A 58,648-nucleotide genomic window follows, 5' to 3' on the forward strand; every position below is an offset into this window, starting at 1 on the left:
GAACTAGATGATCTTAAGGTCCTTTCCAACCCAAACTATTCTATGATTCTATGATACTCCACTATGATCAAGCAGCACCATTAAAAACTCACAGCCAAAAGCTGCTCTAGGAAAGCAGCAGTTGGAGATGCAAAGGCAGATAAGAGCTGAGGGCTAGCAGCTAACCTTCATGAAAGCTCATGGGCAGCAAACGTATTATTAGAACACAGGGAGCAAGTTTATAAGGGAACGCTTAATGAGAGGATGTCACACAGTTGAAGTTTTCCAAAATCCTAGTGTCTTCAGAAACTTAAGTACCACGTCAAATAAATCAACAGCTCTGAGGATACCTCTCACCAGTTCCATAAAGGCACACTTTCCACCCCTACTGTAATGAGCTCCTGCATTTGCAATTCAGCGCTTCAGCCTCTTCCTTACATTTCTGCATGAAAGGCTGCGCTCTCACAGAAATTATAAACAGTTCTCAAGTCTGTGATGAAGGTGACAGATATCTATATAGCTCCCAATTTGCAGAAGAACCTGAGGTGTATTTTAAGCCTCTTATGTCATTTACTGCCCACTGACGTAGATCACAGAAAGACCAGAGAATGAGGTTACTCAAAGGTTTGCATGTTTCCCTATTAAGCAGTACTCAAACTTGTAACAGAAACACACTGCACAGGAAGCCACAGGGATGTTTTTTTTTTACTGTGTTCCTCTACAGATCTGTCTATTGTGAAAAGCAAGATTAGACCAGAGATTACAGGGATGTGTTTACCTCATCAACCTCTGCTGGCCTTCCGGAGCTCTCAAATCATCTTAGTCCTACTCTGTATAGTTGTGCATCACTGCACATTCGGATGAGGGAGGCATCGCAGAACAGAATTCACAGCTCACTGACACTGCACACAGCAGAACAGGATTAGGTCAAGAAGACTTGGGCCATGGAAGGCAATCACACCTGCAATGCCAGAGGAGCTGGAGAATCTGCCTGCAATATGGTTTCCAAGGCAACCACAGCAGCCTCTTATCATGATCATTTTCATCATTAGAGCAGAAGTGAAAGGTTACTGGGCTAATTCTAGTTGCAGCAGCAACCAAAACTCCATCTAATTCTGTGTATCACAGGCTCATCAACATCCATTTTAACTGGCTGTAGGTTAGAGTCATTCACCTGTATTTGAACATCAGCCCTAAACACAGCTAGAGTGGTCAACAGATTGTGAACATGCACCAGGAGGCACCTTGGCTAGTGGGTCTGGTTCAAAAATGTGACTGGTGAGAGGTCATCACCCTAATTCTTATTCAGAGAACTTTGATCACATGCTCATATAAATCCTCCTGTCATAGAAGGAAGACATTTCTCCACCATCTTAGCTAATCTTCATTGTGATGAAGCCTCAAATGCACTAACAATTGTGTCTTAGCAGTTTCTGGGGGAAGTATAGAAATTCACTTGAAGATGCGTGACCCAAAATTCTCCCAGGGAGCCAAGCTTTGAAGAATGGGATAGCTTATGTGATTTGGGCAAACAGCAGCTGAACATCACACTTTGAAGTCCCAGATTCCAATTGAAGGCAAGCTAGCAACTGATTTTTAGCTTCACCTATAGCCTCAGCACTTCATCTGGAGCCTTACCCCAGCATAACAAGGCTACAGACAGCTTTGTTTGGCAGCTCCAGCAGAGATATCCAAAGCTGCATCATTTTTACCCTTGTAGCAGGTCATACTCTGAATAGGTGTGGGCTATGGAAAAAGCCTGTAATAGCAAGCTCATTCTTTGAATACAAGTAAGCGTTCAGTCTCTGGTCTGAATCTATTACCCTGAAACAGCAACGAAATCACTCAAAACCTGTTAATGTAGAGTGTTGTATCACTCAGCCCTCAAGCCATGCTGAGTCTTGATCTCCACATGAGATGCAGGTCTCAGAGCAACTGTATCTGTTTAAATGCAACCCAACAAAGTCTGGTGACAAAGCCAGAATAGACAAACACTATCTGTGTTCATGGAAGGAAAAATATATTGTTTGTTGAGATGCACATACCTGAATAGATGCCTATTAATACAAGGTGGGACAGAAGCATTTCACAAAGCTAGGTAACTCTATCATAAACCACTAAACTTTCATCTGCAGGTCTCCTGCTGAGTGACAAGAATATCATCAAACTGGCATCTGTGTCAATTTTTAAAGCCTCCTGCAGAGTTCCTTGGCAAACACTGGTTTTCTTCCTCCTCCAAGCTTCCACTGAACTGAAACTAAAGCCTTCTTTGTTCTGCTATTCCATTAGCATGTCTCTGTCCATCCTGAAAAAGTCAATTATTATAAAGCCTAAAGGAAAAGTTCATGTTGGCGAGCAAGAGGTCACAAGCACTTCCATGGCAATGAAGTGGAGTTTTTAAGTATTTACTGATTTTCAAACAGGTATTAAAATGTACATCTCTCTATTACTAGATGCCAAAAAATACCCGTGACTTGGACTTTAAATTGCTGAGCAGTGTCCTCCTCACAATGTGACTTAGGACAAAGAGAGAGTTATGATAAAACCAAAATAAACAAACCTCAACAACAAAAAAACACACCAAAACCCAACCAACCAAAAAACCTAAAACCAAAGCAATGGACAGAAATATTCAGCCTAAAGAAAAACGAAGGCAGTAGGAGGTGGTAAACACAACACTGAGCTGTGTGTTCCTTGGATCCAGGAATACTAACTCCCATTACAAAAGGTGTAACCTCATCCCACAAACAGCTCTTTGGTATCTCCAGAGAAGCACAACAAGAAAAAAAACAGAACCCATGAGACTAGCAGGCTGAAATGGCCCCAGGATGTGGTTTTCCACTTGCACTGCCACATGCAGTTGGCTGGTCCTACTGAGTGCGAAGGCAAACTGTATTTACCACTTTCACCATCACTTTAGCAGACAACCACTTCAACCATCTTTCCCTGTATGAATGTTTCCTTGGAGACAACCACCCCATCACTCACGGCTGTTCACCAAGCAGAGGAGAGTCCAGAGGGTAGCTTACAGCCCACACTACCAAGAGCCTGGGAAGAGCTGCCAAATGAACTCTCAGGTTCTTTGATGAGTCTTGAAATAAAAGGCGAATGTGGAAGACTTAAAAATATGCTAGTGTTATACCAGTATTTTAAAAGGTTGAGCTAGGATGAGACATGTCAGTCTTGTCAGCCTGACATTGATTCCAGACAAAATAATGAAAAAGCTGATATAAGACTCTGTTAATACAGGATTAAAGGAGGACAGTGTAATTACTGCCAATCAACATCGACTTTACAGGAAAATATAACTTGTCAAACTACCAACACTTTTTGGTGTGATTACAAGTTTGAATGCTAAAGGTAACAATGTTGATGTAATATATTTTCACATGGTGTTTTACTGGGTGCCAGAAAGCACAGTGATGCAGCGTATCATACCAGCTGATAGGACTAAACTGCACCAGTAGATAAGGAGTCAGGCGGGAAGGCGATACTGGGACTCATTGTTGTTCCAGTGCTACATGCAAATCAGGCTGCTGGCATGGAGATATCTCTGTCTGTCATGTTGACTAGTATTGCTTCGTTCTCACCCTGAACTCCCACCTACTCTACCCATCTGTTGCCACCTTTCCTATACATCGCATGGAAGTGCCTTGGCGCAGGGACGGCCACCAGCCCCTGACTAGTACAAAGGGATCTCTAATCATGACCTAAGCCCTGCCTGGCACGTCAAAGTCATTCTGCCAAACCTACTGTGTTGCTGTACTAACCCTCTGCTTAGATAACCTGTAATTTTTAGTGGTTCATTAAATCAGACTGCTCGAAAAACATATTCACAAGGCAGTCTTCGCCAGCATGGAGCTACTGTCTGTAACACTTCCGTGAGAACGATACTTGAACAACAGAAAGCTGTTCCTATAAAGCAGAGAGATGGAAGTAAACATGGACAGAACCTGACAGCATGAGCTTTGACATTAAGAAATTTAGTCAGCACACCAAAGTTATTCACACACCCATAAGATCTCCGTCTGTTGCTTTGATTTCCTCTCCGCATACAGGAGCAAGTGTGGCAGGAGCATAAGGGGAATAGGGTGTATTTTCCCAAACAACAGCTCTCACTCATCCTTGTCCACAGAAGCCTTTGTCCATTTTTAGAAAGCTGTCAGGTTAGGAATACGGGGGGAGGGGGGGTGTTTGGCATCTTTTCTCAAATGTTGTAGAGGTTGCGTAAGAAATACATTTGGCATTTATGCCTTTAAGCATAATTCAGAAATGACAGTCTGGATACACAGTAGGATGAAGCAATTTAAGGCACTCAAGCTTAGATTAGCCTATGTTAATAGGGAAGATAGAGGATTCATTTTTTCCTTCAACCAAGGCTGGCAACCTCACCCATAACTACCAGACCAGGTAGTTTTGAGCTTGAGCAGAGGTTTTTTCACTATGATAGTGAAGAAAGAATCACCACAAGCTCTGCTGGCACAGGCTAACTAAAAAGGAAAGTATACTGTGACAATGCTGCTGACCAACATAATGAAATTCTCTGACCATTCCATAATTGCAACCTCATTTTCTGGTTTTCATCTTTCATGCCTCACCTAATCCAACCTCAACTCCCCTGGCGTCTGCAACACATTAACATAGAATTCATAGAATCAACCAGGTTGGAAAAGACCTTTAAGATCGTGAAGTCTAAATGTTTTTCAGCACACATGTAAAAAACACTTTGAAAGCTGAAAGCTTAGTACAGCCTAAAAGAAACAGGATATTAAAGCAACGTATCACAAGCAGCTGCTGCATTATGAGAATTTTATATTTAAGTTAATAAAACCCTTTACTGTGAATTATCAGCCATTTCAGGTTTCTCAACACTGTAGGAGCCAACAAAACTTGCCTGAAGTAGGCTCGGCACAGCACCATACAGAAAAGATAGCTCTTGTTTTTTGGAAGTCCCATGACTACAATTTCTGCCTTCTTTTTGCTCATCTTGGCATACACACAACAAACAAGCACATGCATTTTGTGGCTCAAACTCCCTAAGATGTGCAAGGAGGAGAAGCCAGGTTGTTTCCCAGCCACTAAGGAACAGGCAAACTGAGAGAAGGGCTGGAGGAGGGCTTAAAGCAGGTGTCTCCAGCAAAGCAGGGCCACACTAGAGCTCTGCAGTGTTGCCTGGCAGCAAGTAATTATCTGCCAGTGTGCTGTTTCCACGTGCCAACAGCCAAAGCCCACACAGGCAGTAAGCACGGGGAAGTATGTGCGTCAGCTAAAGCTACAGCCTAGCTCCACTCTTCCTGAAGGGAAAAAAGCAGAGATGGTTTGGAGGCTAGCCTTGCAACAGCAAGGTCTATGAACCACACACTCAAACCAAGATGTCCAGGGAGACAGAAGTCCAAGAGATGCTAGAAATCATAGGATCATAGAATGGTTTGGGTTGGAAGAGATCTTAAAGAACACCTGGTTCCAAACCCCTGCCATGAGCAGGGACACCTTCCACTAGACCAGGTTACTCAAGGTCCGATCCAACAAAAACAAGACCACTGCCATACTAAATGAGCCATGCAAAACCAACAACAGTTCCATCCCAAAATGGCTGGGAAAACTCCAGTGAAGACTCTGAAGAACAGGTTAGACAACCCTTGTCCAAAATGATTTAGGCATAGTTGGTCATGCCTTAGGGTAAGGAAAGGATCATGCAGCCCCTCAAGAAACACAGCATTCCTTTCAGTGGTGCTCCTGGGATTAATCTACAGGAAGGAAGAGAACCACATCCCAATCTACCTGTCAATCCATCATCCCTCGTTCTCCCACAGGCTCCAGGGTGACTCCCCGCACTGGGGTTAATTACAGAGCAACTGAGACCCAGACAAAAAAAACCCACCCTCAAGATCTGTGTCATCTCCAACCTTCTCACTCATGAATTGCCACAGTGCCATACTCCTCTGCTTCCCCCACCTCCCTTCCCACCTCCGCCTGCACTTTCAGGCTCCCAAGTGCCTGTGTGCTGTATGTGGTGGCAGCTGAGGTTTTTAATATGCACTTATTAAGATCCTAATCGAATCCCGCATTGCCTTGTGTGCATCTTGCCAGCCGGAACACGAACAAGGCACCCTATAATTCAATTAGAAGGACCTGCAGCAAGCTGATCATTAGTCTGTCAGCTTGTTAAGAAAAAGACATCTATGGATAGGGGAGAAAGTTAAACAAAGGCAGAACTGTTAACAGCACCCCTCCCCAGTTCATGCAGAAATTCCCATACACCTAACATGTACTTGAAGTGTGGCATCTGTAGTGCCCAACAACTTCAATGACATCTTACCACATTGCTCCAACAGCCCTTTCTCTTGTTTCAGGCAACATAAATAGTACCTCAAAAGTTGGAATTAGACTTTTCCTCATTAATCTTCCTCTGCTCAGATTCACAAGAAAATACGACTAATAAACATGACTACTGCAAACAAGGAAATCTCATTACCTGCCAAAACCCTGTTGACAGAGGAATGGGTGGCCAAGCCAGGTTGTCCCCGTTCATGGAAAATCCCAGCATAAGGCAAGTACTCTGGCAGCAAGAAGCGTCTGCAAAACAAAGACAGTAAGCTTACACAGAGAAAGACATCCCAGTGTACTACAGCTCTGGACAGAAACTGCAATTACTTTGAGGAAACATTCCAGCAGACTATAGTAGAGGGAAGGCTAGACTCCTCTGCTTAGCCAACCACTTCACTGCTTCAAACAAAAGACAAGCTACAGATTAGATCCTCCTTTGATCAATGTGGCTGTGAAGATCAGCATTAAGTAAATCCTTTACCTCCCACAATAGCTTCCTAATCTCAAACCAGCACATTGTGCTGGAAATTTCCGATCAGATTCTTTTCTCCTCCTATTCTGCCTTCACACCATAGCCCCAGCCTGCAGGGTAAGAAGCACTGTGACTATGCTGTCCTTCAAATGTCACAGGATCATACTAACTGATCATACTAACATGCCATCTCAGGGGTCCCAGAAATCACAAATCAAGAATACAGCAGCCCTGTGCAAGGAAAGGAATCTGTCTGAGAGTTGTACTGCAACTGACACCTCCAAGACTTCCACACCCTTTGATATGTACAAGCCTTACCTTGGGACAAAGCGCCCCAGCGACGGTGCAGACATGCGGGCATTCCGAGGAGCTCGGTGCCTGGATCGGTCTCCATTGTCCCTTCAGCAAAAGAAAAGAGAAATTAAAAATACATTAAAAATACTATGCAATAAGTATTCTCCAAGAAAAGAAAAACCCAGCTACATCACTTCATCATCCTGAGCATGCCACTGAGATTTAATGGCTCTCTTGTGTAAGTCACATGCTTCTAATGTTCCAAATTCATACAACTCACTGTACCAGAGACTGCTGACAATTTTACACAGGGGTAGCCTAATGTCCAGTTTCTTCGTTGTTTGATCTCAAAAGTATCAATAAAAACACAGACAATCAATGAATCACTGTCAGTGTCTGAATAAATGAATGACAAACCTTAGCATTTGAACTGGGAGAGCAAAAGAAGCACACCCCAGTCCTGATGAGAACTTTTTTAGTCAAAGAGATCTGTTAAGTTTCACTTTTTCATTTCCAATGCAGGCAAAAGAGCATAATCTGCAGACTATTCCTTTGTGCTCCTTCTCTCAAGGTCCAGTTTAAGTGCCATCTGTGTTTAAGATAATCTCATCTTTTGCAAGCTTTTCTAGTGACATCAGAAATGTCAGGTGGTATCAGACAAAACTGTACTTCCTCAAAATACTCTCATTCTGATTCACCACAGATGTCTGGGCCTTTGGAATGAGGGGAAAGGGTCTAGTGTCTATTGTCCTAGAGCAGACGCAGGGAAGTCACCTTCCCAGGAGGGCAGCGCAACAGTGAACAGGTTACCCAGAGAGCCTGTGGAGCTGCCATCCTCAGAAGTCTCAGGACAGGAGCTAGACAAAGCCATGGCTGACCCAATCTGATTTTGACAATAACACCCATACAACAAGCAGAAGGCCAAATTGGAGCACCTCCCGAGTCTCCAGCAAACAGAATTCCTGATATTCCATTCATAGGTCACAAGAGGAGCTGCAATTATACAGCACTAAAACTGCAAGGAAAATAATGAGACTCCATTAGTGATTCTGGAGTTCTAAACAGACCTCTGCAGTGCTTTATTCTCTGTTCAGAAATTCACTCTCTGCATGACCTTGCAGAAGTAGTAAGTCTGTTCTCCCTGGATTCCAGATCCCCATCTGTAACTGCAGTCCTACTTGTCTCCTTCCCAGGCAGTTGTGAGGAGAATATTACTTGCAGAGCCTTGGAATCACTAGGAAATGGAATATTCCTTATGCAACACACTAGCAGCCCATTCCTAACGTGCTCCAGCAAGCTGTGCATTTTACAACTCTTTTTTTTGTTTTGCTTTTTTAAAGTCAGTGAGCAAGAAACGTGGGCTGAGAAGAAAGTCCATTACGTGGCTGTTTCCCACACACTTGAGGAATCAAGAACACAAAAGCAGGGGTTGTTCTGCAAAGCTCGTTAGCATTCCAAGCTACTTCACCTAAACCAGATCTAAATCCAAGCTGAAAGCTTCCATTTCTCCTCCCGCTATGGACACAGCACTTGCAGTTCGCAGGCAAAGCTGTACATCACCCTGAGGTTTCTCTGTAACCTCTGCAGGGTTCCTAAAATCAGCCAAGTAAAAGCTGCTGCTGTTCTTTTATCAGAGGCCTTCAGCCCATTAAGATGCGGATCAATAACAGAAGGAATCTTGCAAACTCCAGTGCTGACATATCAACTTTTCCTGCTAAAGAGAGAAGGCCAAAGAGAAAAGAAGTGTCATGTTCCACATCTTGCCACACAAAGTAAGAGCTAGTGAAATTCAGACAAGAAATGCACTCTTAATTTAAGAGTCCACGTAGCAGTGTTTTTCAGGGTTTGCATTTGCTTTGGACGTTTACTAGAATTACAAGATACTTTTGAAAGGGAAAAATCTCAGCAAGAGGAACCACAGCAGGACTGCGCCCTGCCCAATCTCCAGTTGAAGAGACTCTCTGCAGCAGGGTTCAAAAGGAATGATGAATTAGCTCCAGCAAACAAAAGAAAATAAAGGAGCAAAGTATCCTACAGTACAATCAAGAGACATGAAGCAATTAATTGTTCAAGTTCTTAGAAACACCACTAGCAATGTTTTCAGCATCCACAAGAACATTTTAAGACACAAATTTTCTAAGCAACTAGACTTTCTGGTGCAGGAACTTCAGCCTGTACTGCCCCATTCACTGTGCATACAACCCTCCCCCAGTACAAGAAGCCTAAAAGGGAAAAAACACAGACTTTTCTTCAGTTTTCACCACGTCAGACACAGCCTATACTAATTCAAGAGACAGAAATCTATTTTTAATATCCTCTTTTAAAAACAAAACTTAAATAAACCCCACATTCCAACTGCCACTGCCCTATAACTCAAACAGCAGAATCAGGAATGAGAAACAGTGACTACCCTTTGAGAATTCCTATTTACAGTAATGAAAGTGTAAGCTACTCCTCCTTAGCACAGGGGAGTGTATTACTGAACATTACTCTGAATCACGAATTTACAGTCATTTAGATCTAAACTCTCATGCCCAGCTACATGCAAGAGTGTTTTTAAGGGTCTAGTGCTGAGCAGCCAGAACAGCTGATATTACACTGGTACCAGCTGAAGATTATTTCTGCACCTTCTAAAAAGGAGAGAGCAGTGAAGATGGGTGGCACTTTGTGTTATTTCTGTCCCACACACAGCCTGCTGACAGAGGGAGGAGAGCAGATGTTAGCACAACTGCAGTGCCAGAGTGAAGTGCTCCGGCAATGAGGAGTTCCCAAAGTTCTCCGAAGTACTGGGAAAACCTAAGGCTCCACTTTCTATTTAGCATCAACTACCTCCAGACTCATTAGCTAATGATTTGCAGTGGAGACTTTAATTAACATAACCTCAAAAAGTAGGTCCCTCAGAGTGTGTGAGTGTCTACATAAAAAAAGCCTCTTTTGTAAAGCAACTTGATAACCTTGCAGAGGCAAATGAAACAAAAACGTGCCACAGCAAGTGCTGTAACAGGGCTAAAAAGGTGTCCTGCAATGCTCTTTAAGTACACTGGCAGATATGAACAGCACAGGGGAACATCTGAAGTGAAAAATGTCATAATGAAGGAATGAAGCAATCCACTGAGCAAGATGCAGGGAAAAGAAGCAGAAGTAATCAGCACACAAGGCGAGAAGGGAGATTTAATACTGTAATTATTAACAGACTTACCTGTCTCAAGAGGAAAACTGCAAGAACCAAGAAATGGTCAAAACAACTTAAGGGTCTGGCTCCAAATTCAGGTTATTCATAATTTGCTCAGATACCAGTGTGGGACAAATCAAACAGTGATATGGAGAGTAAGAATTGGTAGGGGAAAACCAGCATTAACGCTGAAGCAGGAAAAGAAAGCAATTCCCAAACACCCAGGAGATTTACAGACATTTAATAGGGCATAAGAAAGATGAAAGTTTAGGATAAGCTGTGCAAGACAGTCAAATCTCCTTGGATTTTTCTGCTTTTGTTTTGTTTGCTTGTTGAGAGAGAAATTGACCAATGTAAATATAATGGAGTAGCAACACCAGGTCTGAAAGCAGAGATGGAGATGCAAAACTTTGCATCCTGAAGTTTGGAAAAAAGGCAGTCTTTTTCATCTGGTGATAGGTTCAAACTTGAACAGGGATAGGTTAGGTAAAACCAATACGTTCTTCCCTGTGAGGGTGCTGAGGTGCTGGCACAGGGTGCCCAGAGAAGCTGTGGCTGCCCCATCCCTGGCAGTGTTCAAGGCCACGTTGGACACAGGGGCTTGGAGCAACCTGCTCTAGTGGAAGGTGTCCCTGCCCGTGGCAGGGGGGTGGGACTGGATGAGCTTTAAGCTCCCTTCCAATCCAAACCATTCTATGATTAATAATTGAGTGGATACAGAAGATAGCCAAGACTATCAGAAAAGGAAAAGCACTGTGTTCTGCTTTTCTATCTTGGCAAGAATTCTCCTTAATATTTAGAGATTGTTGTATCAGGAAGTGAAATTAAACACACAGCATGGGATTTCTAATGCAATCTGTTGGTCTAACTGTTCCCATTGTAGTCAATATTAAAACTCTCACTGACTACACTGCCAAGAGAATTAGGTCAACAATGACCATTTTGAAAAGCCATTTAATTAATAGAGCCAACATCAATGAGCCAGGCAAGTTCATAAGAATCAAATTATACCAGACCGAGCCAATTGTTCCATATTTTCAGCATTTTATCCTGTTTCATGAGATCCAATTTAAAACACTAAATCAATTTCTACTGCAGAGGTTGGACACTTACTTACAGTAGAAATGCTAAATAATTGGTAATGTGGCATCTACTAACACCCTTAAGGATTTGCACTGGATTCAGTTGCACCATCTTGATGTAATACAAAAAACCCCGAAACAATAGCATTTTCTCATTGCTTCAAACTTTAAGCATCTCCACTTACTTGCTATCAATTTTTAAGACTGCAGGAGGTTACTTCAGAGGAGACAGCACAGAGGGCAGGAGTAGCACAAAGCAAGAAGGGCAGGAGTAGCATAAAGATCATATAAGAGCTCCGAAGAAGTTACAAGAAAATACAAACTTATTTGGGTTTAGAGGTCGGTCAAATCAGACCCCAGGTCCTCTAAAAGAGGGTACCTGGAGGTTGTCTTATTACACTGGCCATGCTAAAAAGGAAGCAGATCCTGAAAGCTTGCAACTTACTTGACAAGATTCATTGCTGATGTAGATGAAAACAGATGACATACATCCTGAGAAGGATGTGCTCACAAGAGCTGCATAGAACTACAAGACAAAGTGTGTGCTATGTTTTACCAAGCATATAAAAGTAGGAAAAGGGAGAGGGTGGAACATTACGTTTGCTGGTGATTCCAAGAAAATGTCAATCACTTCCCAGCAACATCATGATGGGTAAGGGATATACAGTGCTGGGAACACCATGATAGAAAGTCAGCTACTAGCTTACAACTGAGAGGAGAAGCAAACAACAGAATATGTTAAAACTTTAGCTCCTCCTCTGTCTGATCCTGCAAGATCCTGAATATCTCCTCCAAATGAAGCTAGGGAAAACTGGGAGTGTTTCTAGGAAATAAGCCTCTCAAAATAGAGGTAAACAAAAAACAAATATGACTTTGACATTCTGAATATTTCAGTGAGATACAAGTATCCCAGAAAGCACTGAAAGTTCACTGTACCTCTGCAGAGAGATATAGTAGCGGGACTAGCATCTCCTGGATCAGCAGAACTAGTCTCTTAATAAGAAAATACAGGTTCCAACCAGTATATCCACTTTGCTCAGAGTCTCAACCCAGAAAAGGGAACCACCCTAATTATGGCTCTAAGGACAAGGGTATGTCGCCTAAAAACAGTATTAGGTTTAAGAGCAAAGATTCAAGACTTATCTCTGAGCAGATACAAATACGCAAGTTGGGAGTACTGGTGCTCTCAAAATGGTACAGGCATTGACATCCATAGACATTAAAGTGATGAAAACTCTGATTTGGAACATACATGAGCTGATAAAAATGAAAGGTATAAATTTATCCACCCATCTTTGAAGGTTATGACTGTCACCGAAGGAGAAGTACTTCTGGTAGAACAGAAGGAGAGGAGACAACAAGAAAATTCAAGCAAAGAGAAGTATCTGCTATACAAAAAGCCATTCTTGGCACTGCATGTATTAGGAGCTTCCCAAGTATAATGCTGGAAGCCAAACAAAATTGATGAATAAAAATATTAGAGAAACTGCAAAAAGCAATGCTGCCCAGCTGGAGAGACAGGAACTAGGAAGAAGAGATTTTGAACACAGCTACTTAATACAGTAACGGATAAGTTAGTCGCCTAAGACACGGTGCCTTTCCATCTTCCTATGTTCTTTTGAAGGCTAAAATGCCAGCCTTTCACCAGCCCTTTTTTCAAAGGAACACCAGGGAAAACTTATATCTATTTATCAGCTAAGAATTCCTATAAAGCAGGAGACTGCTGAGTTACTAATGGCTCTCCTGACCAGAGGGAAACAAACCCCCAGCCTTGATTACCTCTCAGAGGGCTGTTCAGGGGAAAATGTATTTTCCAGATTAAAAATGGCACTTCAGAAGATCAAGTGTTTCAGAGAAGCATCACATAAGAGAGGATTTATCACCTGGTCAAGAGAAACAGCAGCACTTACCCATTAAATGCCAAGGATTAACTGCTTCAGAGAAAGACTGATTTGGAACCAGAATGAAGCACTCACTCTGATCTAGGCACAGTATCCAGTTGTCTCTATTTTAATCACCTCACTGTGTGGTGGGATCACATCTTGATGATGTGTTTCAAAATAAGACTGATACACTGTATAGCTACAGTGAATCATTAGAAAACAGAAACACAGGCCAGGAGAAGGTAGGGAATCCCTACTCCCCGGTCTAGACTGGTACATGAGTATTAAGGAAACGCGAGTGTTCAGTGTTTAACAGAAAACACAACCCCAAAACCAGGGCATCCAGCACTACAAGTACCCTTTCTTTGAGACCCCTTAATAAGCCATTTTCAACCATCCTCCCAAGCGTGAGCACAACTAAGGAAAACAGTGCTATGGTTAATTCTAATCACTTGGAAACTTCACAACTGGTGCTCATTAAACACAGTAACACAAACATACTAACAGCTGCCCCATCAGGCCTCCATACTGGAAGAAAGTGCCAAAAATAAGCACCAAGGTTTTTTTCTTAACTATATTGCACTGTTATGCTATTGCTCTTGCAAGGGAAACAGAAATGAAACCGTAACTGCACAAACAATGCTTATCTGTTAGACCTACAGGCTTGATGAATGCCTGCTCCGAGTGGCCAGCAACAAACTAAGAACAGCTTGCTTCCTAATCACTCTTATTAACACCAGATAGCACCTATGAGGTGACCTAGTCTGGCTTAAGAGTTTCACAGACACAAAATAAAAGCAAAAGGAAAACTATGAACAGAGTTCCTAAGCAGCAGAAAAACTCAGATGTACCATCTTGACATCAAAGCTGTTTCTACAAGCCCAAGCAACCAACAGTATGGAATATGATGTAAACTTTCCTGGCAACTGCCATCTTTCAAAAGGCACTCACTCTTTCACTGCCCTGCTGTGAAGACACTTGCCTTGCTGGAATGTGACTTAATGGTAAAACAACATTATGCTGGAGAGGTTAGCAATATCCTGCAGTACTGCTGCAAGGAAACAGTCACTGCCTGTCACTGCATCCAGGCAGTATTATTAGACATTAAGTCCAAGATAAGGGGAATATAAAAGACTGTCACAAAAGATAAAGATAAAAAGAATAGGGAAAATGAAGCTGCAGGCTACTATGAGTAGATCACAAGCCAAGCTAAGACTCTAACTAATCCTTGAAAAATGAAGTTCAAAGCGTAGATTCAGTATCATTCCCATTCATCCAGGACTTGTTAGCATTCTTAGCCTGCAACTGTGTTTAAGATGATGAATATAATTAACATAAATCACTGTGTTTCTGGAAGCAACATCCCAGTACTAACTGCTCCAGAAAGCTGTTAACAGAGAGGAGAAAAAACAACAGAAAGTGACCACTAAGTTCCACAAAACTCAGGTCTGCCTTGAAAGCCACCTTTGATAAGGTCCATACTCATCAAAACGACTTAGGCAGAGCCGTAAGAACCAAGAAACAGGGGCAGAGGAAACAGCATCAAAACCACAGATAAAGGGGCTCTGTGAAGCAAACAACAAAGGCAGGTACATACAACAAATAACAATCCTGCTTTTAGTATCTTTATCTGAACTCAAATAACAAATTGCTAACAAGAATGTTATTTGTAGCTGCTCAAGTAAGAGAAACATCACAACATGTCCCATCTAAGACTTCCAGAAAGAAACTGTTGGGTTTTCTGCAGTATACTGATGTGTCATGGGTCCTAAAAATCCACTTCCATCAGCATTTAAGTGACATGAGACAGTCCATATAGATTCTCACATCTCCTACCACACCTTTTGTTAACCTCACATGTAAACATCAGGGTGATAAGGAGAAAAATTAAACCCAGCCTAATAGATTTTAGGAACCTCATGGTTTGCATATGTACCTTTCTACCACTACGCCAAAAGGCTACCACTGATCAAGTCATCTCTTACCCACCTTCACTATGCCTTGTCAGAACTTAGCACGTGGTATCTCATCCATCCTGGGGTGTCAGTTTAAGTTCTAGTCAAGCTGCAGAGTAAAACTCTTTCCTGACTTATGGGATTCCCTATGCTTCTGTGGTGAGTTGACCCTGGCTGGATGCTCTGCCACCTCCAGGGCTTAACTTTACTCCCAAATTCTCTACCTCCTCTCTCCCAGCGGTGCAGAGGGATGGGGAATGGGAGCTGTGGTCAGTTCATTACAAGTTGGCTCTGCCACTCCTTCTTCCTTAGCACTCCTTACACTCTTCCCCTGCCCCAGTGTGGGGTCCCTCCCACAGGAGACAGTCCTCCATGAACTCTCCAATATGAGTCCTTCCCACGGGCTGCAGTTCTCCATGAACTGCTCCAGCATGGGTCCCTTCCATGGGTGCAGCCCTTCAGGAACAGACTTCTCCAGAATGGGTCCCTTCCATGGGTGCAGCCCTTCAGGAATAGACTGCTCCAGTGTGGGTCCCTTCCATGGGATCACCAGTCCAGCAGCAAACCTGCTCCAGCACAAGCTCCTCTCTCCACAGGGCCACAGCTCCTGCCAGGAGCCTGCTCCAGTGCGGGCTGCCCCGGGGTCACAGCCTCCTTTGGGCATCCCCCTGCTCCAGCGTGAGGTCCTCCATGGGCTGTGGGTGGGTATCTGCTCCATTGTGGACCAATATGGGCTGCAGGGGCACAGCCTCACCATGGTCTGCACCACAGGCTGCAGCAAAATCTCTGTTCTGGAGCACCTCCTCCCATCCTTCACTGACCTTGGTGTCTGCAGAGCTGTTTCTCTCACATATTCTTACTCCTTTCTCCAGCTGCCATTGCTTCTGTGTGTTAACTTTTTCCCCTTCTTAAATACTATCGTGGAAGCAGTACCACCATCACGGATGGGCACAACCTTGGCCAACAGCAGGTCTGACTTGGAGCAGCTGGCATTCGCTCTATTGGACATGGAAGAAGTTTCTAGCTGCATCTTATAGAAGCCATCCCTGCTGTCAAAACCTTGCCATACGAACTCCATACAGCTTCTCTCCCCACAATGACAGCACTTGTCTTGCTGTTCTGGAGTTGTAGATCAAAAGCTCCATACTTATTTCAAGTATCACAAAAACCTTTAGCCATTCCAATCTCTCCTTTCTCCTGCCAAGAAAACCTGGCTCCTATTTGAAGAAGTTTCTTTTGCAAAAGCTGAAGGTTGCAGCAGGAAGGATAAAACACACTCTGAAATACATGAGTGCACAGCGAACAGCTGGGAAGGAGGGCAATAAAGACCAAGACTGGCTGTGCAAAGAGTTCTACCCATGTGCTCTTAGTAGTTGTTGAGCTAAGGGAAAACAGCAGGAGCCTTGTAAATTGATTGCATTTCTGCAGATTACTGCTCCCATTGCTTTGTGTCTCTAGCAAACAGTGGTATAGAATCAGACTGAAAAGGTGGAGACTGCACAGACCCTCCCGGGAAGAAGGAAAAAGCAGAGGAGAGAAAGGGGAAAAGCTGTAGACATTAGAAGAGCGTAATGTCCAAGCTCCTTCACAGCTGTATCTTACCAGGCAGCCCACCCTCAAAAGCAGACAGAGGAGTCAGAAACAGTCACACCTTTAGCCTTGGCTGGAAAGCCTTTATAGAACTGCAGTGAAGGATTAGAGCAAGGCTTTCACACAGCAAGCTGGTGCACTGTCCTATATATCTGCTTTTCAGTCTGACAGATAAAATGAACCTGTATTTGTTCCCACACTTACTGCAGACAAAAAGGGACATAGATGGCCAGAATTCATCTGCAGAAACACCTTCACATTCTGATTATGGCTACAGATTTAGAATCACACATGAAAAAAAAACAGTTTGTGCTATCCGAGGAGTCCTAGCAGCATCACCCACAGCCTCCAGCAACAGAGCTCTTCTAGACTAAGGAAAGTCTCTAGAAGAGGCCCAGGCAAACTTGTTGAAGAAGTCAAAAGAAAAGATAGTTTAGCTATAAAAATCTAAATTTACTATGAGATACAAATGTAAGGCACTCAAAACACTCCTTGAAATTAGAAAGTTCAACATCTATGATTCGTCTATAAAGAATCTATTTTTACCAGTTATGCTGGAAGACTAAAATGATACCCTTCTCCATTCAGAGATTCTTATCCTAGAATACAAGAAGCCTTTTCATTTTAGCTTAGGATTCTGCTAAAACTAACCTTAAAACCCACACATATCAATCTATCTGTTAATAACCTAATATTACAATCTGTATATATACTACAAACCATATTAAATGCTTTCATGCAGACATGACTAAGTTTACAGTTGTCAGTTGTATTCAACAAGCAGTGAGATGACAACAGTGACAGATTAAACACAGGCAGTGCATGGAGGGAGATAACATCTTATTAAATGAGATAACACAGGTGTATAGCTGTGTCTCCCTCCTCCTCCCCTGCCCATTAAAGCTGGTATAATAGAAGAATATTACTAATACCTATAAAAACCACTCTACTTCACATTCTCAGACCAACACTACTGCTACTGTTATCACAAGCTAAATGTATTTATGAATTAATTCTAATGAGATTCTGGAGAAACTGCAGGAAGAAAATGACACCATTAGACTGACACACTGGAGGACAGGCTTCAGCTTAAATTTAGAGTTCATAGGCACACCAACAGCGCACGTTTTTCATGCCCCTTACAAGGGCTTTAGGTAAGCAAAGCTGAAAAGATACAAAATGAATCTTAAATGAGAAAAAACCCTCAGAACCCCACAAAAGACTGAGAGCCGAGAGTCTCCCTTGCACACACACAGGGCTTCCTCCTTGCCCAGAGCTCCATGTGTAGTAAAACCAACTGGTGTCTAATGCCCTTTATCTCTTTCTCCTGATCTCTTGGAAAATGAAAGAAGAGAGAATATTTATCAATTACATTAACCAGTTTAGAAAGATAAAACATCAAGGCAATTTGCTATGGCTTTTATATTAAAAAAGCCCCACTGAATTTTCCAGGAGAAAAGCATGAGCTGCAGATAGCTAGAAACAGCAGCAATTCCCTGTCCTACATCAAATCTGGAGAAGCAGAGAAGCCAGAGCATCTAAATCAGGGCAGGAAAGAAACACATGAAGAAATACACGACTCTGCTCATATGAGCAAGCAAAGGGGGGGATACAGGAGCCAAAAAGAGAAGCAAGAATTCTGTATGAGAGATTTCATTGTGAAGTGTCAGCAGAAGAAATCAAATGAGTCACGAGAAGTTCCAGCTCTAAGGACCCCCGCACAGCAGCTCCCTCTCATCAGCCAGGAGAAATAACGAAGTAGAGAAGGGAAAAGGCAGAATGTCTTGAATGCATAGACCAGAATTCAGTATGAAATATTCAACCAACAAATTCAGCCACTGCACATTAAGGAATAAACGCTTTTTTTGCTCAGTATGAAACGAAAGACAACCTTAGCATGGCTGATTGAATTGCTTCCCTGACTGGGTGCTCTCACTGTGTGAGCATTATCTGCAGGGGAACACACTTCTCTGCAGGCTTTTGCCCAACTCTCTGAATGAAGAACTTACTATTTTTATTTTCCCAGCAGAACAAGGCACCTCAGACAAAACAGAATAACAGAAATAAAGGTCTATGCTTGAGCTTCTAGAACTTTTGTGAGCCCCACCTCACAAAGCCACCATATTTCTCATCTTCCAGACCATGAAGCTGCTTAGAAAAGCTACTATGCAGTGATTCTTCTGCACAATCTCCCCTCATTTACATCTTATGCAAACAAGGCCACAATGAGAGGGGAAGACATTCACTCACCTTGTACTTCTGAATATTCAATTGCTGAAACATGAAATGACAGCTTCACAAAACAACATTCTAAGAGGAAAAAAAGGCTACCACCACTTAAAAAGTGAGAAAGGGATTAGTATTTTGCATTTCTGGGAATAGCTAGTGTTACCAGTGTCCTTCATAAAGGGACTTCCCCCTGACACAAAGGACATGGAGCTTTAACAACATGCCATCTCAAGTATGTGCCACTGCAGCGAGTGAACACGAGCGTTACGATAGTAGCAAAGTTGACAGCATCCTCTGCTGGCAGCAGCAATATAAAAGCCCAAATTTTTGAGGAGTTCACAGTTCCCATCAAACACACGTCCCTACTACACTACCACTGTAGACTACTTCTATGACCATGCTCAGAATCACACTATGTTTTCATCACAACATACACAAAGGGGAGAAGGTGGGAGGCAAAAAAAACCAGTGAAATACTTAAAAGTACCCAGGGAAAATTCCATATTTAAAAGGAAGTGACTGAACACCGACTAGAAAGATCAAATTCTCTTTCCTTCTAAAATAGATTTTAATTTAAATTCCTGAGCTTCCAGCCTCCATGCCATCTAAGCAATCCATTACTACATTTATTGGAAAGGGTTTGCAATAAATTTGTTTGCTGGGATTACACTGGGTATCACTAGAAGTCCAAAAGCAGACGCTGGAGAGCAGACTTTAAAAGTTTGTCAGGAGAACCACTCAGAAAGAAATACAGCAGCTCACGGCAGTGGTCTTCTAAGGTCTGGATGTAGAGTCACTCCTCACTCTGACACAAGAGGCCGTTTGTCCTCCTTCCAGGAAACTAAGCCTTAACACAGACTCATGATCACCAAGTCCTCCAAAAACACAATACCAAGAACTTCAACTAATTTGACAAAGCTGTACAGATAGAACGAGCAAAAGTAACAGAGCACATCTGTCTGTTTCTTACAGCCTTAGACCAAAGAACCACTACGCAGTACCTATAGACAAAAAGCTCATCCACAGCACAGGAAAGTTTGCTTCTAAGGACACATGCTTTCCATGACAGAGTTACTCAGTATTAAAGACTCTTAGTGGTTCCTGTTCTCTCTCAATATTTGAAAGCTCTAATAAACCCTTAGCTCCCCATCTGTTCCATGAGAGAAAGATTCTTCTTTTCTTTATTTAACCAGTCTTTTAAATCTGGTTGAGATAGCCTGATGTGTTGAAGGTAGCCTAAAGCATTCTTAATTTTCCTAACAGAAATGACAAGACCCATTTGTAGCAATCACTGCTCTAATTATTTATTGAATGACTTAACTTAAACTGTTCCTACAGGAAGCCTGAGATGTCTTTGATTGGTAAACAGTGGGAAGCCACAAAGCGGTCTTGTGCTGACAACAGACTCAAGCAAGAGGACACAGCAGCATGCACACTTACTCAAAGTCTTCAAATTCCAGATCGTTTCCCTCTACGGATGGGCTTGAGTTCTCTGAAGTGGAAGAAGAGGAGGAGGCAGAGCGGAGACGGTTTTGTTGGTATCTCATAGAGCGTTGTCGAATACTGTCCCTCCGGGAAAGATACTGGATCATCCTCTGAGCATAATAAGCAGCAGGAGACAACCTGAATGAGAGATACACAGACTTGTTACACAGGTACAGAACAACAACCAGTCCTGGTTTTCCTTTTGAGCTCCAAATGCCAGGACAGTAACAGCATATCATGCAATTCGCTGTTTGCATTTTATCCATGAGTAAAAGACAAAGTGAATAAAGAAAGCCAGTAGCAGTAATTTTCCCTTTACACATTCCCATGTGATTTCCTTCTTGTGCAAACAGAACCACTATATAGTACCTATAGACAAAAAGCTCATCCACAGCACAGAGAAGTTTGCTTCTAAGGACACATGCTTTCTGTGGTACAGTTACTCACTATTAAAGTCCAGATGCTTGAATGATCACTTCTTTAGTCTTATTTAGATTATACTTGAACTGTAGCTTGTGAGGAGAATAGATGACAACAATCCTCCCCAGGTAATTAGACATTAAGATGTCTATTCCTATAACTTCTAGCTCTCTACCTCATTCCATACATGTGTTTGATTTTACTCTTTTGTATTCAATTCAAGTTACTAGACTGGTACTTCCCAGGGTCATGAAAATACTAACTCATTTCCTATAAGGGCACCATGGACAAGAGACTGGATAATGGAGAGAGCAGCACTAATTTTAATCTACAAATGAAAGTGTGAACAGCCTTAAATAAAGAAAAATAAATGAACAGTAAATTCCAGAGGATAGTCTAGAGATTAAAATATACTCATTTGCAATCACAAAGAGAAGTGACCTGTCTGCCTTACAGAAATGCTACCCATCTTCAGATCAGTGTTTCAAGCTAAATGTGTTTTACAGTGGACATCACCATCAGCCATGAAGACTCTTGACGATACATTCAACTTTATTAGTGACCAATACCACACACATTCACTCTGTTACACTACAACCAGCAATAAAAATGCAACTCCAGAATCATCACTGATTCTATGACTGTTAGAAGACTTCTATCTTTTCTCCCTCCCAGAGCTGTGCTGATTCTATGGGAATATACTGGGAATAATATTTTGCTTGTATATGGGTAAGTTTCGCAGCCACCACAGCATGAGCAGCATTCAGTCAGACTGAGTCTGATAAAACACTCTGTTATCCCTAAACCACATTTCAATGGAAAGCTACATTTAATAGTATTTCTAGAGACTGTTCCCTAGAGCAGCATAAAAAAAAAATGTACTAATTTTTCAAGGGATAAATTGTATTAATCCTGTTTTGGCTGCAGACACCCAAAGACACTCAGTCTCTCATTCTGCTATACATTCAGGGCACATAAGCAAAAGAGAAGATGGCAAGAAAGAAAGAAATTAGAAGTCATGTAGACACAAGGAGAGAATCTCTTCCCCAAGGTAAGCTCCCTGTACCACAGTAGGCTGCCATCTTGGTAAAGAGGCAAGTTTAGCAGACAGACTACAGGCCCATGGGTCTAAAACCCTATTCAGTAAGTAGCAAGAGGGTAACGGGAACCATACACTCAGTTTGTTTTGGATTCCTCCTGGATCTTTTATGCACTGTTTGATGAGTTAAAGCTGTTCATGCTTATGTAACGCAGAAGGCTTCGCTGTACAAACACAACACTTCTCCCTACTCCCCCGAAGACTTAATAGGCCAAATAAAAAAAAAGTAAGGCATCACAGCAGCACACTCATACATGAGGGGTTGTTCTCTTCTTTGGCCTTTTTCGCAAGCCAAAGCCTCTCTGTATGCATAAAAATAAGTCTACAGCGTAATACGTGCATATAGAGGAAGAAAGGAAAGTGGAAACAAGGCAACACTAGAAAACATGAACAAAGTGGTCTCAGCAGTCCAGCAGTATAATCACTGAAACTTTTTTTCTTTGCTAAAGTCACACCAAGGGAGAGTTTTACAGAAAGAGATGAAGAATGAGTTTTGTAGACATTTAGTCTTCTCAAATTATGCAGTGCAGCACATCCTAAGAAGAAAACACAATGATGCTTGTTAGAACAAGAAACAGTAGGCAACAAAGATTGGCCATAATGGATGCTGAGATGCCAGAATCAGCTTCCTGACAGCACATGGTATATAGACTGGACGGACTGTGAAGAAAAGATTTCTAAAGACACGACAAGAAGCTTAATCTGATCCACAGAGAGAAGGTGCAAGGGATAAATTACAAAAGGGCAGGAAGATATTCCAAGCAACAGGCTAAAGAATTAATCTTTGCAAATGAGTGCATGCAAAAGAGAAAGAAATTGTTGGGCTTTATCTGTCTTTGGAATACAGTTATGACACAAATCAGAACCAGAGCTGAGAGCCAGCATAAGAGATGTAGCTGTCCTGGAGAGAGGAGAAAGCTGCAAAGCAGCCTAAGAAACACCGGTTAATATTAAACATATCTCTTCATTCAGCTATTAAGCACAACTGTAAATCAGCCCCTGACCAAAGTTAGTCTACCAGCTGGCTAAAGACACACCAGCCACAGCAGGCTGCCTAGCCTTGTTTATTTCTCTCCTGTGCTTCTCATAAAGCAGTGGCAAAACACAGACAGAGGTTATCCAGTAGTTCTCAACCAAGTTTGATCCACAGGATAGTGGGCTGTATTTGACAACACCAAGGAGCTAAATTATCCTCATCTCTGAAGTGACTGGAGCCCATTTACTGGAGGAGAGGCTATGCTGCCATACGTGACCACCACAGAACAAGGCGCTGAGTGGGAGAAACACTGCAGTGCAAAAACCAGAAGCAAACAGCTTCTATCTCATCCAACAACCACATCATAGAGAGGCAGTGCTTCCTCTAGGCACCCAGTGCTGCTGGCTGGACAGTGAGAAATGGAACTGGGGGAAGGAAGTGCTCTGGGAAATGTCTAGACCCAGTTCCCCAAGAAAGCCACAAGAATTGGTATATCTGCACCCAAGAGCACTACGCTGCTGTGCAGACCCCCAGGTTCCCTAACGTTTCAAAAGCACCAACACCACTCATCAACCCTGCCTTGATGCTGCTTCCCAGGATGTTCACTCACACCTCCAAACATCTCTCAGTCAGCAGACATGTTTCAAAGGGGTTACCTGACTGGTGTCAATTATTTTCTAGGTATACCTACGGTGGCATACATACCACCACTTCTTAGTGGTAGCACTCACCAGCTTCTGGTTGCTTCCATTCCACTTAATCCTTCAACTCACAATATTTGGCCTGAAAGTCTCTTTCATAATAACTTTCTAGCAGCTTAGATCTTTTCCTAGAGAACGCACTTACCAAACACCCTTGTGATGCTTTACAGAGGCAGTCTGAGAGCATCTTTTTAAGCATTTCTATTAAAAACAATAATGTAGGTTTCTTTGATGACAGCTTTATTTGATTCCCCTGCAGACTGTTTTCTGAGCTCAGTAGATATGGAAACTGCAGAGAAAGACAGGACAGCCAAACTGACCTTGGAGAAGTTCAACAAGGGCACCGAGAAAGACTGCTGCAATCTACATCAGAATATTCATTCTAAACCTGATGAAGCTTCATAAAAGGTTCTCCCTGCCTCACTCCTGACCTAGGTTATTCAAGTATGACAGCATTACAGACAGTGGATGCAGAAACAAAACTACCACACATGTACTCTCTGAGAAATAACTTCTTCAGATCATGTAGTTTAAAATGAAGAAATAATACAGAAAAAAACCCACAACTGTTTGAGACAGCTTGGTCTTAAGGAGGTATGTATATTTTTAACATATATTTAAACACACGTATACACAGACATCTATAGATTTATGTTTATTATATTTAATTCACCTTTGTTTCACTTTCCCACTTTGTTCTTTAAGAACATTTGAAAGTCGTATTTTTCCCTTACAAACTTACAATGCTACAAAAAAAGTTCAAAATGCAGTCACATTTCTTTTAAGCATATCCTCAATTCCTAACAAGTTAAAGGGACAGATAAAAAGATCCTACTAGCCTCACACACCAGTGAGGTTTATGGAAGAAGACTCTGATCTCACCCCACTCAAACTTTCAGATCATGTCGATTATGCATCTATGAATCTCATCCTCTGAAAAGGGCAGTGACGCTCACTGGAACAAATTAACCCTCTTGGAAGAGATTTCGACACTGGACTTCTCTTTCAAACCTCTTTACAAACTCAAGCTACTGTAGCTTCTACCACAACCTAAAACCACTTGAACTGTCACATGAAGAGCATCATATTGCTCCAAAAATGGCTTCGAGTTGAAAAATATTTCAGACAATGCTCCTTATGCTAGGAGATGTCTGGGGCATTGACCCCTTTTCACGTATTTTATTGAACTTCTTCATAGCAGGTATCTGACAGAAGAAAAAAGAAAGAATTCAGTAACCTAGGCAGGCCCTCCTTTTCTTTTTAAAAGGCAGCTCCCAGAGCACCAGAATGAGTTCTTATAATCTCTGCTGAACAAATCTGCCCGATTTGAATTATGCATTCCAGAAATAAGGAATCATGCACTTCAGCCACTTAGCAGCTCTTGGCATTCACAAATTGTCCTGACTTTAGTAATACCTTTTAATTAACATTTGTAAAATATCATTTTCATCTTTCCAGGTAAATCAGTTCCTTTACCTGTCAGTAAATCAATTGCCATTTAGAAAGCTTTTACATTTATCAGCATCATTGTGACACGCTGTCGCCAAGACCTTGTGCAGTTACCCAGATTGGTTTCCCAACACCCTTACACATAAGAAAGCATACTCCACCTTAATTTCCCCTCGCTACAGTTTATTTATATCATTCCTGAGTCTTTTACTTATCTTTGCAAAGCAACTTTCAGGGAAAAAAGCCTAATATAAGATTTCACCTGCACTATTCTTTATCTACAGACATAGTTAGTAAGGAGTTGTTTACCAGCATCATTATGCAGTCTGGCCAGTTCGCAAAATAGCCTTTTATTTCAGAACTTGTACTTAGAGCATCATCTGTATAAAAATGCAGATTTTGTTGTTAATGATGTAAAAAAGTGAGATAAATAAATAGACAAAAAGCCAAACCTCCTTCAGCAACTTAGATATTTCATTTTCATACACTGGTATTCCTGTACTCTCCTTTATAATAAATCTTAATAGCCTTCAATTCATGCGGCTATGCCAGAGGTTCCCTAATTGGCTAAAGCAGATATATTTAACACTTAGTGAATTTTCCTCATTCATAGCTTTGTTAAACCCATCTAAGGGAAGCTTATTTGTCACGATTTATTCTTCGAAAGCTTCCAAAGCTGCTTGCTGTTCACGATTCTATCATTTCTTTTGACAGAGTCTGTAGGTCACATTCTCCCATCTGTTGCTTTCTTAATTCACCAAGTAGAAACTGCAAAGATCACCCCTTTCCATTTTTGATAACTCTGCCATGTTTGCTTTTTCAAGTCCTCTGAAACACTCCCACCTCTTCTGAAGATTAAGCAGCACTACAGGTGTTTCCATGTCTAATGTCAGTGATTCATGACTCTTCAGAAATAATTGTCAGTATTTTGTTCTTAGTGAAGTATACATAACATCCTGGTTATGCTCTTTCTCATACTGATACATTTATAGAAACATTCCATCCTCCCAAGCACGTTGTCTGCTCACACCAGCTCCCACCTGCCTTGACTTCATTCTCCCTTACTCCTGAATTGGCTATTTGGTTTTTCTTCATTTTTCTTCAAGAGAGATTTCAAATTTATTGATATCATCTCGTTTACTGTTGGACCTGCTTGCCACCTAGTGTTCTCCATCCCAAATGATTTCAGGAAGCCTTAACTGCTTACTTCAAACAGCAATTTCTTCCTCTTTTCCTCATTCTCTCCCAGACTTAACAGCATCTTCTTATTTGGTCTGCACCCTGTGTCCATGGCAAGTCATAGAGGAGGAGATGGGTGCAACATATGAACCATTCCCAAAGCATTCAGTGAGTTATACTGAAGTTACGCTTTTGTTTATGAAACTTAAATGCCTTTAGATTGCATTTAGCTCTTACCTGGCTGGGTCTGGGTAGATTGGATGTTCCCGGGACCCTGCTCCATCATAGCGAGATAACGAAATGAGGGAAGACTCTAGCAACCTCCTAGAAAGGAAAAACAAATGATGGAAGTCAAAGACCATTCAGGAAAATCTTCCCTATTTATGCCCTACTTTCTGAAACTCCTAAGACTATTTCTGTTATCAGTGCAGAGAATTCACTGAATCACTCACTGATGGCATATGTGTTTTCACCATACAGCTATTCCAAGTGTAATATTCTCACTGCACAGGAGAAAGAACACCTCGAGTAAGAAAGAGTGGTCCCAAACCCGCTTCCAGGTTTCAAAAGAAAGTGGCAGATGATACTTCTCCTTTGGAGGTAAGACATCCTGATTTCCTAGGTCCATAACACTGCTGCATTGGCCATCTGTCAAACTCTTACCTACTCAAAGGTGGCTACATAGGGAATGCGCCAAGGAGCAGGGACAAAGAACACACCTCAGCATGTGGGCTTTAAGGGCACTGCTGGTGTTTATTCACAGTAAGACATTCATTCTTAGTTTCAAGGCTCTGAAAGAGAGGTTTTCAGCTACAAAAAGAAATAATAATGTTCATTTCCTCTGTATCTTAATCAGCCACAGGGAGAGATGAGAAATAGTCACTCAAGAAGTAAATGTATGCAAATGCAGCCAGACAGCTTGAATATGCAAAAAGTAAGTCTGAGTCATGAAGGCAGCAGAATCAAAAGTATATAGCAGGAAGATGTCCTCCACCCTAGCTTCTACATGCACATCTATCTAGCTTCTTGTCATAAAGCAGAGGATGGCATTGTTTCAAGACTGACTCATTCAAGCCTGTTGCATCCATTAGATTAACACAAAAGAGGTGTTTTGGGGTGGGTGCAAAGAGTAGAAAAATCAACTACCAAAGTTTATAAGGCTGCTGAGATCCCTTTCAAGTCTTTTTGCATCCAAACTCCTGCTATATTTTGTTTTCCAGTCTTTGTAACTGAATGAAAACTGTTGTGGTTTGAAATTCAAAAAGGTCCAGAAAAGCATCTGTCTTACTCACCTACACACACAATTGGCAAGAAAGATTTGAACATATCAGTCTTAATCCCACAATTCTAACTCCCAGTTAAGCATTTGCAATGCAGGACAGCAAGCATCAACACAGGAAGCAGGAAGAAGGACCAGATATAATCCACGCTGAACTTCCCATTTCTAGCCAGATAAAGACACTAGCAATGCAAATTAATGTGTTTCCTGGCAGCAGCCCACCCCTCAGGATCTCAAAACAAGTTTTCACTGCCTTCCAGCAATAAGAAAAATAAAAATAAGTATTATTTCAATTTTACATTATAAATGTAGAATACAGAAAATGGCAAGAGACCGCTCCAGTTACTTGGAAAAGGCAAGTGTCAGCTCAAGAGACTCGGTACCTGCTGCAAAGCACTGGGACTCTACAGAAGGCAAGAAATCCTGTCCTCTCTGGCATGAAGTTGCTTGGCAACCATTTGTCTTATTCAGGAACAGTTACTAAATCTCTTAAAACTTTCAGATTAATTAATTCCCCAGGTTATCGAGTCAAAAGCTCTAACCTTCAACACTGCTAGATACTAAGAATCCCTTGGCTCCCCAGAAAGTTATCATACTTCAATCTGCCTTATCAAACCCTCTCTCCTGCTCCAAACATATGTCAATATATGCAAAAGCAGCTAATCCAGAACTAGCCATGCAACAGCTTCATGAGATATACCTGAAGTCCTATGCCTATGAGGTACAACTATCACCTGCATCACACGTAAACTGCTTTTACTTGTTCTAGGGGGAAAAAGGTAGATAGATTAAAATTAGCAGAAGGGATATTCTACCTATTCAATCAGATGGTCCCTTTCTGAACCACTATCTCAGAGTTCAGGGACTGTTACTGCCACTGCAATGCCAACATGTTTTTTAGAAGTCTGCTCTTCAGAGCTGCTTATGCAGAACACTCCAAAGGCAGGAGTCTGCAAGCAGCCTGGACGTGCTGAGGCTGCCACCCTCCTGGACCATCCTGCCTAATCACTGACTTAACTGGGGAGAAACTGCTCCCACAGCACACAGATCCTGGCCGGGCCACAGCCCTACAAACAGCAGCTGCCTCCTCATAGCTGTGAGCAACCTACATGCAACTGCAAATGTCATTTTCCTGCAATGCCTATGGTGTCCTGGTAATGTGCACACACGAATAATCAAACTCATCATCCCTGTCAGAAGTCTTAGCACCTATAAACACCTCTACATGCCACCCTCTTTCCCAATCTTTCAGTGTCTATCCTCTAAATAGCTTGGGAACAGCACTTCAGGGAATCTACACTTCTCACCTCTACACCCCATTTGATCTTTGAAATAAATACTTGAAGAGCCTTGCTCTACCAGGTACCTGGCACCTTAGATGAGAACTGGTATGTGTTACTTTAGTAAAACACAAACCAAGTTTCCTGAGCTAAAGGATGGCTGGATATCCAGGTAAACAGAACTCCTACATGCCCCATGGCCCTGCAATTTGACCGTAACAGCCTCCAACTCTACCCCATAAAGCAGCAGGAGCTGCTGCTTTAGGAGAACCTCCTTCACCATAAGGACACCCTAAGACAACCAGTAGTTATGGGGTTGTAGGGAGCAGGTTGACATTAAACACACCCCCTAGGGCCCTCTCTGAAACTGTGCTGCCTGAATTGAACAGTCTCAGCTAAGGCAGCCTTTCCAGCAGAGCCTTCCAGGATCAAACTCAGCTCCTGCACTGTCTCACACAGAGATGTGCGACATGTGAGGGCTACACTCATATCAGGTGGACAAGGATAATTCAGTTAACAGTAACTAGTAAAAACTATAGTTGACTTTAAGCCTGGTTGGTAGTTCTTATTTGTCCTGCAACTGTGCCCTCTCAGATCACAGAGCAATGAACATGTGGTTATAAATACATGAGGTAGACAAAAACCAAAATAAGGCAATGTCCAATCTCATGAGATGCAGATAGCCCATCTCTGCACTTAATGCTCCAGAGAATAACAATATCCATACTGAAACCAGAGTGCTAAACACAAATAAAACATATTACTTAAGTAACTCATTCCAGACTGAGCCCTTGAGGCTCAGGCTGCAGATCCAAATGCATCTGGTACTGACAAATGGGTTCAATAACAGATACACTGCTAAAATCATCAATAAAGTGTCCCATCTGTGACACTGGTAGTGTAACCTACTGTCCCCCAGGAAGGCACAGACAAATGTACCTGAAGTAAGTCATGCTGCACTCCATCAAGTGTTAGGTGCCGCATTCATAGCTTTTGCCACCTGAAATCCCAGAAGAGTCACAGACTATTTGTTTTCAGTAAGCCGAAGTGTAAGGTAGCTCAATAGCCTACCACGGTAAATGCTGAGGTCTGGAGCAACTCTGTTAAGGAGGATAAACATCATCCATGGATGAACAGAAGCAGCTCTGTTACAGGGAAATGCTAGCCACTAAAGGTCTAAATTTCCAACAGAGAAGCATGCAAGAAGAAGAGAAATGTGTATTGCTTGCAACTTACTTTGAAACACTTCAGTAGATGATGCTTGACTCCCGAATCTTTTCTGGAGCTTAGAGCACCCTCTTCCTCTCCCACACCCCCCATTTTTGCTACCCAGATATATAACAGGCTAACGCTAGGCTCTGTGGAAGCAATTGCTCTGCTGTCTCTGTCTAGACAATATGAAATTGTCACAAATGACATCTAAAGTACAATTAGTAGAGAAACTGCAATTTCCACTCTCCTCCCCCGCTCACCAGAAAAAAAAAAAAAAAAAAAAAAATCACACATTATCATCCTCCAGGTTGTCAGTCAATGCTGCAATGATGAAGATTAACTCTGCTCACCCTGAAAGATGCTTCTGGCCTGGCTTGCTAAAATAGGAGGGGAATTGTAGGGTTTTTTGTTGGTTTATTTTTTAATTATTAAAACTACTACAAGAAGATATAAAATGCCTCTGTTCAGCAGCACTGAGATCTCAGCAGACTCTTTTCCTACCAGACATCAGTAGTTATGGAACCAGCACTCTACAACCGCTTTGTTACCTCAGGTCTGCAAACAGCAGCAATTGCTGGCAAGGGGGAAAGGGAAGAAAAGTCCAAGTTACAGGATGCCAAGTTACACAGACCAGGGAAGAGAGAAGGAGAGAGCACATGCACACAAGGCACTACAAGCAGAAAAAGGAAATTTCTTGGGAATGAAATGTAGCTGGATGCCAAAAGCTACAGCTCAATGGCAGAAAAGTCATGAAGCAACCTCCTCACAGCACATCAGCCATGGCACTATACCCACGCTCTCCCCACAGGGGTGAGGATCACCACCAAAGCCTCTTGGGACAGTGATTCATCGTGGCAGGCTTTGAGAATATCCTTAAATGTAGCAAGTTTAACTTCTCAGTTTCTAAGCATATGCAATTCCTACACATCTTAGATTTGCTGTCACAGCACACACATTACTGAGTAGCACTACTCCAAAGAACACCGAGAGAAGGGCTTTCCTCCCCATCCAAAAGTGGGGCACTAACAAACAGCACTGAGCCTTAGTTTCCTAAAAATCACAAAGTTTGCAGTCAGCTGCCATCCTCCTAAGCTGCTGCAGCACACCAAAAACCAGAGCAAACCAGTAAAATGAAGCACACTTCCCACAGTCCCAGCCTTCAGCTATGAAAAGAGCTTAAGAGAGGAATTCATAGTTATCCTTTGAAGCAGAACTGTATTAACATTGGCAGCTTCTATGAGTTTTATATCTTCAGTGGAAAGGCTTTTATGTTACCCATTTGGAGGTGAAATTACTGCACTACTTCATATCATATATCTTTTTCAGCACGCCAATTTACAGCCACTGCTCAATTCTTCCGAGCGCTTGTCCCTGTGTATGTGCTCCCCTGGCTCCTCATATGAATGTAGAGAACAGCAACAATTTAAAAGTAGATTTCCTTCAGTCATCTTCCTCTTAGGGCAAAGCAATGTTTAACCTAAAGATAACAAGAAAGCTGATGCATGAAGACAGATGAATGCTCAATTATTAACTGTTAACAAACCAAGTCAATTCTTGGAGATCACTTACTGATTTGATAGAACACTAGAAAACTATTCTAAACAAAACTCTCAACCAACTCAGATTTACTGGCTTGAGATTTTTCCCTTCCCTTTTCTCAGAACAATAGGGGAAAATTATTTCAGACCTCTCTGTATTGTCTCCTACTTTCAAAGAGCAAATGGAAATCACGTAAGCAGAAACCATCAAGTGTTTTGCTCTATAGCTTCATTTTCCATAAAAGTTTTGTTGTTCTTGTCATAGAGAAAAGCATTATTGCCATTACCAGTTCCATATTCAAGCTTAAAATAAAAAAAGCAATCAGTATGCAGTTCTAAAGATTGCCTGAAAAAAATGATTTCTAAAATTAAGTCCTTAACATAATCTGCTCTGATACCTCTAAGCTAACATTTCTAGACTGTTTTTGCATGGTTATGGTTAGACATAGTTAGCCTGGCATCAAGATTTTTAATTAAATCAGGTCAGAAGCAGATGATTAGAAGAGAAGAAACAGTCAAACAAAATGGTCAAACTTTTCTTAAGATAATTGTAACCATCTGCAAGAGAGAAATATCTTGATAATTTCACTACTGATGAAAACCTCAACACTCACTTCGGCAGTTATCCCAGTTAGCTCCTCCATCACCTTGCTCACAACTCCCCCCTCTGTGAGGAAAGAGCTGGTGGCTGCCTTTCTTATGAGCATCCAAGCCCTGTCAGGCATTCTTATCATCACCTTTTTTGTTTGAACTCATTCCACATAATGAATGCCATTTGCAAGAAAATTTCCTTTCTTTAGGAAAATCAGTGATAACAAAGATGCAGTATGTGATCACAGGTACATTCCAAACATGGCCTTTGTACAACACTTTAGTCTGTAAGGGAAAAAAAACCAACAACCTTGTGCTAACTCTGAAGGGCAACCAGGGATAGAGAAGACATCCTTCCCAGCTGGAGGTGTGGAGTTGTCAGAGAAGCAGGCTTCATACAGGAGAGAAAAGTTACCAGAAAAAAAACCTCCTTCACTGATTCTGGGCAAGAATCCTGTAGAAAACAAGCTGTAAGGTTTTCTCAGTCAGAAAACAGACAGCATATCAGGTCTTCAGCCAGGATGTGAAGGAGTACATTTGGGAAGGAGCACAGGGAAAAGGAGTACAATTGCACAAAGAACTGTAGGTAAAAGTTCGAACAGCAGAGACAAGCATTTGGATTTGAGCTCTCCTAATCACAAGGCAGGAAGAAGAGTTTCAAGAAGAACATGTTAAACCCTTCAAAGTTTACCTGCTTCAGTTAACTAGAAAGTAATGCCACATGATAAATTGTGCTATTACTGCACCCCTGCTCCTGGACTAGGAACTTCAACTTGCATATATCACCTGATGCCACAGGAGTTACACAGCACCTTTGGAGCTCATCAAAGGGAAGGGTCAGTGGTTCTGAAGAAGATAACAGATTTTAAGTGAACCCAAGGTCACACTGTTAACCTATTACTTCACTTGCTGACAAAGGCCACGCATCAGAACAAAAGATGAGCGAGCATTATGCAGAGGTCCTCATCACACAGCACCCAGGGAATGATTAATGCGTTAATTCAATAGGTGAGAAGAAGCACATATCCATGATAATCATTAAAAGGGTCAAGAGCAGCTATGGCAGCAGTGACTAATTTGGCAATGACTCCAATACAAAAAGAAGGATGAAAGATGTTGCACTTTAGCAACATCTTTGTTGCAGGGGCAAAACTTGAGGAGCGGGGAGGGGATAAGAAATTTTAATCAGCTTAAACTACTGCATGTGCTATTTTGCTCTACAGTGGCAGTTGTATACCAGTGCTCAGAATGGGGCAGGTACCTCAGTCAATCCACAGACAAGACATCACATTTCTCTACCTAGACCTTTAGTAACATGTGATTATGTAAGAAATTCACCTAGAGAGAATTAGTTCCTAGTCACCGTATGATAATAGGCTTGAAAGCATGGCCAGAACATAGTGAACACACTGAACTCCCTCAGCCTGCAGAGAGCTTTAACGCTCGTGGGGACTCTTCTACCTGCCTTCATATATATAATGTCTGCTTCAAATTCTCCGTGTTCTGGGAGTTCCCAACACCACAGATTGTGTGGACAGCAGAAATCTCTGCTTACCCACGCACGCAGATCTGCGTCAGCTTCTGGGATAATTACATAGGGCTCCTGTTTCTCCATAGGGAACTGAAGAGGAGGTGTCTTTCCTGAGGGGGCAGAAGCCATATCGTTATCTCCATAGGGTTTTAAGGCTATGAAAACAGAGGTCCCACCACACATCAATCTCTTCCTTTAAAGTGCTCTTGTTCAGGCTGCAGTAATGAAGAGAGTCAGGTCAAGAGATAACTGGCATTGCAGTTCAGCCACTTACCCCAGCCCTCCCACTTCAGGAAGGCAGGAGAAGTATTTGCTATTAATGCACTTCAAGCAGAAAAATGAGTCAGTTTCCTGGCAGATAAGGAACCCTGTTTATTCACAGCCTTCAGTTCCAGCAGGTGCTTTCTCAAGAAGAGCAAGGGAGGGGGGTCAGTTACATCATCACACAAACAGCCATTTGGCACCAGCAGTTAAATATGTATGTGGAAAATGTTTAAAATGCACATTAGCTATTCCACAGACCAGAATGGCTCAACTGGAGAGATCGAGAGTCATCACTATTTTGGTTACAGTTGTATTACTAAGTCAGATCACAAGTCCTTCTCCTCTTGCTCCAGGCCCAGAGAGTAGCTTCATGCTGCTCTACTGCAAGTTCTCCAGCCCGCATTCTGTAACAAGGAGTGAATAATTGGACGAGGGCACTTTGTCCCTAGGTACACCATGCTGTGTGCATGTATAAAGAGCGTGAAGAATGAGTGCACGTACGCAATATATGTGACTGTACATTTAAGGGCTTGTATTAGCATGAAAAAAGAGACACTTTATTGCCACCTCCTCCCCACACTCAGGAAAACTACAGAGAGCTTTTAGCTAAGCAAGCAAGCCCGAAATAAATGGTTTGAGGGCCTGCCCATAACTTGTTTCTTAGCAAAAGGAAAACCAAACCATTAACATCACTTATCTGAAACGAGACAACAAGCTCTAGAAATCACAGCTAGATACTTTAATCATGTCAAAGAAATCACAAGTTAAGCATCATTCCCTAGACAGAATATACTACAAGTACATGAACTCAATGCACAGAAGTAAAATATGGGAACAGGAGCAACTGCTACAGGTCAAGGGAGCTTGTCTGGACATGCTCAAGCTGCAACAGCTGGATGAGGGGAGCCATGTGCAGACAGCACAGGAGACAGCCAGCCTAACAAGGGACAGCTTTCAAGAGAAGGAAGCTATTCACACTTCTGTGTCTGTAGGAAAGCTTAGAGCTGGTATGTTTTATGGTATCCTCAAATAGCTACCTGTTTGAAGTCAGCTGTCTTTCAACTCCTAAGCAATCTGTGTTTATCTAAGATCTTTGTTGCACGGTCATCTCATACCGGCCTTCCTCAAAAAAACCCAACAAAACAAAACAAGCACCAAAAAAACTACTCCCAAAACAACCCACCCAACTCTAGATCTCACTACTCCTCAGTAGAAGCAGAAGAGTAAGCCAGTTTGGAAGCATGTACCTCCTCCATGCTCATTAGAAACATCACTGGAATTCAATTTAACAAGTTCCCTTGCTGCCACGCTGCAGTAGGTGAACACAAAGTGAAGTCCCAGAACAGTCCCATAGACAGGCACCTGTAGAGAAACAGGTCTGTTCCCTGGAGATCACAGGAGATTTATAGGTGAACTCCTCACTGCTAGGCCTGGCCTACAAAGGAGAGGTGGGAGAAAGGCAGTGCTTCAACTAGGGAAACACCATGAAGGTATCTGAGAAAGCAGAGTTTATTTCTGTACCAGCTTAGTTTGCAAGCCAAGCACTGCAAGAATAACATGGGAAAAAGAATATCTTCTTGTGTGCTACAGTCATTGCCATATATTTAACTTCAAGCAAAGAAAAAGAAAAGAAGGCCTAAGCCTTTTTGCAAGTTTGGCAAAGACTCATGCTCAGCTTTCCAAAGTACTTGGGGAGGCTCAGCAGCAGGGAGTGACCTCTATTAGTCACTGCAAGACGGAAAGCACAAGGCATCATTTTTTCCCCCACCAGCTCTCGGTAATGAAGTAAAAGGACTCTAGCAACCTTACATTATTCTTAAATCAAGAAACCAGCAAAGGCGTGGGGAGGAACATTTGTGCGAGAAAACAGGCACCTCTTTCACTTGTTCTACAAACCAACTAGCAGCATACTGAAGAGCTGAAACTTCTACCACATCAGTCAAACAAAGTCTTTCCTGCCCACATGGATACAACAGGTTGTTGAAAACAACCACAAAGCTGGAAGGGCAGCAGCAATAACCTCAGAGCTCATACAGACATCAATCAACCATCTAGATACCATGGCAGCCTCTCCAACAGTTCTGGATGTGGTGACATTCTCATGATAAAACTAATTTGTGTTTTCCATTTTTAGGGAAGTCCAAACAAATACTTGTCATGTTTGTCCACAGCCTGCACATCTCACCCATGAACACACCTAATGATCGTGTCTGACTGTTCGTGTCACCTTCAGATGATCACTTCAGTTTTGAACCTCTTGTCTCTGCTTGCAAATCCATTCATAACTTATATTTACCCCACTGTTTCTCACTAACTACTTGAGATATTACTTTATCACCATCATTTTCTAGAACTGTAATAACTCTGGAATTATTTCTTACCAAATCTGAAAGCAGCACAGCATAACCTTTTCCAAAACTATCACATTACACATCGAGGCTACAAAGCTTGGCAGAAATTCCTTCTTTCCACAGCACAGGTAAGGTCTACAGACCGCAAGCTTAAAATGCTGAACATAAACACCAGGACACCAGGCTAGCAAGGTTTCAAACAATAAAGGGTCTGAATGTAAGGGATGGGGAGAAGAGATACTGGGTAGGTCCATTTAGATTTGGCACAGGCCACATTCCCATTGATGTGCAGTCTGAGCAGCCAGCACCATTACTCTCTTCTCCACAGCTGAGAGATGTGCCCTCCTCCTGCTTAACTCCCTCTTTTCCAGTGAGCTCAACACATCACTGCCACAATAGATATTAAATACTTGAATAAGCCACAACTGCTGTAAGCAATTAGGAAAAAAATAGTAACAGCGTGTGTTTTGTGAAACAAGGAACAAAACAAGATGGAATACACTAGGTATGTGTTCTGTCTCCATCACAAGACCCATTTTGTAGCTTTAGGCAAGGCAATTCCCTCCTGCTTTAGTTCCCTCTTCTCCACCCCCCACACACCCCCCCTCCGCAAAAAAGAAGTACAGGGAGTAGCACTACTCTCTTATTTAGATGGTAGATTTCACTTACAGAGTTGTCTCCTAGTAGGCAACTCTGTACCCATGGCAGAGGGCAAAGAAATGTTCTGCTTGTTTTGTTTTTAGGCCTAGGATATGAATGACATGCACCTATTCATTCAGTGCAGTGCACAGTGAGAAGGCTACCAGAAACTAATATACACAGAGACCTGAATAGCCTGGTCATTTAAATCAAAACCCAGAAGCTCAGGCTCCAGCATGAACTCAAGAACAAGCTGTAAAAGTGACTGAACTCTTTTCCATTTCACATACAGTGCTCACCACTGCTGGGCAGGAATGGGGGTGTTCCGACCCTGTCTATCTACTTTAATCACAGACTGGTCCCAGTTCAATCACAAGCGAACATCAATTTGGAGCCAAAGAGACCATGAGTAAGCCTATTTGCCCAAACATACTCAAAGCCTTCTTTGGGAAAAGCCCAAAAACTTAAGTAACAGCTCAAGGCATACTTGAATAAGAAAATAAACACAGGCCTGTGGAAAAAAGTGACTGTCCAAACTCCAGTCAACATCTCCCAAGCAATCCTCAGAAATACACCCTATATTATGGAAGTCTTCTGAGGATGGATGAGCAACCATTTAAATGCAAACAAAACCTTTGAGAAGGCAGACTGCAAAGAGAAGTCTGCTCCAGGCTTAGTAGGCAATGAGCAAGAAGTCCAGACCATTTCTGCCAAGTTGGTGAATTCTGCAAACTTGGCAGGTCTTTCACAGCTCTAGCTCTTGGGTATTTGCATATCAGAAAGACAAAGTACCTGCACACCTCAGATCCACATCTACCCCTTTCAAACCCTTACAAAAGCTCCTCCCTCGGCTGCATTCTGCATGAGAGCCATTTCCCCTGTGGATCTCCATTCATGCTTTTCCCCCAGACACTGAATAACTTGCAAATGTATGGTAACTAAGGGGATAAGCTGCAATTTAGGACTGAGGGGGTCCTCAAGCTACCTTATTTCTTTATATAAGAACTCTGAAACGTCCAGGCTCCACAAGGAGTCAGGGAAAGCAAGGAGGAGAAGCAACATTACCCCCTTGTGGCAGCAAAGCAATATGGAAATAAGTTCTGACAAATTCAAAGGGGAAAAGACTAGGCGTTTCTTTGCATACCTGTTGTAACTATGGAGAGCTACGTGTTGCAGAAAGGCCATCAAGACAGAAGTGAGATGTGATATGAGTTGCAGGTGGAAACTTTACCACCATTTCCACCTTGCTGCACCTACCTGGTGTTATGTCAGGCCTCTACAAGACCAGGGCACAAAGATCCTCTAGCAGGTGAAAACACAGGTAGAGCATTTAAATCCTTCTAAGGGCAACACAAAACAGCCAAACTGACTGGCAGTGTACAGCACCGACCTCTGGATCACATTCACAATCCTACCTATAGATTTCTCATCCAGGCTGAGTGCAACGCAATCTTAGCCCAGGAAAAAAAAGACTGGGTTCATGTCGTGTAGCAAGAATGCAGGCAGGAGAGACCAGAGTCCTCAGGCAAGAGCTGACAGAAGGATAGACACAAACTTGACCCTGGACCCTGTTACATGGTTCCAGGGAAGCTGGTGTGCACATGTCACTTGTGCACAGTGCATCCAACAGGCTGAAACACATCAACGAGCAATGCCTTCAGTAAGCTGTGCAACTTCAGCAGGTCAATTATTTGCACAGCACTGTGGACTCTGCTCTTTTATACACTCACAAGCAAAATAAAGGAGTTTATACAAGTGTCCCCAGACAATACAAACTCCGATCTCACATATGCTCCATCCTACCTGTGTGCATGGCAAAACCATCACCCAGGACAGTTCAAAAGACTTCTCAGATTTTCAGATAACTTCTATAGTCCATATCTTGTCTGCCAAACTAAATAGGTGAGGCAAGGTGAAAACATTATGCATTCTTCAGTCACAGGCATAGAAGTTACTCATAGTACAGCCCACAGAATTTGACCTCTAGAATTAGTGTAATGGAGTGGTTAGAGGGGTTTAACATAATTGCCAGACAAAGCTTCTTAATGGAAGAATAAGGATAGTAAGCATTTCCTCATGAAACACATGAGGAAAGGTTGCCACATGCAAACCTGCCTGACAGGACTCATCTTTCATTTGCAGTACTTCATTCAAATCTCTAGTCAAAATAGACAGGTAAACAATAACAGAATTGCCCCTTTACTATATTACAATCAGCTAAATCTTGAGTGTGTAGAGGACAAGTTTCCCTTTGTGTATTTTTCTTTTTCCCCTTTCTAGGGATTGTTTCACAGGATAAAGTTTAAAATATGTCAACAGGGACAAACATGCCACTACTTGCTCCTTGCATCCCTTCTAGAAAGACTGTGGCCAATGGTGCCATGCCAGAACTCACAAACAACACTAGGTTTAAAACCAGAGGATCTTCTTCTTTGTGAAATAACACACTAGTTCTGCATATATCACTTGTGTCAAAACAGCCAAAGAAGTGGCATTTGAAGATCTGGATCAGTTTTATTAGTCAGCATTGCACTGTACCTGTCATTAACTGATGAGCTGAAATGTATTTCAGTGGAGACCACTGCCAGGATTCCATATATCATTTTCTTAGAAGGTGGCACTAAACTCCTCTCAAACAAGCAGCTGACTCAAAGAATCCTCTTTCATTCCCTGTTCAACTTTTCATTACCAATCTGAACTGGCCCATAGAGCAAAAATGGCTTAAAGTACTTAGAGGATCTTTTCCCTCACTAAGATTACAATATTAACACATGCTTCCTCAACCCATTTTTTAATTAACACAAAGTTATAGGAAAATTAAACTAGGTATCATCTGTTGCTCAGTTCTTTCTTTCATGCAGATCTTGCCAATAGCTTGTAACACCCATTTTATGCAGCACATTTCACATGGCAACTCCAGGGATTTCTGAGGCTCTTTTCACTTTGATGTTAGAATTGAGGCAAAGATAGATCCAGAGAAAAAACCCTGCATTTGAATTAATGAGATCAGCCTGAAGAACACCAGAAAAGCTGAAGCTCAGTCTCACTAACTTCTGCTTAAGGGAGACCATAAACCTTCCCTAATTTCATACTTCACTGACACAGCTTCAAGAAGCACACAGCTCAACGCCCATGCTGCTTTCAGGCCAAGCTGAATGTGACAGCACTGCTGTACTGCCAAGGCTCCCAGTGACATGTTCCTCCTAATAGAGGTACCAGAGCTGTTAGTCAGGAATAGCTTCATTACATGCTTCTTAATGCCTTCGTGATTAGCCCAAGATAATTAGCCCAGCATCATCAGAAAGAGCAGAATTCTCTCCCTACCCAGCTGACACAGCTGCATCAACAGAAGTCAAACAACAGCCTTCATTAAACTACCTATTAAGTTAATTGACCCTCTGTGGCAATGTCTTCCCAGCAAGCTACTTCTCAGCCAGGCAAGACAGGTCAAGGAATGGATCCTGCCCATGGACAGGGAATGAGAACATACACACAGTTCCCAGGTGAAATTTTTATCTTAAGTTTTTCAGATGGCCTTTGAATAGAGCTCAATTGCCCAATGAGGACATCTAATGGAGAGACAAAGAAGAACAGAAGACAGGTTACAAAGCAAATACATTGATGTCCAATGCTAAGAACTAACCTGAGGTCCATAGGCACAAAATTGATTGAAAGTGTATGCAGTTATCACTTGTACCCTCGGGCCTGAAGGCTTACTCTCCCTCTTTTATTTCCCCAGCACTTCCAGCATTACATAGCTTACATCTCATGACCCTTACCCACCCCCTTTGCACACTTCTGTGGCTGCAAAGGCTAATAGACGTTTTGGACTTTGTTGCGCAGGAGCGTTTCCAGCACTTCCCATTGTGGGAGCACACCCTAGGTCTGGGAGGCAAGAAGATTTGGTGTGAGGATGTTCATTCTATGCAAAAATCAGGTAAATGTGTGCTCGTTGGTTTGTTATTGCTCTATAAGGAAAAATAGAACAGCTAATTTGAGAAGGGCAGAAAATTACACCTGCAGGATATGGCTATCCCACATGCAGGGTTCCTTTAAAGGGGAAAAGTTTCACAAATCTCCCAAGTCCATCCAATGTGTTTAACAGGAAAGGAAATTAAATTTTACTTCAGGGAAATTGCTATGAGCATTTCATACATACTGCTCACTGCTTCCAGCTTCCTTACCTCAGTACTCTACAGTTAAGTCCAGTTAGAGGGGAAGCAAAAAGCCCTGCCATGCCTGTTCTTGAGAAAGGCCTGATAACAGAAGCAGGAGATGGGGAAAACAACAGAGCCCCTCTGGGCTTCTCAGCAACCTCTGCCAAAAAGGGTTTCACTAAAGGTTTCATCTTATAGGAATTCCCCTGGCATTAAGTTCACACATCAAACTACACACCCCAAATTAACGCCTCAGTAAAAGCACCTATTTGCACAGGTGACCAGGTAGGCAACTGACCCTTCACAGATGCTGCTGGCAACAGCAATCACCACGGGCAACAGGCAAAGTGACCCAGAGGTTTTGTCACAGGATCCAGCTGTTAAGCAGCATCCCATCCAGTTCTTGCATGCTCATATATGTACCAACTGCCTGATCAATAAAAAACCTACTTGTCCCTGTTATTTCTGACACTACAGTGACTCAGCCCAGAGAACAAGCCACACAGTGGACATTATATGAGCAGGTAAAGCTATTTCAAAAGAAAGGTAATGCAATACTTACTCAAGTGCCATTTTAAAGCTAAATTTGTCAGCTCTTTCTCACCTCTCTGCCCTGTAATAGGGGACTAGAGGATATCTGATTTAAACCAAAGGCAGGTAAGTTCAGGCCCAAGAAAGAAACAGTTACCATGTAATCAGCTTCAGACTCTCATTGTGGCAGGCTATTAAAAAAAACTGGGACAAGGATTTAGAAGCAGATGAATAATTTTATGACCACCACCACTGATTTGCTATGCAGCTACAGGAACAAGAAAGGCAGCCACTGTTTCAGCCTGAGTATAATGAGCTTATCTGCAGGAAGGAGGAAAGTATTCCCTTTCCTCAGGCACTCCTGTGTACAAAGAGTCCTTGGTCAGTTATATCTGCATCCAACCCGGAAACTTTGCTTTCCTACAGCACAAAGCATCCATTTCCAAGAAACAGCAGGACTGGACCTTTCCTCTGACAAGAACACATCACTTGATGGAGAGGATGTCAAACTGAAATCCAGTCTGGAAACCCTATCCAAAGTACCAGTGTAGCTGAATCATCCACAGAAGCCAGTGGAGACACTTTCATACAAAGCACAGATCCTTCCTGGTGCAAGTTCAATTTGGCTCATTGTTTCTTGCAACACATCCAAAGTATGTATAAAAAAAGTCCTTTCAAAAGAAAATCACTTTCTTAAAGAAAACAGCAGAGCCTAAAATTTGCAGTGATCAGCATGCTTCCAACTGTCTCACCCTAGATATGGGCCAATGGGAGCCACTTTCAAAACTTACATCTTTATCAAGGGCAAGCCAACTGCATGGGTTTGACCCATGCAGCTAAGATATATGCCCAAAGGCACAGAGCTTTGACCTTTTTTGCCCTGTATGCAAGACCAAGGAAATGACCGTTAACTCTTCTAACTTAACAATAACCACATCAACAAGACAGAGCACTCAAGAAAGCAATTCTCACTACTTGTGCCCAATTCTTCATGCACACCCTGGGCAGATTCTTCACATGCAGCACATGTGTGGTATGTGGAAAAGGACAGCATAGCACATCTTGTGTTCCCACCCTTCTGCAGCATCTGGCAAACACCAGTTCACCCCAGAGATCCACTGCCAGAGCCCATCCTTTTGCTTCCTGCACTATCATCCTCTTTTCCCATTGAGAGGTCTGGTCTCTGCCCTTAATCTTCAGAACCTATCTGCAGCGTGACAATGGCAGCTATAAGAGACATCAAAGCCAGGTCTCTATTTTCACCTACATAAATAGCACATGACCACATGAGAAAAGGTTTTTAACTCTGGAAATACTGAAAAACTCAGACTAGATGGGAAAAGTGTAAGAAAACAAAAATAGAGGAGGAAGGCCAAGCATATATCTTACCTCCTGAGTGAATCCTCCTCTGAGCTTTCCTCAGGCATTTCCTGGTTTAAGGCCTCCTGTGATACATTCCCAGGTCTGCTTGAAGCCGACTGGCTGTAACCTCTTCCCCAGTGCCCCGTCTCCTGGTTAAAGACCACTCCCACGGTCCTCTCCTCCTGCGGGGTGGAAGAGCTGCCCAGCTGCAGCCTGCCAGAGGCAGGAGCTCTGCCCTCGGTTCTCTCTGCAGGCTGCACCTGGCTGGTATTTGGAGGTACACCCTCAAACGTGCTCTGGACCTGCCCTGCTGTGTAGCTAGGCGTGCTTCTCTCCCAGCGCAGCGTGTCATTGTTAAAGGTCAGCAGGTTATGACAAGCGCGACAGCGGGTCAGGTGACCCCGGGACAAATTGGAACTGTTTTCACTGCTGTGTGGAGTCTGCTGATGGGAGGGACCCGGCCGATCAGGCTCAATGTTGTTGTTGAGCATTTCTTGAGCCTGTTGCGACTGGCTGGGCTCCCCACCAATCCCCTGATCTAACTCCTGAAGCCGGTCATATTCCAGGAAGAATCGCCTCAAATCACACTGGAGCTCATTACGGATGCTGGCCGGATTGCTTGGGCCAGCACTACTACCACTGTCCACCTCAGCCCCGGGGGCCAGAAAGCCCCTCCCTTCTGTTGCAGAGGTATAGACTGATGCCTGGGAACCTCCCTCCTGCTGTCTCAGCACTGACAACAAGCTCACGGAGGAGGCACTGGTCCTAGGGGGAGGCATGGCTTCCAGCTCTGACCGAGAGCTCATGTTCAGCACTGTCCTGGACCAGTCAGACCCACCTAAGCCTGAAGCCATCTCTCTTGCAGACTGTTGGTACCGGGACTGGTGGCCTGCCAGGGGCCCGCTGAGGGACCTCCGCGTGGGGCCCAGGCTAAGGTTGCGCAGGGTGTTGCCAGCAGTGCTGCTCTGAACTGTGCTGAAAGCAGAGGGCCTGTTAAGTATCCCCTGCTCCTCCTGCACTACGGATGCCTGCTCTGGGGGTTGATAAGGCTCTGTCTGCACAGAGGAGAAGGAAGTGCCAGTGGCCCCAGAAGACGTGGAGGGTGCGTTTTCCTGGTGTGGGAAGAGAGAAGAAGGAAGTCTTGCACTAGAGCATCGGCTGCAAAGGCACAACATCCCCAGGTGCTGGCAGCACTCTGCTGTGGGATAGCTGACACGCTCTCGGAGCCTGTTATAGACAGATGCCCTTGTGTTCTCACTGGCTGGAGGCGGAGGTGGTGGTGGTGGAGGCGGTGGAGGGGATGGGGTAGCAGAGTCTTGAACACTGTTTTGCTCTCCCACCTGTATGCCAGAGGAGCGGGAGGACAACATATGCAGGAAGTTGTGGAGGAGGGGTGTGCGCCTCACAGGCTGAGACGGAAGGATAGCGCGCTGGCGGTAATGCGGCATCTCTGTGCTGTCCACGGAGATTTCCACTTCCTCATCACTCTGCAGAGGGAAGCAGTTAGAGTTCAGTCACCCCACAGCAAAATCCTATACTTCCAAATAAACAGCAGAAAGGCAGCTACCACCCCAGATGAAAGGATGCAGTAAGTCCCTTCCTAGAGGCCTTGACTTGCAGGAAAAGAGGTGAGACTATTTCAAGGTTCATTCTACAGATCCAGATGACCTCTTCTACAGCCCAGTGAGCTTTTACAATACACTATTCATATGAACAGAAGCACAAGCATCTGAGGGTCAGCAGCTGTAGGGAGCATTGTTAATACCTTGCATAGCTTCAAATCCAGCAGAATGTGAAAACAGAACTGAAAGAGCAGGGCCATTGGGACATCTGTCCCACTATTAATGAGACAGTGAGGGCAAAACAAACACACTTTGGAGAGCTCTTTGACAGCCCTGCACATAACACAAGAACATTCATGTGACCAATTAAGGCAAGACAGACCTTGGCTTAGGACTTCAGGTTTTCAAAAAGGCACAAGGCTGCTTAGGAACAGACTAGGGTTAATGTATGGAGAGCACCTTATAATTAGCCAATCAACACAGGTACAGCCTTACCTGCTGGTTAGAAGGGTTAACAATTGCTGTGAGCAAGTAGTGTCCCAAGGGATCAAACCGTACCAGCCTAAAACAAAAGCAGAGCCAGAGTATTAATCATCAGGTCACATTCCACATTGACACAGGAAGCTGGACACAGCAGGGAAGAAAATCCCATGTGAAATATTTGCAGTGAGAACATTACTATATTACCATCATCATCTTCTGAAGGATGCCAAGAAGTTTATGGATTAAAAAGAAAGAAACACAGTTATCAAGCTGAAGACCGCAGCTATGTTATAGTCCACAGCAACACAACACAGAAGTTAAAAGCTGGAACCAAGTACTGCTGTATCAGTTGAAGTAGCCAGGAAATTTTAAGGAGTATGTAGGTATATATTACGAACTGGAATTTGGTACAGAGGCAAAAATTAACTTGTCTTGCATTATTGTCTCATTTTAAATTGGTCAAAAGAAGGCATCAAGTTTCCAGCAATGCAGTTTGCTCTTTAACCGCACCAAAGTAATGGCTCAGCGCTCTCTTCCAACAACTTCTGGGCTCTCTCAACCTTCTTGCTGACAAGTTTAATTACTAAGCTGACAAATGCACATCAAGTAGATTCTGGATGTTGATTTGGCACAAATATAAACAACCAGGCTGATCTGTTCTTTCCAATTGCCTTTTTTTCCTGCCCACAGCACTCTTTCTACCAGCTAAGCCAAGGAGCTGCAAGTAATACTCTCCACTGCCTCAGTGCGGCATCCCAGAGGATCCCCCCACATTCCCCAAATCTGACCATTTTTCACATCCAAATCTTCTCTTCCCCTGGAACTCACCTGACCCGCTCCATTTCACTAGCTGTTTTCACCACTGCAAAGGGCTCCCGACGACTCCAGTCCCAGAAATGTATCTCGTTGGCAGTTGCAATCAGCAAGAGCTGAGCCGTAGGATGAAAAGCAAGCGATGCAATGGCATTGTTGCTATCTGTGAACCAGCTCTCACTTCCACCCTGAATGAGGAGTCAAGAATAACAAGCAGTTTATCATAAAGTTTACAATCATTTGTTTTCCATCTCTCTAAGACTCTGCCTAGAACTGACATGCCTTCTTGGCAACAACAGCTGCTCTCATGCAAGTCATGCCTAAAACATAACACTACTTCCAACAATGACCACAGATGTATTTTTGGAGGTAAGTGTGTCTCAAGCAGCCTGTAAAAAAGCTGCATTTCAAAGCAACCAGGTAAGTATATGTATTTTGTCTCTGTGCCAGTCACCAGAACTGGCAGAGCAGCAGCTTCTCTAATGAAGAGTTTAGATACGCTCAGTGCAACAGAAACAGCACGTCTTTCACGTAAACTAAACAGGCACCTTGTACAAAGTTATCCAGCATTATCATTACTCAAATAAACAGGCATGGCTAAGGAGCACGACCTACCTGGTGGGACTGAATTTGTCACCTTCTTTCTAGACAGAAGATGGCTATGATCTGTTCTATGGTCTTAGAGACAGATCCCAGCAAAGCTTCCAAACAGCTCTTACCAGGCAATATTTGGGAAACAAACTCAGACAAAAAAGCCACCACCCACCAAATACCAAAGGCACACGTGTTTCAGGGAAGACTTACGTGTAAATCCCAAATTCTAACCTCCCCATCTAAGCATCCTGAAGCAATGAGGCCCGGGATGGTGGGATGGAAGGTGACACACCAGGGAGTGCGGCGATGTCCAACCAAGGAATGAACACATTTGCCCGTTTTCACCTCTGTGATGTAGATGTTGTGGTTCACATGTGTGGAAGCCATTAGGGTCCTGGGAATGAGGAAGGTAGGATAAACATTAGCATGAGAAGAACACAGCAAAACCAGACCACGGTTAGCTTCATCTCAACAGGGTCTGTTCACACCTAACCCAGCAGCTCTCCCACACAGAGCTCAAAGGGTACAAGGCTACTGTTTCACCAATGGCCACAACGCTTCCTGTAGCCAGATTCAGGGTCCATGCAAACATGAGCTCATCCGATCTGCAAGCACAAACTTGACCTTGAAAGTCAGAGTGAACATGCAGCTCAGAAGGAACTCCTGAGTAACAGACTGGGGCAAATAAATATTCCCAATTCTCCACACCATCTCAACCACTGTCAATCAAGTGACACTAAGAGACCCCACCTCCGTTTCTGCTTCCAATACACTCATCATTCTGCTCTGTTCTTTAGTCCTAGATATCCCAGTGGGTGTGCCACATCACTTGGCATATTGTGCTAAAACACCCTTTACTCCCTCAAGTTTCTCACAAAATCCCACAGTGGCCGCACAGATCCTTTTTCCTTAGAACTATGCATCGCTTGGGTACCTCAGAGATTAAACACCAACTGTGTTTGAAGCTGTGAGATTAGGAAGGTGCACATGTTCCGTCCATGCACATCAGGAACCGGAAGTTTCACTCAGCTATTCAGGACTGGACAACTCAATGGGCACATGCCTCCATCACTTTTGTAAGTGTAAGGAGACTGGTGAAACAGGGAACGAACTAGGAGTTAATTACCTGTCTGGACTAAACGCCAGCAAGAAGGTGGAGCGTGGACTGTCTGGTAACTCAACTTTCTGAAAAAGCCAACAAAGCAGGAAGTGTTGCAAGTGTCATATGATCACACTTTAACTGTAAGCCACACAGACAACAAGGGGAACCCGCTGCAGGAACGTATCTAGTATCACATCACTGCAGGAACTGAACAGAGCCAGAGAGCATATCAAGTGTAACACATCAAATGTACAATCACAAGACAATTTATTTCAAATCCCTGCCTCCCTTCCCCCACTCCAAGGTCAAGCTATGCACTTCTATCCCACAACCTTACCTTGCCCTCCCATTTCATCCATCGAGTTTTATCCTCCACCAACTCCTGCAGGAGCCGCTGAGCACCCAAGGCTTGGGTGCCCCGTTCCCTACCCCACAGGATGCGGACAGCATTCTTCTCCGGTACAACCTTCATGGCTCTCAGCAGCCAACGTGACACCAGCTACTGGGAGGAGCCACCTGCAGGTTCCAGATGACAACCACCACCAAGCTACAAATAGGCTATCCACATTTCAATTGTTTATCTTCATGGAAACCTAGAAAGAGAAGAGAACGATAAAGCAGGCAGCTTTTTACCTCAATCACCTAGATGAAGTAAGAGCTTTAAATCCCTAAAGACTAGATTTAAAAGAAAAATCTATTCTCTCCTGCAGCCTTTGTTACCTTCTTCCATTAATGAGGCCCAATTTTGGCATTTCTGCAGCCAAAGATTACTTTGAAAGGCTTTTGAAAGCATCCACCCCTTTCTTTGTACACATGCCCTAGGCATACACAACTAAAGAGAATAAAAAACTGGCCTTGAAACTCCTTCCCTTCCCTCCATCTCCTGCTATATATAATAAGGAAAAAGAGATTTATGAATAGACAGTCTTTACACCTTGAAGAATTAGGTCCTGTCCGGGAAGGGTGACTGAAAGCTACTGGAATAGTGTTAAAAAATTGACAATATGATAGAGGAGTCTCCAGGGAATTATTCGGATTTCAGTAATAGTAATTATTATCATCGCAAAGGTCAGAAAATTGAGAAACCTCAAGTCCAAATTACTTCCAACTCCATCACAATAGCTTACAACATATGAAAACAACCCTGCATCAGACCAAAACCTTACACTGCAGTGGTATCTTGGCCAACTCCATCAAGATGATTCATTTTGCCTGTCTGCACATCATATTTCCATCTAGATTGCTCTTAGAACAACAGTTCACTCAAGTAATGCACAATGGCACAGATTACTGCTTTTAGCACACTTGAGGAAAGCATTAATGCCAGCTTTCTAGGGGGAAAAAAAGTTAATTCTCTGAAGGAACTAAATACAACAGCAACCAAGTTATACAACTTCTGAATGGTCTCATACACTGGAGCTTGCCACCAAAAGCTCTCCAGAAACAGGAGTTTCTTAGAATACATAAACCAAATGCTGATGCAATGCTATTACCTTCTGATCCCACCAACGTGCATATACTACTCTGACATCCCCTTAGAACATAAAGATGTAAAGATAAATCCTCCTCAGCTTCTTTTACACTGAACAAACCCATCAATATTCAACAGAGAAGGAAGTGGCAGCTTAGAAAAGCAAAAACCACACATACGGGGGGAAGAAGCTTCATGTACCTAAGAAGAGATGAATTGTTAAATGGCAGAACTCAGAATGGTCATTGGCAAACCATTCTGCCTTCCCACTCACCCTAAAAAAACCTCCTGAGCAGATGATTTAAGGCAGCTGCTGCTTACAGGGAGGAGCTGAGTGAAGAGATAAGCCAGGAAAACGAATTCTACTAAAGCAGACCAGTTTTCATTTGTAAAAGTACAATAAAGGGTACTGAAGTGATGAACAAGTAAAGGCATCCATCTTCCTAGAACAGAAATTCACCACAAAGAAATTCAAGCTAGCTGGAAATTCCCTGATGCTTAATGTGAACAGCATGGGGATCATCTATTTTAGAGAAGCTGAACTCTGCAGCGTAAAATAAGCCTTCTTTCATGAATCCATGAAAGTCAGCCAAACATTAGGTAGGAATTATTCTACAAAATAAAAGCCTTATTGGAAAGCAACACAAAAACTAAAGATGTTGCTTTTAGGAATCTACTTGCAGCATGACCGTGCAGATTAAAAAAGCTCAGATCCAAAAAAGCCAAACCAAGGATAACTGGAGTAGATACAGCCAAAAGCACAGTATAATACAGGAATCACTAACCCAAAACCCTTTTTTCACTAAATGCTAATAAATCCTCATCAGGATTCTGCAAACAGCCCCAGCCACCCATTTTCAGCAACGACTGGATTCAGATGGTAAGCAGTGCAGAGGGGAGGACAGCTCAGAGGACAGGCAACAAAAAGCCTATTTTACAGGAGGAAACCTTAAGTCTAGTTTCATCGAGTAAAATTAAGAAAACGGTAGGTGAATATTCTATATGGGTGCATTCAAGGAGTAAGAACTACAACAACCTAAGAATACAGATATAAACTGGATGCAAATGGAAGACCAGACTTGCAGCTGGAACAAGCTGGAAGCTTGAAGAGATCTCAAACATTAAGCTTTGGAGTAGCCTTTCGACAGCTGTAAAGGCCAAGCAACGTTAGAAACTTAAGAGATCCTGATAATTCACAAGCAGGATAACCCAGTTACTCATGAGAAAGAACAAGCTCTGAAAACTTAGCAATGTTTCAGTCCTATCAGGAGGACTAATGATCCCTGAAGTAAAACAGCAACAAGGAAATCAAGATGTTTAACAAACATCTTTATGGCACGTTTACATATTGTAAAATAAAGAAACAGGTAACACCTACAACTGCAGTTAGTGAACCTCTTGTATTCACCTCATGGAAAGGCCAAATTCCCTTCTCAATACAAAAAAAATCAAGTACCTACCTGAAGACAGCTTATCTAGACCTTTGCAGATGTGTACTAATTTGGCTATAACACATGCTCCATATGTGAGCCTTCTGAGCATGTTTGAACTTGATGGTTTTCCCTCAGGGACTGTCCCTGGCTTTTTCAGCTTACTCTGACTCACCTCTGTATCCCATTTGAAAAGAAAACAGAAGAAACTCAGGGCTCGGATGCCTACACAGGACTCTGCTAACTTGCTCAACGTTTGTAAAAGCTGGGATCTCTTCAGAAAACATTAAATGTATCCTCGAGTGGAGCTGAGACTCCAGTGTTACCCCAGATCCCTTTGGCAGCCTCATAAGGGGGAAGTTTACTCCTTTATCTGGGCTAGCCTGAACACAGTAACTGCTCTCCACTACCTGGTGACACATTCAGCAACACTTCAGTCTGGCAAAGAAAATTACAGCTGTCAAATGGAGAAATAGATATAGTGTAGACATAGGCATTACCTTCACTCACTTCAGCAATTACTGGATCATATGTTCAGTTTTGGGGGTTTTGTTGTTATCGTTTTTTAAAGGATCCAGTTCCTTCTCTAATCTACTCAAGATACCCACCAACTCCAAACATTCTGCTCAAATATAAGAAGCCAAACTATGACAGCGTTTGGCATGTTAGCAGACAAACCATGGAAGTACCAACCATATTTATAGCTACTCAGTAGCCATCTGACTAACAAAGTCTAAATGAAACACAGTGGGTTTGAAAATACTTCTCGAGCCTCAGCACAAAGAAAACTTGCAGCTCACTGGATCAAACCTGTCCAAGCAAGTGGTAGACTGATTCAGTAACAGCTTCTGTTACAAATACCCATGCTATCATAACTGATAGGCAGCTGACCACCAAAACAAGGAATGTCTCTGGGACTGGTATTTTTCTGTTTTCTTGTTGTTGGAGGGTATTTTTATAATCAGGATGACCAAAAGTGGAGTCCAGCAACTGGAAGATTATTAGATGATGCCCTGGATGTGGTCCAGGGCACCAGAGAAATTCTGAAAGTGAAGAGTCATAAATTTTTCTATAATTGGCAGCTTTCTTAAGTTTACTCCCTTCAGGGCATTTTAGGACAGCATGCTCGGCTGTTTACAGTGTTGGAAAGCATTACACAGCCCAAACCCAAGTCCTTTACTTGCCCTGCACCAGCTGTCCTCAAAGAAGCCTTAAGAATCCCCAGCCTCAGAGTGATAGAAGCTCACTTGTAATTGTCACTTTTACAGATACTGAACCTCTAGAAAACCTGAGTGAAGCAGCAAATGGGTAATACTTCATGGTGGTACAGGACCCCATGAAAACACTGACAAAAAGGTAGGGAGAGAAGGGGAATAAAAAGAAACACATTCGAATTGCCATATATAAAGGATGCAATATAGAAACAGTGGTTTACAATTCCAGTTAGAAACTTGAGCACTTTACAGAGATGATGGTCCCATCTCTGAACACGCCATTCCCCCCATACAACATCTTTGGTGCTATTAGTTTTATGGAGATTCCAGTACCACCATTCTGGGAGCACAGCTGGCTTTGATGCAAAGGAGGTATCTGAGTACTACCTCACGTTATTCCATTCTCCACTGGGGGAAAAGAAAAAGTTCTTTCATGTGGCCTTCAGCTCTCAGCCTACAAATCTATTAGCACTCCAAAGAACTGCTTGCTTGCGTGCTGAGCCCAACACTAAAAGCCTTTCCTGATGCATATATACAGAAACAGCATAAACAGCTCTACCAGTGTTTAAAAAGAAAACACAAAAAAGCTGCAATCAGTAAGAGCAATTTATAATGGGAGTTCTATCCAAAAGATACAAATGTCCAAATAATTGCAGGCAATTCTGCTGCCCAAAGAGGTCTCAAGTGACTGATGAAGAAAGAGGCAACATCAAGTGAAGCATAAAAGCTGTCTCTGGCTTTGCAATCTGGGACCACAGACAGAATGCACGTATAAGCTTCCGTGGAAAAAAACAGAGAGGAGAACAGCATGTGCTGGTAGTTTCTGTTTCAAAGTCCCTTTGTCAAGTTTTAAGACTTCCAGAATGTATTGACTGTAAAATGGGTATGTTCCACATAGGTTATGGGCCAGTGAAGCTGTGTATTTTGTATTAGAAAGAAAACAACAACAAAACCAAAGCTGTTACAAACAATGAAGCATGTCACTGACCTGCACAAACACAAGCAAACTTGTCTCTAGAAAAGGAAAAGAAGTAGATTATGAGTACTCTGAACTATCCCAGCTCTGGCCATGGACCTACCGATCTCGTAACCAGTAACTCCTGTTTTCAGAATGTCTGTTCTTCAGTGAAGTATCCAGGACTAATGAGAAAGCATCCCATTTCATTTACTCCAAATGAAACTGCAGCATCTCAGGCTTTGAATCAGCAAGATATTAAAGATTTCAAGAGTATTTTTTACTGTATTAAATTAAACTTAATAAATGTTAGTCATAATTTATCATTCCCACTACTGTATATGTGGGTGAGTTCTTAGAGAATCAGCAGAAGATCATCAGACTTCTGATGATACAGTGAAAACACTGTATGCAGCGGTACAGCCTAAAGTGCTTTGTCTTTGCTGCGAGTGATCCTCATGTAGGCTGTAGTCACAAGACATGCTATTTCCTCAGAGTATTTTCTACAACAAATCAGCTTCCCTTGTATTTTACGCAGTTTAATTTTGACAAACTGCTTTATCAAGACCCCCATGTCTTTCAGAAGCTCAAAAGAGCAAAGAAAACATTGTGCCTACTGAAGACAGTCTTGTCAGTGACTCCAGATTGCACAATCCCTCCTTCTCTTTACAGGAGCTTCACTGATTAAGCAATAAAACCTAGTTCTGAAACCCACAGACAGGAGACCTGCAAGAACGAGCCAGATGCCTAAACCAATTTGGAATATATGTGAGCAATCACACAGCTCCAGGGAGTTTTTAGTTCCCCTCCTTGTTTATACTCCACGGTTTTCCACCCCCTCTGCAAAATGGATGATGCCAACATCTTCCTAAATTCCATGAAACAACACTATATAAAATGACCTGGAAATGCTATCCTGGATAGAAGACGTGGATTCTGCCAGCAGTTTTGTTGAAGATGTTGATTCAATTCACACCCACTAGCACTTTTCATGTCTCCACTCAAAAGACTGAGCAAAACAATAAAAGTTCATGCAAAACCAAAACAACAAAGAAACCCAATGATTTTCCCTCTTTGTACTGCATCACTTCAGCTAAACAAGACAACTAAAAGAGTCCTACTTTGGTAAGCAATCGAACTATGTACACTGGAATTCAAACAATGCTGTAACAAAAAAATCAGTTCAAAAAGGGTGACATGACTCATATCCAGAATAGTTCCAAGGATCAAAACTTGAGACAAGTGCTGGAGGAACAGGACTAGGTTCAGTACTAAGCAACAGGGTGACATGACTTTCTGACAATGTACCTGATCAGCTACAGATTTAAGTTTTCCTCAAACATCATGACTTGTCTTCCATTAACTCCATTCGTGGCAATTCCCTGTGAGCTTTATAACTGTTCTCACAGCAGCCTTCCAATATCTGAAGGGGGCTTACGAGGATGCCGTAGAGGGACTCCTCATCAGGGTCTGTAGCAACAGGACAAGGGGTGATAGGTTCAAACTTAAACAAAGGAAGTTCAGGTTAGATATAAGGAAGAAGTTCTTTACAGCGAGGGTGCTGAGGCACTGGAATGGGTTGCCCAAGGAAGTTGTGAATGCTCCATCCCTGGCAGTGTTCAAGGCCAGGTTGGACAGAGCCTTGGGTGACATGATCTAGTGGAAGGTGTCCCTGCCCATGGCAGGGGGTTGGAACTAGATGATCTTAAGGTCCTTTCCAACCCAAACCATTCTTTGATTCTCAGCAATTCTTGGGTTAAAACAAACAAAAAAAACCCAAACAGAAAATGTTTTGCATAGAGACAACTTGAAGTTAGCTTGCAGCAATATCTAAATGAACAGAAAATCGGAAATAAAATTAGATGGGAAATAAAGCTACATTGGACTGGAACTTTTAAACAAACCCACAAACAAAAACAGTCTGCAGAGGTATAATAAACAATTATCTTGGGTATGATTAATCAAAACAATGAAAAAGGAAAAACTAGAATCCATTCTTTTGTTCTGTTTCTGTGTCCTTGATTATGCTTAAAAAAAAACCCCAAAAGTAGCTTAATTTAAGACACTAGAATCATGCAGATCCCTGACATCAGAGCACAGAGCTAGTCTTCAACTTAGTCCCCTAAATATGGAAAAACCCCACTGAAAAATAAGCCTTAGGAGGACAGAAAGGAAGTTTATGATGCAACTATGCCACAGAGTCCAAAGCTAATACGAAGAAGGCACTTTCATTACATGGCCCTGGTTTTAGTCTTCAAAGGTTTTAAAATGTTCCCCAAAGCATTATCCTGTAATCTGAAGTTTTCCCTTGATTAAGGCTAGAGAGATGTGGAAAGTAATTCCAAATTACATCTTCTGCACTAGGTACACAGCTCTAAGTTGTACCCACAGCTCTAAGCACTCCCACATAAATCAGAACAGGATTCCTAAAGAAAAATAACTTGTAATAGTGCTTCATGATTAAACAATTCAATGCCATGTTTGAAACTGAAACTACAAACAGCTCAGAAAATTCAATTATATTACAAAGATGTCATTGTCATTTCAAGAGCCTATATGACTGCAACAAGAAGCTGATTGCCATTAGAATCTTAATTTGTCTTCCCAGTCTGAATTAAATGAGCTATAATACTCTTAAAAGAACTTTAAAATTGCTAGTTATTTAAAGCAAAATGATCAAGAAGTGGAAGAGAAACTTGCAGCTATCAACTTCTAAAGGTCAAAAAGGGAATGGTAAATATAAAAAGGGAAGTAATAAAAATAAAACTAAGTGATCAAGCAGTGTCTGGAGTCTGACAGTTTCATTTACCAATGAGAATATGAAGCGCTTTCATGACTATTATTACTATTTCCACATAAGCTTAATGAATTCTTGAGAAGAGAGATATTAGTTCCAATCCAGAAGATAGGAAGAGAATAAATATAAGTTCACAAAGCTGTAAAATAAGTCAAACAGAAGAGCTGAGATCCAGAAAAATTAAGAGCTGGTTTCCACAATTCCAGACTCAGACCATGGCATCTTTTGTTAAGTATTGTATACAGCAGGAAATGAGGGACAGAGAGAAAAACAGAGAACGAGAGCAAAAGATAAAGGAAGAGAGAGCAAGAGTGACATCGAGTTCAGATTAACCCCTTAAAAGATCTGTTCTCATTTAGACAGGAAAGCAAAGGGATTTTCAATTCAAAATCCAGTACTTAGACTAAAAGTCACATCAAGGTTCCTCAAGCTCAAGAGCCACAGCCAAGTGCCCCCTAGTGATACCATACGCACAAGAGAAATTTGGGAGCATCAACATTACAGAGCAGCAGAAGCAGCATAGGATATCCACAAGATGAAGACAAAGTATTTTATGCATTCAAGACCGCGCTTCACGCATGTGTGCCTTATCCAAGTAATAAAGAAACAGCAAGTGGAAGGAAGAACATATTTTATAAAGCACAGTTGACATAATTTCCTGCTCACATGGAAATAATCAAATAAGGTAACAAGCCAAAAAGCAAAGATGATCTACACAGAAGCTGAAGTCTTCACGCAAAGATGTATTACAGCTAAAGAGGAGGTGGGAGACAATGAAGATTTAGACTCTGAACAAAGAAACACAGCCAATTCTTGACACTCTTTTCCTCCTCGGCCTTGAACTGAGGCTGTAGGAGAGATATAAAGGGAGGGAGGAAAGCATCCAAAACATGGGTGAGAGACTCCTCTCAGAATCCGACACTGCTCAAAGTGGAGAATTAGTGCTACGTACCAGGAAGAAGGCGGCAGGAATTGCTCTGCCAGGACAGCCCAAAAGAACTCACTGAGAACACTGGAAGCGGAGCTGTGTGAGCACACAGATTAAGAGAACTCTCTCCATGCCCAGGCCTGGCACCTCATCATCCTGTGCCCCTTCAACAAAGAGTTTACACAAACTGGAGACAACAAACAGCTACGAGACAACAATTCTAATTGTTGTAGGTCTCCTCTTGTTCTAAGCAACCCAATCAACGGGTCTTTCATTAAGCAACTGCTACATCATGTAACAACTTCTCATTAAAATAGTCCTAATATTAGTCCTCTTCCAGAGCACATCACTTTCAAAAACCACAAGTCTCTTGTCCTCACCTTAATACTTTGTTTCTATCAATCACCCTCATTACAAGGTTAGTGCAGAGCTACTAACACAGAACACACAAGGCAACCATTAAATATGCACTATGCCCTTTATCAGGTCTCCAATAATACAAACTCAATGGGGAGGGGGGAGGGGGGGAAGGAAGGTACCTTAATGCTATTTGTATTAATAATATTAATAAGTATTAACATCAACAATAACTTTGTAAGAGCCGTGAATTCAGTTAACTGTCTAACCATGGTATGAAAGATACCAAAGTTACTTTCCAGAAGTTTCATAAAAAATTATGACACAAAAAAAGAAGTATCCAAATGCCTAACTTATGGCAAAGGGATAGCAGTAGAGAGTATCACTGCTTGCCGCCTTTATAACTTGTTACAACTGCATTAACAAAGTGCTGCAGAGAAAATGGGAAAGTAGCAAACAACCAAGCAGGAATCCAGAGGGTCAGTTATGACTCAGAAAAGGGCAAAAGAAAGAAAACTAAGGAGAAGCTGTAGGCAAAGTAAACATTCTGCATAAACTCCCCAGCAACTAAGTCTGAAAAGGCAAGTCCAGATACTTGGATCCAAACACATTCTTCGTTCCAAGTATTAGAACAGATCTAAATGCTAATGGACTGCTGTGCTCGTGAACATCCACACTGCCACAAATCGACAGATGAGTACAAGATATTGATTTGTTACCACTGAAACACAAATGGACCAACTTAAAACAGTATTTATCTACAGCAACACCAATTGTGGAGCACAGGACCAGAAAGCTGTCCTGAAGAGTTATGGACATTAGGAATAACATTACAGCAGCCTTTCAGAACGCAAACAAGGGTTCTGAATTTCACAGAGAATTTCAGGTACTGTTGCCTACGTCATTCAAATCTGCCTGGATTTAACCCCATACCACGTTCTGAAAACTGACCCAACAAAACTAAAGAGTGCAGTAATGGGTTGGCAGCACAATACCAGCAGGTCACTCTTAGGTCCCATTTTAACATTCCCATTAGCAATTTGAAAGAGGATGGGAGTGGCAAAGGCAAAGAAGCCGGATGACATTTGCAGAGGACACCAAACTGGGTGGTGCAGTAAACAAGGACAAATATAGAAAAACACACTGGGATTTTATATAAAGACCTAAGAACATTTCATACTGAGGAGAAAATGGAGCAGCACTGAGTGTTCCTCTTGGATGTATTTATACAGACTCTATCTACATTGACATAGCTGGTCTTCCTGAGGACTGGCTTACACGTAGGTAACAGCTCATCTCAAATGGGTCTCATCAGAATGATACCATAAAAGCAGGAAAAACTACATGTAACCATCTTAAACATCTCCTGAAGATGAAATGCTGGTTTAGTGCAGGAATTGTGCTGCTAAAGTTGTTTAATAAAGACAGCAGAAAGCATGGTACTGACACAACTCGAAGTAATCTCAAACACCTCAACACTACAGAAATCTGTGTGTTGTAGGTGAAAACAAAAGGGTTTCTACAGCTAATGAATTAACTGGGCTTGCTCCCTCACGAGAAAAGAGGTTACCAAATACCATCGTACCAGAGGCACACACGAATGTGTTTTATACACAATACAACTTACACAAGCAAGCGTTCTGCAACACACGATGAAAAACAGAAGGAGAGAGAGAGAAGACAACACTTACTTCACCTTCATTTGGGTGAAGCCGGAAAACAACAGCAACAACAACAATATTCAGCCCCCTAAAGCAGCCTGACCTTACCCAGCCCGCGGTGCCTGAAGCCCCGGCCTGTGCTGTTGTCCTGCGGGAGCAGGAGGGAAGGGGCGATGGAGAGGGAAGCCCAAGGTGCCGAACCAAGAGTCGGGTGTCCAGCAGCGCGCAGGCGGGGCAGGGGCAGCTCCCCAGGA

At 42.5% G+C, this 58,648-nt stretch overlaps 1 protein-coding gene across 1 annotated transcript; it reads right to left on the reverse strand.

Annotated features, from left to right (window-relative positions):
• Positions 1 to 6,454: 6,454 nt before the first annotated feature.
• On the reverse strand, positions 6,455 to 48,176 carry AMBRA1 (autophagy/beclin-1 regulator 1; the record flags this gene model as incomplete). The annotated part of the gene is made up of 11 exons (XM_010013965.1): positions 47,919 to 48,176; positions 47,606 to 47,664; positions 46,690 to 46,873; positions 45,901 to 46,073; positions 45,085 to 45,151; positions 44,368 to 44,514; positions 43,055 to 44,082; positions 26,530 to 26,616; positions 20,424 to 20,606; positions 7,097 to 7,177; positions 6,455 to 6,555 (listed from the first exon to the last, which is right to left on the reverse strand). Coding segments are annotated over exons 1-11 (2,245 nt in total), but the record flags the coding sequence as incomplete, so codon positions are not given.
• Positions 48,177 to 58,648: the final 10,472 nt, after the last annotated feature.

Source organism: Nestor notabilis, unplaced genomic scaffold (assembly GCF_000696875.1).
Source record: "Nestor notabilis isolate BGI_N333 unplaced genomic scaffold, ASM69687v1 scaffold22594, whole genome shotgun sequence".
NCBI classification, from domain to species: Eukaryota; Metazoa; Chordata; class Aves; order Psittaciformes; family Psittacidae; genus Nestor; species Nestor notabilis.